Below are 70,987 nucleotides of genomic sequence, written 5' to 3'. Positions count from 1 at the left end.
GGGAGGCCCTGGCTCCTGCTCTATCTACCTGTGTGTCTTGGATTCCAAATATCTGCTATAGAAATTCCAAATATCACTCAATCTCAGAACCTCCATGTCTCCATGTCTGAGTCTTAAAAACTGGGTTAAAGACACCTTCCTTGCTATAAGAATTGAGGAAAAAATGACTGTAGATTTGTAAAGAGTAGGGTTTTCATGGAAATCGTTACTTTGCAGGGGCATTTCTGCAACATGCCAGCCTCACAATACACACTAACAGAAGTTTCTACATTATCCTCAGAGGTTACCCCAGGACATTTTGCATCACTGAGCACTGTGAGAAATTTTCTCACCCTGTGTTTTATTCAGTGATGTTGAGAACTGAGTTTTTGTGTCTCCCCCAAATTCCTATGTTTAAGCCCTAAAGCCCTAGCCTGCAGTGGTGCTTGTATTTGGAGGAGACGTGGGGAGGTAATTAGGGTGAGACGAGGTCTGAGTGCAGGCCCTCACAATGGGATTAGAGCTTTTATAAAAAGAGATACCACACCTTTCTCTCTCCACCACGTGAGGATCCAGTGAGAAAGTGGCTGTCTGCAAGCCAGCAAGAGAGCCCTCATCAAACCCAACCGTGCTGGAACCTGGTCTCACACTCCCACCTTCCAGAACTATGAGAAAATAAATTTCTGTCACCCAGTTTGTGGGATTTTGTTATGGCAGCCTGAGAAGAATAATCTGAGTAAAAACCTATTTGTTATTCTTACTGATTAAGAATTCATTGACTTTCTTATAACGTTCAAATGCGATGAAAAACATTAAGAAAAAAATAATTCTCTTTAAAGAATATCTAGGAGAGAAAAACAAAGCAGTTATTTTATATTTTATAGCTGAGCTGTCTAATATGGTAGCCAACTACCACATGTGGCTACTGAGCACTTGAAATGTGGCCAGTCCTAATCGAGATGTGCTGCACATGCAAATTACACAATGGGTTCCAGACTTACAACAAAAACATAATATAAAACTCATAATTTTTATATTGATTACATGTTAAAATACTGATGTTTTGGATCCATTAAGTTAAATAGCACATACGATTGAACTTAATGTTATCTGGTTTTCTCTTTTTCAATGTGGCTATGAGAAAATACATGACACATTTGGCTCATATTTGTGGCTTGCCTTCTATTTCTATTGGACAGCACTGGTCTAGAGTCTGAAGCAGTAGACAAAGCATGGGCTTTTGAGTCAAGAAGCTCTGCATTCCCATCCAAACTCTGTCATGACCAGCTTTGTCAACACGGGCAAATGACTTCACCTCTGTGACCCTCAGCTTTCCTGTAAATGAAATGGGGAAAAGAACGTATTTCACAGTGTCACAATGAAGACTACCAGTGGTGGTGGAATCAAGTATGTAGAAAGCCTCGCAGGAGTTTGCTACCTAGTAAAAACTCAATAAATGTTTGTTTCCAATCCCCTAGTTAGTAGGAAGAGAAAACCATGCTGTCAATGCTCTCCTAATCAGCACCAGCTGCAAGGCTAGTGGCTTTGTAAAGATGGAGCTCTGAGCAGCACAGACAGTGAGAAGAAGTCAAGGAACACCGAGAAAGTTGTCAATATTATTCTGTGAAAAGTTTGCTTTTGGGGGAACATCTTTTCAATGTACCTGCTTGTATTTCTTTAAGGCTTCCTCTGCAATATGGTTTATGTCCTTAATCAGTAGGGAATTGTGATGGGTCAATAATGATGCAATGCTGTGTGTTTTGTAAACAAGTCCCAGCTGCACAGAGCTTATTCCACTCCCATCCTTCCCATCGCTCACATATACCTTGGAAGCTCCTCGTGGATCTTCACACCTCCCAGTTCACAAGCATCATTATGCCTGGCAACAACCCCAGGAACTGCATGTGATGTCATGATCACAGAGATTTGTTGGAGTTGATTGGTCTATTCAGTGCCAGTCTTCTAAGTAAAATTGGGATAAAATACAATCGGAAGAAGTTGAATATGAAGAGAAGACTAGTGTCTTGACTTAGTAGCCCAGATATTCATATTAAAGACCTGGGAGTAGTCACTGAGTGCAAACTGGGTCTGAGAGCATGGTGGGCTGTGGCTGTCCACACCGCTCAAGGCTAGAGCGTGATGGAGGCACAGGGTATCCACAGCATGGGTACCAGTAGCTCCCATGGGGTGCTGGGGATTGGACTGAAGACTCGTGTAGTTTTCCACCCACATTCTATAGGGGAAAGGGACTCATCCTAGGAAGAGTGAGCAGGTAGGATCCAGGTCACATGGAAACAAGTGAAGGAAGAGAAGTGTTTAATCTGGAAAGAAGACAGACAGTTGGGACATCTAAACATTGCACTCATTGCATGCAAAGAAAGTTCTCACCTCACTCCTTTGGGTGGAAGAATGGACAGTGGGTGGGCTCTCTGGGAGACAGATAGGTTGTTCCCATAAGAAAGAGGATAATTATTTACCTAGGTCATTCTTTATTCCTAAAAAGATTCAAAGTAAGTGAAAAGAACAAAGTGATCCACAAATGCAACAGATTGTTTTGCTAGGCTGTGATCTGTGACTCTAGTAGTGGCCAAGTAGTTGTCACCTGTGCTCCAGCACGGAAGTCTTTGTTGAGGGTGGACCTCCAAACCTGGGCATGGAAGTGCAGCCACAATTCTTGTATGACAACACTGGGACCTTCCCATGAAGCTTAGCTACACAGGCAAGTCTGTGAGGTTGCAAAGTTGGTTTGGAACTTTCCTTTCTCCTGAAAAATGTGTCCACCTCTAGTAAAGTTCACTTTCCAGCCCTTGACTAAACCCTGGTGACCACAGGCTCCTGGCCTCACCATCAGGCATGCGGACTCCTAGACCAGCCCTCTCTCCAGTGCTCACATACAAAGGAAAATTAAAGCCAACAGCAGAATATGCAGCAACTAAAGTGGAGGGATGAAGCAGGAGGCAGGTTGGAAGAAGAGTCTGATGCCCCCAGGGGGCTCCCAGTCTGGGGAGCAGGCATCCTTCCCAAAGCAGCTTGTGCCTATCCCTGGCAGAGATGCTGTTGCTTTTGCCAGCTCTGCCTAAGCCCTGGACTAAGTAATCCCCCCAGGATAGGGTCTGTTTGGGCAGGGCAGGAGGTGTTTTTAGTGTTGTTCAGTTGCAGTTGCCTTTGGGGAATGGGAAAAAGTGAGTCAGACACCATCCTTTGAATCTGGGAGCCCCTGCTGAACTTTGAAGAGACAAACTTTGAAGAGACAGGAAGGAACCCTCATTAGTCACTGTTTCTGTGGGGCCACACTGGGGAACAAAGGCTGCTCACGTGTGTTGGCGTGACAGGCTTTCCATGGGCCGTGACCAGCATGCTCAGGGGCAACAGCTTCCAGTGGAATTGTTTAAGCCTAAGGAAGCACCCCCAGCCCAGAATGCTCTTCAAGGCCCTTGCAGACCACTGCTGCCCATAGCCCTCACTGAGAGAGGAGCACAGAGGGGAAGTGGAGAGGGGAGGAGGAGGCTAGTAATAGAGCTCATAGTCAAATTCAGACCAATCTGCTGGTCTTGGACAAGGAGTTTCGTGAGCAGAGAACTCATGCTGCTCTTCCTGGGCACATGGAAATTGGAATCCTAAGGTTGGCCTCTCCCTTAGGAAACCAAAAACTTAAACGTGTACGTACTCCACTCTGAGAATGACCCTAAAGAATTGATCCTGGGTTTTCAAAAAATACAGGAAAATGACGACTTCAGTATTATTCATAACAGCCAAAGCTTACAATAGACTAGTTAACCAAAAATAGAGGACTGGCCAATTAACCTACTGCATGTCCTCAGCCACAATCTGTAGGAAAAATGTGTAAGCACATGGGAATATGTTTATGCATCCAGTAAAAAATATAAAATCAATATATGAAAGAGTACAATTCCATTCACAATAACAAAGACATGAAATCAACCTAAATGCTCATCAACAGTGGACTAAATAAAGAAAATGTGGTACACGTGCACCATAAAATACTATGCAGCCATAAAAAAAGCACAAGATCATATCCTTTACAGCAACATGGATGCAGCTGGAGGCCATTATCCTAAGTGAATTAACACAGGAACAGAAAACAAAATACCACACGTTCTCACTTATAAATAGAAGCTAAACATTGAGTACATGTGGACACAAAGTTGGAAACAACAGACACGGAGGCCTACTTGAGGGTGGAGGTTGGGAGAGGGGTGAGGGTCAAAAAACTACTTACCAGGTACTATGCTCACTAGCTGGGTAATGAAATTATTTGTACAGCAACCCCCAGCAACATGTAATTTACCCACGTAACAAACCTGCACATGTACCCCCTCAACCTAAAATAAAAGTTGAAAAAGAGAAAAGAGTGTGTAATTGTATAGTCACAGCTATGTAAAAGGACAAAAACATCCACAGGAAAAGTCAAGAATGGAACAGCATCAAAATGGGAGTTAACTTTGTGTGATGGAAAAGAGAATTATATTTTCTTTTCTATTTGGCATTTCCCAAACTGTCACCGATGAATGGATGTGTTTGATCATTACTTTTTTGCTTTACAAAATAACTTCGGGCGGAAACCAAGTCAACAGCCCTTCCATGAGTCTGTATGTGGCTCATGGGAGGTCACAGAAGAAGCCTCTCCCTGCAAAGGCTCACATGTTGATGGGACTCAATGGAATTTAAAGACTTATAATCCACAGAAAGTTGCCTGGGGGTGGAGGTGCTGGCTCCACAATGCAGCTGTTGGTCAGAGCTTCATCTTGCCCTGCCCATAGGAGTCCTCACAAAGCCCCAGAGAAATCTGGCCATTCTCCAGGGGACAGAGCATCCTCCATGATGTTGCATAGGAGGCGATGTCTATCCTTGGGGTGTCCCATGACAAAGCTCATGGATTGAGGACCCAGAGAGTTGACTGTGTGTTCTCAGCCCCAGGTGGTCAGCATTGAAGGAGCATCACTGACCAGAAGAGGAGGCAGATGGTCACCCGGTCAGGTGTCAGGTCTCCTTGTGTCCTCTCCCTCTCACCTCCATCTCTTCTCTCATTGACCGTCACAAGATAAATGATTTTCTCACTCTTCCCAAGAGTCCAGCCCCATGACAGAGAAACACAATTGCCACATGTGTCCCATTTTCTGATCACAGAGACACTGGCAATCCTGTGTCAGGATGATGAGATGATTTGCACCTGGCAGGACTTGGCACACATCTCATCTCTGTGTTTCTCCATCACCACTACTATTTTTCTGCTATTCCCACCAAAGGAGAATGTTTTTGACCATGGGTATGCTTCCAGACCCCACCGACTTGTGCCAAAACAGTGTCATGGTCCCAGAAAGAATGTCTGTCTCTTAAGGGATTAAAAGCCATCAGCAAAGTAATTAGCTGCAGAATCTTCCACTGGGCCAACCTGAAGACAGATATATGAGCTCAGTGTTCCAAACACATCTGAAGACTTGGAAAGCATACCAGAGATCACAGGAGCTGTGCACATGAGGAGTGTGCTTGCTGTTTATTTGCCCTTCTTACAGATGAGAAAACTAAGCTCAGAGAGGGAGGAAGTGGCTGGCCCAAATTCCTGGCAGAACCAGGACAATATCTAAGATGCATCATACCATTGGAACACATGTGACATAAAGCTCACGTCTCACATTCATGCAGCTAAGCAGAAAAATGACCCAGGGAACATGCATATTTGGAACCTCATGTATCACTTCTTCTGGATGGCAAGGTCTTTCTGGAATCTCTTGACTCTCAAGATTTCAAGGAACTCCTGTTCTCTACCTGAAAGCTCTGTTATCAGTTGCCACCCAGTGGGCAACCCACCCACCCCCACACCATGATACATGAAGGAAAGGGCTCCTTGCTCCCTCTCTCCCGCCCCCATGGTGCTCAGACCTATGGGCTCCTGCTTGTGCATGGAAAAAAGCCCAGCTTTGCCGGAAATCTCTTGATGGCCCCCAGCGTTCAGATAGTAGGTCTGAAATGTGCTTCCACCCCTGAGCAACAGGACAGAGCAGTGGGAGAGACTTTGCTTAGGAAAAATTCTCACTGGACTCTCCCTACTTCAGACACTCACTTGGATCCTATTGCCATAATTGCCACGTATAAGAAATCTCTCCATGATAGTGTTGAGACTGCCAGTTTGTGCATTTCCTTAGGGAAAGAAAAATAGTATAGAGTGAACACCTACTATATGCCTTGTGGAACTGGGTAGAAGCAGTATGAACACCTCCATTTTACTACCGAGGAAACTGAGGCTCACAAAGGGTGAGCGACTTGCTCAAACTCACCTAGGAAGTATGCAGTGGAGCCGGGATCCAAGCTAGGTGTGTTTGCCTTCTCATCTTGTCCTGTCTCCTCCACACCTGGCTGTGGTCCTGAGTTCATTTCACCATAGTGCCATTAACCCCCACATTAAGGAGAAGAAAATGGAGGCCCAGCAAGATAGCATGGTGTCGTCTTCAAGCAAATATAGCACATAAAAGTGGCATTGTGTCCACTTATTCCTCAAAATTCCAGTAAAATGGCTAAATGGAATTAAAATCCATAAATCTATAAAGGAGAAAAGAAAAAGAGAGATGGCAGTGGATAAGAGGTATCAAAATTTGGAGAAGTTAGAAAGGCGAAAGCTAAGCCTACAGCAAGGAAGACAGTAAGAAGCCTGTGATCTGGCTCAGTAACACCTTGTACTCCAGTAACACCTCTGGAATTGGAGGTTCCAGGAACGATAAAGGTGGGAATGAGATGTGGAGCTAAAAAGAGAGGTTTTGTGGAACTCTGAACAAGAAAGAATGCATTCTCCCATCCTCTCCATACCCAGCAGAGCCAGGCGAGTTTCTTCCCAGAGCCCTCAGAACACTCACAGTATCCATCCCTGGGAACCTGGAGAGAAGATGCTCTGGATTCAGGAATGTGAGTAACTGCTAAGGACTTGTGTAAGTGCCTTACTCCAAAAGGGATGAAGCGAACTTCCAGATGAGCCTTCACATCCTCCGCCCTTTCCCTCCTCCACTCCCTCAAGCCTGGCAACTACATTGCCCCTCCCCTGAGAGGAGATAGAAGCTCCAGAACTGTCCAGGAGAAAATGAACTGACATTTGGGGTCCCTCAATGGATGACCAGGTCCCTCATAATCACACTACTGGGAAGGCTCTCAGTAAACCAGCCCCAGCCCTCACTCACACACATGCCTGGGACTCAAAGTGTCCAATCAGCTTTTTGTGCCTTGGTCTGAATTTTAGTTTTATATTTTATTTTGTTTGAATTTCAAACAGACAGGTTTGAATTCATTAAACTTCTCAGCTCAGCACACACTCTTACCATTGGCCCATGCAAGGTTCTCTATTGTTTTAGTCTGTTTCCCCTTTATCCTCAAGCCACAATACTGTCTCCCCATAAGCAGTCATTATGATGTACTTAATACAATTTCTTAAAATATATATTGTTGTATTGTACATGTGTGAATTTCTAATTTACATATATGGTATTGAGATATTTCATTCTGTTTCTTACCTTCTTCGCTCAATGCTAAGTGCACTCTTTGTGGTGTATGGTTCTATGGACTTTGACAAAGGCATAGAGTCAAGTGTTTACGACTGAGTAGCATGCAGAACGTTCCATCCCCCTAAACACTCTCTGTTGAGGCCCTCTTGTGGTCAAACCTTCTTCCCTCCCCCAGCTCCTGGCAACTATTGATGTTTCCCATTCTATAATTTTGCTTTTTTTAGAATGTCACATCGGCGGCATCTTTTGGGTCTAACTTCTTTTACTTAGATACATGTATTTGAAACGTATCCTTATTGTTATTAAGTAAGTAGTTTATTCCTTTCTATTTCTGAGTTTTATTCCACCGTATGGCTGTACCACAGTTCGTTGATCCATTTACCTGTTAAAGGGTATCTTCATTATTCCCAGCTTTTGTTCATTATAAGTAACACCATGACAAGCAATTGCAAGTTTTTGTGTGGAAGGAAGTTTTCAGTTCACTTGAGTAAATACCTAGGTATGGGAATGCTGTGTCATCAGGCAAGTGGAGTTTTATAAGAAACACCAAAGTGTTTTCCAAAGTGTTTATACTGTCTTGCATTCCTATCAATTACTAATGAGAATTCCTATTGCTCCACATCTTAACCAACATGTGATATTGTCAGTAATTTTTTTTCGATTTTAGACATTCTGATAGAGGAAGAGTGCTGTCTCATTGTGATTTTAATTTGCATTTCCTTAATGACTAATTCTGTTGAGCATTTTATCATATGCTATTGGCCATCTCTGTAACTTCATCGGTAAATCATCTGATCAGATCTTTTGCTAGTTTTTAATTGGGTTGATTTTTTTTTATTGTTGACTTTTAAGAGTTTTTAATATTTTCTCAACACAAATTATGAGATACTCAATTGACAAATATTTTCTCCCAATCTCTTATTTTCTATCTCCTATTTTTCTTCTAGAAGTTTTTTTCTAGAAAGTTTATATTTTTGGTTTTACCTGTAAGTCAATGATGCCTTTTAAGTTTATTTTTGTTATATACATGATGAGAATGAGGTGTGGATCAAAGATTTGTTGTGCATATGGATGTACAATTGCTCCATCATCCTTTGCTCAAAATACTATCATTTCTTCACTGAATTGTCTTAGTACCATTTTCAAAATCAGTTGGCTATGTATATGTGAGTCCATTTCTGGGCTCTTTACTTTGTTCCATAGTCTATTTGTCTATCTTGACACAAATACTGCATTGTTTTGATTACTGCAGTTCTGTAAGTTTTGAAATTGGTAAATGTTAGTTTTCCAAACTTGTTCTTTTTCGGGGTTTTGGTTATTCCAGGTCCTTTCGATTTCCATATGAATTTCAGAATTGTTTATCAGTCTTACAAAAAATCCTTTTAGATTTTTATTAGCATAGCATTGGATCTGTAAATCAATTTGAGGAAAATTAACATCTTAATATGAAGTTTTCTGATCTGTGAATACAGTGTTCCTCACCATTTGTTTAGATCTTTAATTTCTCTCAACAATGACCTAGAATCGTCAGTATCCTAGTCTTTCTTTATCAGGTGTGTCCCTAGATGTTTCACATTTTTTGATCCTATTATAAATGGGGCTGTTTTCCAATTTTAATTTCTGATTTTTTGATTTGGTAGACATACAATTTTTTATGTTAAGCTTGTTTTGCACAACTTTGTTACACTCGTATGTCAGTTCTAAGGATTTTAAATTTATTTTTAGTTGACAAATATTATATATATTTATGATGTGCAACATGTTGCTTTGAAATATGTATACATTGTGGAATGGCTAAGTGAGCTAATTAACATACGCCTTATTTCACATACTTATCTTTTTGTGATGAGACACTTAAAATCTACTCTGTGCAATTTTCAAGATTTTCAAAATTTTCAAAATTTACTGTGTGCAAATTTCATTGATTATGTACTATTAACTATAATCATCATGTTGTACAGTAAGATCTCTTGATCTTATTCCTCCTATCTAACCCTACTAGCTTTTTAATAGATGCTCTTCTTTTTCAAAGTGTGCTAGTTATTCATACACTTTAATTCTTCCATATAATTTTATAGCCATTTTGTTAAGTTCACTTAAAAAAACCTTGCAGAATTTTAATTGGAGTTGCATTGGATTCATAGATTAAATTTGAGAGAACTAAAATGAATACAATGTTAATTCTTTCCATATATGAATCAGTTCTTATCTTAGACATTTTAATGAGGCATTCATGTTGTCACCAAGAAGGCTGTGATGGTTAACTTGATATGTTAACTTGATTTGGCTAAGGGGTGTCCAGACAGCTGGTAAAGTATCATTGCTGAGTGTTTCTGTGAGGGTAATTCCAGAAAAGATCCACATTTGAATGGAGGAACTGAGTAAAGCAGATGGCCCTTCCCAGTGTGGGTGGGCATCATCCAATCCCTCAAGGTCCTGATTAGAATAAACAGGCAGAGGAAGGGAGAGCCATTCTCTCTGTTTGAGTTGGTACATCCATATTCTCCTGCCTTCAGACTTTGGTGGTCCTGGTTCTCGGCTTTTGGGCTCAATCTGGGACTTAGATCAACAGCACCCTGAACCTCAAGCCTGATTTACGCCAGTGTCTTTCCTGGGTCTCTAGCTTGCAGATGGCAGATCATGGGACTTTTTGGCCTCTATAAATGTGTGAGCCAATTCTCATAATAAATCTATTCTGTTATGTATATCTATATATAGCCTATTGGTTCAGTTCCTCTGGAGAACCCTGACTAATACAAAAGAATTTCTATTATTTGTTAGCATAATTCCTGGGTCCTTCACTGTGAATGACATCTGATCTTCTACTATTTTTCTAGTTAGATATCATTTCTATAAGCTTTCTGGCTTTTGGGAAATGTATCTAGCCACATTACTGAACTTTCTTGTGACTTCTCATAGATTTTGTCTTGTTTGTTTTGTTTCATTCTTGGGTTCCTAGTGACTGTCTCTTCAATGTGAATGAATGGCAAAGGATCCTTGGGCATTTGAGGAAAGTCTGCAGCATGACAGACAGATGCCAAATAAAACAGAGGTGATGGAGGAGGCAACAGAAGCAAAAGAAGACCTCCAATAGGCTTGCATTAAGATTCTCGGAGAGGCCAGAGAAAAAAATTGCATAAAAGAAGAACAAGAAGGTATAAGAATTAAACTGGCAATAAAAAAGAATTATTAGAAATAAAAATATATAATAACTAAAATATTTTAAACAACAAAGACATTTGGAGATAAAAGTTTTAAAAATTTGCCAGAAACTAGAACTGCAACAAAAAAAGATTGGCATTTTTTCGTATATTTGCTGACCACATGTATGTCTTCTTTTGAGAAGTGTCTGTTCATATCCTTTGCCCATTTTTAAACGAGATTCTTTGTTTTTTGCTTATTGAATTGTTGAAGTTCCTTATAGATTCTGGATATTTGACCTTTGTTGGATGTGTTGTTTGTGAGTATTTTCTCCCCTTCTATAGGTTGTCTGCTTACTCTGTTGATAGTTTATTTTTCTGTGCAGAAGCTGTTTAATTTAATTAGGTCCCACTTGTTAATTTTTGTTTTTGTTGCAATTTCTATTTTTTCCTTTTTCTTTTCTTTTTTCTTTTTTTTTTTGATGGAATTTCGCTCTTGTCACCTAGGCTGGAGTGCAGTGGTACCATCTCAGCTCATTGCAACCTCTACCTCCTGGGTTCAAGTGATTCTTCTGCTTCAGCCTCCCAAGTTGCTGGGATTACAGCACCTGCCATCATGCCTGGCTAATTTTTTGTATTTTTAGTAGAGATAGGGTTTTGCCATGTTGGACTGGCTGGTCTCTAACTCCTGACCTCAGGTCATCCACCTGCCTCGGCCTCCCAAAGTGCTAGGATTACAGAAGTGAGCCACTGTGCCAGGCCTTTTTGCAATTTCTTCTGGAGACTTAGTAATAAATTATTTGCCAAGGGCAGTATCGAGAATGGTATTTCCTAGATTTTCTTCTAAGATTCTTATAGTATGGGATCTTACATTTACATCTTTAACCCATTTTGAGCTAATTTTTGTATACAGTGAAAGGCAGGGGTTCAGTTTTATTCTTCTGCATGTGACATAGGGAGTCCTTTCCCCATTGCTTGTTATTATAGACTTTGTCGAAAATCAGATGGTTGTAGGTGTGTAGCTTTATTTCTCGGCTCTCTATTCTATTCCATTGGTTTTTGTGTCTGCTTTTGTAGTAATGCCATGCTGTTTTGGTTACTATAGCCTTGTGATATAGTTTGAAGTTGGATAGTTTGATGCTTCTGGCTTTGTTCTTTTTGCTTAGGATTGCTTTGGCTATTTGGGCCCTTTTTTGGTTCCGTATGAATTTTATAATAGTTTTTTTCTAATTATTTGAAGCAACATTGGTACTTTGATAGGAATAACAATGAATCTGTAGATTGGCTTCAGGCAGTATAGCCATTTTAACAATATTGATTCTTCTGATCCATGAGCATGGGATATTTTTCCATTTGTTTGTATCATCTATGATTTCTTCCAGCTGTGTTTTGTAGTTCGCCTTATAGAGATCTTTCACCTCCTTGGTTAAATGTATTCCTAGGGGGTGTGTGTGTGTGTGTGTGTGTATTGTAAATAGGATTGCTTTCTTCATTTGGCTCTCAACTTGAACATTATTGGTGTACAGAAATACTACTGATGTTTGCACATTGATTTTGATTCCTGAGACTTTACTGAAGTGGTTTATTAGACTAGGAGCCTTATGGCAGAGTCGTTAGAGTTTTCTAGGTCTAGAATCACATCATCAGCAAAGAGAGATAATTTGATGTCTTATTTTCCTATTTGAATACCTTCTATTTCTTTCTCTTCCCTGATTGTTCTGGCTAGGACTCCCATTACTATGGTAAATAGGAGAGGTGAGAATGAGCATCCTTGTATTGTTCTAGTTTTTAAGTGCAAGGCTTCCAGCTTTTGCCCATTCAGTGTGATGTTGGCTGTGGGTTTGTCATAGGCAGCTCTTAATGTTTTGAGAAATAAAAACCACAATAAAATACCATCTCACCACAGTCAGAATGGCTATTACTAAAAAGTCAATAAATAACAGATGTTGGATAGGTTGTAGAGAAAGGGAATGCTTATACACTGTGGGTGGGGATTCAAATTAGTTCAGCTACTATGGAAATTAGTTTGGAGATTTTTCAAAGTACTTAAAACAGAACGACCATTTGACCCAGTAATCACATTACCAGGTGCATATCAAAAGGAAAATAAATTGTTCTACCAAAAAGCATATGCACTTGTATATTCATCACAGCACTATTTACAATAGCAAAGACATGGAATCAATCTATACACTGTGGAATACTATGCAACCATTAAAAATAATTTCCTCTGCAGCAACATGGATGCAGCTGGTGGTCAATATCTTAAGCAAGTTAACACAGAAACAGGAAAGCAAGCACCATACGTTCTCATTTATAAATGGGAGATAAACATTGAGTACACATGGACAAAAAGATTAGAACAATAGCCTCTGGGAACTACAAGAAGTGGAAGGGTAAAAGTGGAGGTAGGGTGGGAAAACTACCTATCAGGTATGACTGTCACTACCTTGATAATGGGATCATTCATACCCCAAACCTCAGCAACACACAATTTACCCATGTAACAAACCTTCATATGTACCCCCTGGATGTAAAATAAATGTTGAACAAATAAATAAATATTTAAAGAGAGAGAGAGATTAGAAACAGGCGAAGTAATTAGAAAATTTCTTAGATTGGAAGGACATGTGTTTCTACACAGAAAGAGTCTACACAGTGTCCAGCACAATGTATAGCAGAAACACCCATGAAGGTGCATCAGCATGAAGATTGAGAATACAGGGAATCAAAAGAAGATCCTAAAACTTCCAGAGGGAAAAACTGGAGAAGAAAGGTTACACAGAAAGAAATAGAAATAAAGGACATTGAACTTCTCAGTAGGCATTCTGGAAGCTAGGCTAGTTCCAGAGTGTAACAGTGATCCATGCCTTGAGGGAAAAGCCCAAGAAGAAATGTATCAAACTCGGATGTTAAGGACGGTCAGAGAGGAGACAAGATTCCCAAAGCATAGCTAGGCGGGACAGCAACGGATGGAGTCCAGGCCTGCCTAAACATTGCTAAGATGGAAATTACCTTTTGCAGGGGAAGATTTGACTTGGGAGAATGGCACTGGATAAGATAAATGTGGACAATGGATGCACCCCAGAAGACTGGAACTTACTAAACTCCACATCTTTATTTAAGTGGGATTTCCCAGGACAAAAGTCTACAGAAAGATACTAGGAAAGGAAAAACAACAACAAAAGAATAGGAAAGAAGTTTTGCCGAACAGACACAATAAACAACATTTACTTTCTTTCCTTCAGCTATCACCGGATCTCTGCTTTAGATTTTGACAACAGTAACCTCAATGTGGCTTTCACTAAATACAAAAAGCTGAAAACATTGCTTTGCCTGCATTAACTGCCCTAATAGCTGAGGATTTGCCTCTGTTTTCTAAATTCAATGGGTCCCAGAATGGTGCTATAATTAGAAGTTCAGAGTTTGGTAGACCCTTGGGATTAGGTTGTACCGTTCCCTTCTGACTCACTTTAGAGTCTTCCATGGGGAGAAGCTAAATTGCTCACCAGGGATGCCAGGTACATGAATAAAGGGGAGTTGATCCTGGGGAGCAGTGGCCTCATGGCAGCAGCTGGACAGTCCTCTGGCTGCTGACTCCTCCTTCAGGACAGACTTGCCTCAGTTGACCACAGGCTAAACCAAGAGGAGTTCAGAGATGAAATGAACAACCCAGAGCTCTCATCCTTGCAAATGCATTGGAAAGAGCAGCTATAGCCTCGTGTCTCCTCAGTCTCCCCAGGGCGCAGGAGGGCTTCCTGACTGGTGATTCTGGGATGGGCACTGAGGACAGCAACAAGCCTCTTCTCTCTGGATGAGCTTGCCCTTGTGCCTTGTCACCTCCTCCTGCCCCACTGCCCTTCATGTGAGCAATCAGGACACAGGACCCTCATGGACAGCGGTGGTAAGTCCCCAAGCCTCAGCAGCTTCACTGTCATTGCAGGCTCACTATGTAATCTTCCTCAAATGGGAGATTAGGGATCCAGTAGCTCCCACTTTGTTCTTCTGCCATCTTAGAGGGCTCAGAAGGTGGGAAATGTGGAGGACCTCACACCCTACACACTGCCTTGGACAGGAAGTAATAACTGACTTCTGCTCATATTTTCATTGGCAAGAGCTAGCCACACGGCCTCCACCAATTGCAAGGAAGGCTGGGAAATACAGAAGAAGGGTACAGACACTTGGCAGGAGAGCGTCAGCCATCCCTACCACCCTCTGACTGCACAAGACAAGCTCCACTGTCCTTGCCTTGGGTTCTCCAGCTTTCCATGGCTTCCACCCAGAGCCCTATGACCTACCTGGGCCCCACCCGGATGCCCCTCCCGCATCTACTCCTCCTCTCTGAGCCCTCCTCATTAGTTGCCCATATCCATCCTTCTCTGAAGCCCCAAGATCCTGCTATAGGTCAGGTCCCTGACACTTCCTGCCTGGGACACTATGACAGCCTCCTTCCTCAACCCCTGCCTCGGCTCCTCGCTTCCCTGGTTCCCCTGCCTGAGTCCCCACTGAGTTCTCTCTAAACATAAGCCTGACTGTGTTCCTCTCAGACTTTTAACTCTTGTGACTCTCAACAACCCAAGGCTACAAGGTTGAGTCCAAACTCCACAGAGTCTTCTCAAGCCCCACTCCTGCCTCTTCGGCATCCCTCTCATGACAGTCCAGGAGTTATCCCTACAGAGCTTCCAGCAATTCCCAACACATTTATGCATTTCCTAATTCCAGGACTTGGAATCCTCTTCCCTGCTGCCTGCCTGGTGAACATCCTCTGCTTGCAGGAAGCAGGACTATCTCTCCCTCTGTGAGGGTGCCCATCATGAAGCTGACCACAGAATTCATCATCCAGATCAGGGCACTTCTGAGAATGACAGAGGTCACTAGGTGTGAGTGGGGATGGTCCCAAGCAAACCCTGTCCGTGAGCACCCAGGCAGAGCTGATCTCTCTAGGCTGTGTGCAGCCGACTATGTCCCCACCTCCCCTAATGATTACCTGGCTCACACGACTGTGAGCCCTGCAAGTGCTGCAGTGCCAATTAAAGAGAAATGCAGACTCCTCACCAAAGACAAGAGGACCCAGGCCTGGCCCTGCCACCTCCTGCGTCTCCCTGGCTCTGGTCTGCAGCCTGCACCATGAACATCCCAAACTCACTGCTAAGTGGTCCCCTCGCCTGCCCTTTGATGGTTGGCAACTAAGCTTCATCGGGTCTCTGCAGGCCTTTCCTCCCCAGGTGAACCCAACCACCTGCCACTGTCACATCCTCCCAGCTGGCCCTGCCTCCTGTCTTTCCTGGAGCCACCCTGCCAGAAACCATCTTGTGACTGACTACATTGTCTACTTAGGGTTTATTGTCATCTTGCCCACTGGAATACAAACTGCACAGAGAGAGGGGTAGGGGGGTGGCTGGTCCTGCAGCTTGTCCTCTGAGTTTCCAGGATCTGGAGCTGGCCCTGGCAGAGTTGGAGGAGCACTCCCAGAACTCCCCCAAGCTGGGAGGCCTCCCTGCCCCACTTCCTCCACCTCTTGGGCCTGGCTCAGCCCTGCCCTTTCATGAACAAATGGAAATGAATACCTCAGGAGGGGCAAGGCTTAGCCAGAATGACCTGGACCCCTGTTCTGTGACTGGGCCTCGGAGCACGGTCCCCAGGGTGACCCCGCCAGTCTCTGCTCTCAGGCAGGCCCGGCCAGGAACACAGACGCCACAGCCACATGCACGCCTTGTCAGACGCAGATCCTCCCGGCTGCACCATAAAACCCTAACTAGGCACATAAAAGCTGCCTGCCAGCCTGCCAGGTGCCTCTGTAGGCTCCAGAGAGGCGCTGACGGGCCCCCAAGGTGGCGAGGGTCCAGGAAACAATGGCACCACAGCTGCACAGGGACCCGGACACCTGGCTCCTGGACATAAGAGGTGTCTCAGCGAGGCTGTGGGTGGTCCACTTAAAAAACACCAGCCAGCTGCCCCGTCACTCTGAGGGGTAGGAGACCTAGCATTATGGAGGGTGGTTTAAAGAATGATGTTTAAACCTCAAGATGCACTGTCAAGGCACATGTTACACAGGCACTATGCTTGTGGAGTCAAAGGTCATTCAAGGTCATGCAGCCACAGCCGGCTTCTCCTCCACCCCTTGCTGTCTGGTCAGGACAGCCACTCTCCCTGTCTGCTGCCTTCCATAGACCTCCTCCAGGTCTGGAGAGAACCTCCTTCAGGTCTGTCTGAAGCCAGGTACCACCCCCGTGAGAACAAAGGGCTGTCACCTCCTGAATCCAGCTCCAGCTAGGGTTGCAGCTTGAGGAGGCGGATGATGACCGGACTCCAAGCTTTGTCTCATGCACCACCTTGTTCAGTGCCCAGCCTCAGCAAGGACCGAGCCCTATGCCTCTGCCCATGACAGTCCCTGGGCCTCTGAGCTGCCTGCAAGGCCACTCTGCTCCAGCAGCTAGCAGACGCCGCTGCCTCCTCCTCTCCAGGGTCCTGACGCCGTCGTCCTGCTGTCTGTGATTGTCTGAATGCCTCCAAAGTCCAGGGGTATCCTGACCTCCCACTTTAGCCAGACACTTGCAGTTCCTGGGAAACTCATGGCTGCTCCCCTCTCTGCCTGCATTTCTTTGAGCCCTGCCTGCAAAGCCTGTCCTTCTTTGCCTGTGCTGCTTCCTTCCCAGCTCAGTCACCACCTCCAGGAAGCCTTTTGGGCCTCTCCACTCAGGCCCCGTTAGGGTCCCCCAGTGAGAGCCCTGCCATTGCTGCCACCTCCCACCCGCCCCTCTGTCCTCACCTTGTGCCCTGACCTTACTCTCAGTCCCCAGAAGCTGCCACCCCCTGACCAGCTTTGGACACCCCTGCTCTTAGTTTCTGCAAACCCAGAACTACCTGCCCCAGTGCTCAGCTCATGGAAGTTCCTCAGGAAGCATCTCCACATGGATGTTGAAGAGAAAAAAAAAATCTCCAAGTCCCACAGGGTGCAGTGGGAGTCCAAAATCGGGACTCCAAAAGGCCTGTGAGCCTGGCTTGGGGAGGCAGGGCTAGCGTCTCCCTAGTTGCACCCAAGGGGCATTCCAGCACCTGCTCCAGCCTTCTGTCATCAGCAGGTGACACAAAGCTCATCCTTCCCGCCAGACATAACCTGACAGAGTGGTTACTCAAGATGGGGGAATAGCCTTGCTGCTCAGCAGGTCTTATGGAGTCCTGGGGTTAGGCCAGGGTTCTGGGGTGCAGAGATGACAGCAGAGCCACCTGGGGGGAGGCCTCCTCTGCCACACCATGTAGGGGTCACCCGCCCACCCATTCCGTGGAGCCCCACAGCATCTCACACTTCCTAACACCCCAAACAGAAGCCCTTCCAGCCATCAGAAAGAATGCATAGAAGCTGACGGGTTCAGAGAAGGAGCATGGCTGAGGAGCCCAGGTTATTCTTAATTATTTTCATGCCCCAGGTGAGTCATAAGCCAGCCATTCAAGCCCATGTGCCTCACAGGGTGGGCCAAAAGAAATCCCACCCAAACCAAATAGTTAGCTGTAACAACATACAATAATAACAACTAAATGCAATAACTTAAGCTATACAGGAAGAAACTATAACTGAATATTTAACCTAGGGAGAGAGATGTCACAAGGCTTAGAAATATCAATGACATGAAGAAGAATTATACTTGCCTTTATAAAAGTGTAAAACTTGATACATAAAAAATAAGCTTAGTAATATCACTATTTTGGGGATAGCAGTTTTAAATATGTACAAAAGCTCTGCAAATATTTGTACTCTTTGAGCAAATAATTTCACTTCTGCAAATCTGTTCTTTGGTACTATTTAGCAAATTATTTGCAAAAGCCAAAATAATTATAAATATGAAAAAAGGTATTTAGGCACAAAGATGTTCTTTTTGATATTGTTTATAATATGAGAAAACTGGAATAAACAGCAAGGGAAGATTGATTAACTGAACCATGGCAAAGCTAACGAATGAAATACACAGTCAATTGGCTGAACGTAGTGGCTCATACTTGCAGTCCCAGCACTTTAGGAGGCTGAGACTGGCAGATCACTTGAGGCTAGGAGTTCAAGTCCAGGTTGGTCAACATGGTGAAACCCTGTCTCTACTAAAACTACAAAACAAAACCAAAAAAAGTTAACCAGGCGTGGTGGTGCACACCTCTGTATTCCCAACAAATTGGGAGGCTGAAGCATGAGCATTGCTTGAACCCAGAAGGTGGAGATTTGCAGTGAACTAAGATTGTGCCACTGCACTCCAGCCTGGGCAACAGAGTGAGACTGTGTCTCAAAAAAAAAAAAAAAAAAAAAAGAAAAAGAAAAAAGAAAGAAAGAAATATACAGTCAGTTAAAATATGTTTTAATATAGATTTAGAGGGTACAAATCCAGTTTTCTTACATGGATAAATTACATAGTCTGGGCTTTTACTATAACCATCACCCAAATAGTATATACTATACCCTTTATGTAATCTCTCACCCCTCCCACCTTCCCACCCTTCCAAGTCTCTAATGCCTATTATTCCACACTCTGTGGTGTATGTTTTTGAAAGTTTATTTGTGATATTAAACAAATGCTTATGTTCTAACACTTAGTGACAAAAAGAAAATCCACATCTATTGATTGCAGACAGATCAACTGTATGAAAAATAAGACATTCACAGAGAAAGGATGGAAGAGACTTAAACCACCTGGTAATGGTAAGTCTGGGTGGTACAAAAATAGAGAATTCTTTCTATCGCTGCTTTGGAGATGTTCCATGTATTGTCCAATGAGTTGTATGCACATTTATAATAAGAAAGCATCTATTCAGCCCCCTGCGAGTTGGTATTTTTGCCTGACAGCTCTGATGTGGGGGTGCAGGTGCTAATATAGCATCATGGGTGAGGCTTTCTTGGGGTCCCTGGTCACAGAGGGCACCCCTGAAAGTGGGGACAGACACCAAAAGCTGTACTGTGTACCAAAATGGGCAGAAGGAAACAGCAAGCCCCGCAGAGGAATGCATATTGAGAAGCACTCTGTCTGATGAGTTTTACCTAAAGTAGAAATATGTAATAAACACTAGAGTGCTAGACTGGGTAACAACAAATGCTCACAAGGAGGAAAATCAGGGGAAATCTAATAGAATTCCAACTGCTTCATTTAGGGCTGAAATCATCTCATGCAATACGTTCATTTGGTTAATTTGAACCTGAAGCAAGGACATCACTGGGCAAAGTGGCACTAGAAGAATCCATCCCAAGTCTAGTTGGCTTTGGAGGACATTGGCTTTAACTGTCAGGCTGGCCCTGACAGCAGGAACAGTGCAGAGGCTCAGGAGCTCCCGTTCCGTGGAGCCAGCGGCAGCTGCAGCGTGACATGGGCACTGTGGACACAGGAGGAGAGGAGGTCTCCCCGACAAGTCCTTCCCAGGAAGCAGAAGACCCTGGTGGCAGCCCCTCACTACCTCCCTCCTGGGAATCTCCCCAGCCCATCTTCCAAGCCCCTCTCGATGCAGCCCCCTCCCGGCTGACTGCCCTCCCAATGGCCCCCATGTCCATAGAAGGTGCCGACCTAACCATCTAGTTTCCTTTGCAGTCTATTTCACCCTGTGCTCACCATGTCCAGCCCACCATGCAGTTTACTCCTCCCTGAAAACAGCTAAATGTCAGAGAAGGGCATCAATGCATATTATCATGAACAGAGGGAGTCCCAGGAGGCAGCACCTGGCATCGGAGGAGGATGGAGGGGTGTGGACAGAGCTTGGCCAGGCAGGGGGTCATCGTATGCATGTGTATGGGGCTCAGTCGGCACAGCAGGATGTGGAAGGGAGCAGAGGGGTGGCTGGGGGCTGGCGATCCGACAACCCTGAGTGAGCAGCAGCATGAGCTTGGAGGAGTCAGGAGCCAGGTTTCGTGGGCAGCAGGGCACTGCCACAACTCCCCGCCCCGCCACCAGAGGACCTGGCTTCTCCTAGGATGGCCTGAGAGGGAAGGAACCAAGGCTGAGGCCGGCACACACAGGTGGAGGCCAGAGTGTGGATTGATCTCTGGGTTCTTCACCCAGCAGGCCGAGGAGCTGTTCACACGATGGCCTTGGATCGTCTCCACGCTGGAAATGGAGGTGTAGGAGGACATTGTCCCTGTGCAGGCCACGGTGGGACAGGAAGAAACCAGCAATGCCAGCCCCGGTGGCACTTACTGTAGCTTTCCTCGGCCCAGGACTGAGGGTTTCCTGAAATGCAGGATGTTCAGTGCTAAAACCAGGAGGATTCAGGGTAGATGAAGATGATCACCCTAGCCCGGCGATGAGCTGAGAGCTGCATGTGCTTTCCACAAACCTTTTGCTCTTCACAGCACCCCGAGGAACGTTCATCATTATCTGCATTTTTCAGCAGAGGAGCCTGCCAAAGCCTTGTACCGGTAGCAAGAAGCTGGCCCCAGAGAGGCTGACCCCAGAGGTGAGCCGGGCACAGCAGCCCTAGCAGCCAGGAAGGAGGCAGTGCTGAGGCAATGTGCAGGAGCCCCAGGGTCTCCAAGGTGCGAGGGGCTCAGCCACCAGCCTGAATCCACAGCTCTGCTTGCTGGGTCCACCTGCACGGGGCGGGTTAGGTCCACGGGAGGGGATCAGGGCTCTACCCACAGAGGTAGAGGCACACAGATCACAGCATTGCTTTAGCTGTGATGGTATCCAGCTGGATGTAAGCCCGCCAATGCCTCCCAGAGTCTGACCTACTGGAGATAGGAGGTGGCGCATGGAGAAGGGCCATGGCGACAGGGGAAATGTTAGCAAGAAACCGAGAAGGTCCCGGGAGGCCAATATCGTGAGTCCTCTGGACTGAAGAACACCGGTTGGGAGACACTCTGTAGCCTGGAGCACATTCACAACGGTGGGAAGGAGTCAGGAAACACACTGAACTTCTGTGTAAAGAATAAATGATGGGACAGACTAGTGAAAACAATCTACCTGTTAAAAAATCATGCCACCATAATAAGTAAGTCTGGTTTCATAAAAGCTGGGCTCTGCTCAAGGGATATAGAATGTACTGGACATTCATCATTTTGCATGTCCCAAACAGCTCACCCTTCATCAAATAGCAAATCCCTCCACCACCAAGAGCCACATACCTCCTTCCACAATTGATCCACACTTGGGCACCTGCCTCATGCCAGGCCAATCAGTCCACCTCTGGCATCCCCAACCTGGGCTGTCAGGGAGTCATGCCTTTCCTCCTTGGTCATAAACCATGGCAGAAAGGGCTCAGAGATGCTGGACTCATGACCTCCTTACATTCACCCTCTCCACTAATCTGTCATAGGAGAGAATGATGCTGATACCTGAGACCAGAAGAAAATGTTTATGGCAGTAGTTGGCAAACTACAGCCCACAGGCCAAATCCAGGCCACCATCATTTTTTTATTTTTATTTTTTATTTTTACTTTTATTTTTGAGACAGAGCCTCGGGCTGTTGCCAAGGCTGGAGTGCAGTGGCGCTATCTTGGCTCAGTGCAACCTCCTCCTCCCGGGTTCAAGCAACTCTCTGCCCCAGCCTCCCGAGTAGCTGGGATTACAGGCACCTGCCACCATGCCCGGCTAATTTTTTGTGGTTTTGGTAAAGATGGGGTTTCACCATCTTGGCCAGGCAGGTCTTGAACTCTTGACCTTGTGATCCACCCACCTTGGCCTCCCAAAGTGCTGGGATTACAGGCCTGAGCCACCACACCTGGCCCATCATTTTTGTATATAAAGTTTTATTGGCACACAGCCATGCCCATGCATTGACATACTGTATATAGTTGCATTCACAGGCACAGTTAAAACCATATGGCCCACAAAGTCTGTAATATTGACTGCCCGGCCCTGAGAGCAAACATTTGCTGCCTGTGGGTCCACATGGCAGTCGGAATGTTGATAGGGCTACCTTACACATCACTCTCACTTTACAGTAGCCAAGCAGTAATTACGTCGTCAATTAACACCAAAGCTGTTTTCATTCTGAAGAGGGAGAGAGGGGAGAAGAAAAGAAGGGAGGGAGAGAGGGAAGAGGAGGAAGGGAGGGAAGAAGAAGGAGGAGGAGGGAGGGAGCAAGGAGGAGGAGGGAAGGGGGCAGGGAGCAAGAAAGGAGGAGGGAAGGGGCAGGAGGGAGGAAGGAAGAGGAGAGAAGGGGACAGGAGGAAGGAAGGGAAGGGAGGGAAGGGGAGGGAGGGCAGGGAGGGAGGCTGACAATGTGGAAGTCCCTACTTTGAGTTTTCCAGAAGGCTAGCTCACCCCTTCCTCTAGGCAGTTTCGTTATCTCAGCCAATTAATCCTTCATTCTCAGTTGTTCCGGTTCAGCTTTGGCTTCTATCGTCAATGATGTCTGAGTAAATCATGGAGGAGTAGCAAATCCTGCTAGAATCATAGGAAACTGACAATTGTTCAGAGCTGGGCATTTCCCGCTGTGAACTTTTCCACCCTCCTGCCTCATGATTGGTGCTCAGAAGGGAGGCCAGAGGAAAGAAGGGGGTGGAGGGGCTTCACGCCATCGAGGGCATCAGCCCCCTGTGTCATGGTTCCCTTCCTCCCCTCCCATGGTCCTGCAGCAAATTCCCTAACTCCCCAGGCACCTTCCATGGGAGAGACTCTCATCAGCCACTGTCCCCCCATGAGCCTGAGGCAGAGGACAGCCACCTGCAGGACAGCTTTACAAAGGGCTGCCTGGAGCAAGTCCCATTCCAAGGGGGAAGGAAAGGGCTGTGGAGGCAGTGGGGGATTCTGAGAGGGCTCCTGGGGGAGACAAACTTGACCCTGGGACTTGCAGGTGGAGAAGATTCAACGGTAGGTCTGGGGGATGACATGTCAGGCTGAGAGAATGGCTGAGGAGGCCTGTGTTTGGGAGGAAGGAGTATGTGGGCAGGAAATGAGAAGACATGCAGGTGCCTAGAAGACAGGTGTGGAGAGGGATAGGGACCATGTGTGGGCATCTGACACAAGCGTCATGCCACGGAAAGGAGACAGGTGGGGTCCCACAAGCAGGAATGTGGCAGGGGCACCTCTGTCATGAGGAAGATTGCCCTGTGGTCTTGAGGAAGGAGCCTGAAGAAGTGGGTCTGGCATAGGGACCAGCAGCAAGAGAGCATCAAGACCTGGATAAGAAAGTGTGCATGTGCAGAGCAGGCAGAGAGGAGTCCAGGAGACGAGCTTCACAGGACCGGCAGCTGGCTGGGGATGAGGGGAAAAGAGGGAGGAGCCAGCCATGAACCTTCAGCTCCACAGCACCATCACAATATGGGAGCAGGCACAGAAGGAGCAGCAGAAGATCCCTGGAAGCAAACTTGGTATCCCAGAGCCACTGGGGAATGCCAGCCTGAGGTCTGGGTGGAGATGCCGGATTGGGAAGTGAATGGAGACGTTCTGAAAGAAAAGGCACAGAATAAACAGAGAATCCTGAGTTCAGAACTTAGCAAGAAATGGAGCTGTCAGCCCAAGAGACCAGAACTGAACCATGTCCATAGCCTCGAGGGCTTTTAAGCAGGTGCAAGATGAGGGAGATTTCAGCCTGCACCTTGACTACAGCCTTGAGGAAGACCCTGAGCTCAATCACAGCTGAACCGCTAACCTACAGAAGCTGTGAGATAGAACTCGTGTGTTGTTTTGAGCCATAATAAGTTAGCGGATAATTTGTAACTAAAACATATTCCCTCTTCTCTCATCTTCATCTCTTCTCCTCCTCTTCCTTCTCCTTTTTTTCTCTTCCTCCTCCTCTTCCGCCTTTTCTTTCCCCTCCCTCCTCCTCCTCCTTCTCTTCTTCCTGCTCCTCTGCCTCCTCCTCCTCTCCTCTGCTGCCTCAGTTCCCTTCAGTTAGAGACAGGTGTCTCTGTATTACAGGGACCTTGGCAGCACCAGCCAGGTCTGGCCACCTGACATTACTCCACCTCAGCAAACTGAAGAGCAGGGCTCTCACCACCAAGTCTGCTTAGGAGAATCCTATAGAACAATGATAAACCCAACTTAGGATTTATCCTGGGATTCACTGTGGCTGGGGGAAGGTGTTAGGACCGGCAAGGTCATAAACCAACCCCCTGGCATGGCAGTTAGGCAACCTCTCAGACAGGCAGCTCCAACGAGCCTCATGTGCGGTTTGGGGAAAGTCTTCTTCCACAGAAAGGAGAGAGCTGTTTCAAAAAGAAAGAAGGCAGGAAGCCATGCAGGCAGACAAAACAGCGAGTGAGGGGTGGAGTGGCAAGGTGGAGGGTGGGGTAGGGGAGACTGGGGCGAGGGGCCAGGCCATCAGTGTGCCCAAGGCAGAACTCCAGGGTGAAGGGCTGCCCGGGGCAGAGGGGTGAGCCGCTGTGTCCCAGAGACAGAGGGTAGGTGAGAAGAGGAAGGGTACATTCCACCTGCTGCTCAGACCCCATGGGGAGGCGGCAGTGTGGGGAGATCCATTGACAGCTGAAGTCACCAAAGAAAAAGGAGATTGCCTTCCAGGTCACGGAGTGGGCACTGCGCTGGCCAGCACCGAAAGCATGGTTGAGGAGGCCAGGCTCAGAGGGGTTCCCAGACATGCTCCACCTTAAGTGACCCTGAGCAGTGCCTGGCCTGTTCGTTGTCTGCACCATGTGAGGTAAGGGGCAATTCAATGGCAGCAGCAGCTGCCAACCCTTCCCTGCACTGGCAGCCTCATCTCCCCAGGTGGAAAGTGCCCGTGAATCTCAGGAGCCGGTGGGCGGGATGCCCTGCAGGCTTGCACACTCGCTCGGCCAATGTCTGCCAGGCTGCCGTGCCAGTTTCCTAACACTGCATAACACACGTCCACAAGTTTAGCAGCTTAAAACAGCACACTTGTGTTATCTCACAACTTCCATGGACCCGGAGTCTGGGCACAGCTTGGCTGGGGCCTCCAGTCAGGTTCCCACATGGCTGCCATCCAGGTGTTCTCCAGGCTGCAGACCTTTCCAGAGCCCAAGTCCTCCCTCTCCCAAGCCCCTAGCAGCTATAGTACAAGGGCCCCGCTTTCCTGTGGGCTGTCATCAGCGACGGCTCCAGCTCCTAGAGACCCATGACAGGACCCTTTCTCAGGACACGGCCAGCATGGGAGCCCTCTCTTCATAAAGGGCCTAGGCCTCCATTCAAGGGCTGTCACCGGATTAAGGCAGTCCCACCCAGGATAATCTTCCTTTTCATTCCATCAGAATCAGCTGGTTTGGGGCCTTAAATTACATACATACAAAATCTCATCACCTCTGCCATATAACACAAGCGAATCCCAGGAGTGACATGCGTCATATTCAAAGGCCCCACCCCAACTCAGGATGGAATTGCCATGGGCAAATGCACCAGGGGCAGAATTCTGGGGGCCACTTTAAAATCCTGCCCTGTGTCTCGGCCCACATGGGGTCCTGAGCAACAACAGGGAGTAAGAAAGATTCAGCGCTCGAGACCCTTGCTGGCCTGATGCAGATGAGACGTGGAGAAAGATTATTCCACACAGTGGGACATATCTTACGAGAAGACACGACTATCTCTGAAACGCAGGGGCCAGTGCCTTGGCAAAGAATGGAGTCTTGGGGCTGGTTTTTGCAGGGCGCTTATTCACCTGACTCAGAGGGGCTCCCAGGCAGGAGAAATTGCTGGTGTAGACATTGCCCAGGTCGCCATCCTTCAGTGAACCACCTTCACCGTGCCTGCCATCGCTATCATTTACTTAGCTGTTTTTTTAAAAACCCACTCACTCTGTTTTACTTAAATTTATTTTAAACAGAATCTTTAAATCTCAAGTATAAATGGAAAACCAGCATTCCTTGTTATAAATAGAAGTTAACCATAAAAATAAATAAAAGAAGCATGGGCTCATGAATTTCTTATGAACCTGCCAGCTGCTCTTCCTGTGAACAAGGGGAATCAGGAAGTGTGAGAGAGATGTTAGAGAAATACCAGAAGAAGAATGGTATTTTTCAGAAAGGTGGAAAGGGAATGAGGAAGTAAGCAGTTGTCATGTTGAGACACACGGCCACTCTAGGTGCCCGAGTCCTGCCATCTCATGTGCGGCGCCCCGGAACCAGACTCGGGGTAGAAAAATGAACGTGGTGGGTTGATGAGGGCAGAACCTGGGAACATCGCCACCAAGAAGGGGTGAGAGAGGCTGCTGGACAGAGGGGGAAGTTGACTAGGATGCAACTACAATGGGGGCTGTGGCTGTTCCCACAGGCAGCTCTGGGGCTGGGATGGCCCCTCAGTGTTGTCCCAAATTGAGACTAGGGAGCCCAGGCTTTTGTACTGCCATGTGGTCCCAGCTGGGAGATGCAGCTGCCCCGGGGAAAAGCAGGCATGGCCGCGGGCAGGGCAGCTCCTTTAAGCTGCAGAGGACAATTCCTGGGGAGGGTTTCAGCCAGGAGCCATCAGCAGGCACCACCCCTGAAAGCTGGGAAATGGGGGCCTCAACCTTGAAGGGCAGAGCTGGGCAGCTCCATAACATCCTCTACAGGCGTCCCTCTCCACAGCTGCATCCATTTGTTTTGTAGAGTCCCGTTCTACCTGGGAACAGCTCCCCCAGGACGCTGCCTTGTCTCTTTTTTCCCGGGAATACTTACAAGAGGAAGAAGTGAAAGGGGTGATCACAGTGCCTGTGCTGCAGCTGGGCTCAGGACCACGGGTACTCACCACCTCCCTCCTCTGCCACCCATTCTAGGTTCTCCAGGTTCTCCTCCACCTTGGCTAGTGCCTCTGCTGCTCTAGGGGCTCACATGGTGGGTGGCGCCGACTCTCCCCCCAGAGAGTTGTCATGCCCTTCTCAAGCTGTGGCTCCTGGCCTTGTCCATTTGTCATCATAATTGGGCAGGGAGGTACCAGGAAATGATCCAGTAGATCACCTGGATGCTAAACACATCCTCTCTGCCCCAGTGTGTGACAGCACAGGTTTGATGACCTGTGCAGGATGGAGACTCCCCTACTCCCCACCAGTCTCTAGACATAGGAGCTGGGAGGCTTGACAGCACTTGTCACTGAACATGAAAAGGGAATTTGCCATGTCCCCTGGAGGAAGCATTCCTCCTCCGGGCACCAGGACCTTTACACCCCCTACGCTGAGCACTCAGGGAGCACAGAGTCCCCGGGTGGGCCGCTAAGTGTTACGATGAGCAATGCCACTCCTGTTTCTGTGCCTTGGTTCCTGGACCCATGATTTCTACTGACTGAGACACGGCAACACACATTGGCCGTTGGTCTGGGGTAAGTATTGTGTTGTGGAGGATGGCCTCCCACCCTCTCAGAGCATCCTCTCCAGATGGTGCTTCAGCTGCACTTTCCAATGCTCTATCACGGGGATGTGCCAGAACTGGTGAATCCCATCGGCCTGTGTTCACTGTGGTGCCTCCTTTGCTGCGAGGTGAGTCCCTTGGTCCCATGCTCTGTCACACAGGATCCTGAAGGAGGATATCAAATGCTTTCTGAGTTTTGTGATGCTGACTGAGGCTCTGACGGCAATGTCCATTTGATCCCTCATGACAGAAGTGGTATAGTTAACATGGCCCTAGGACAAGAAATACACATACTAGTAAATGTGTACTGGGACCTGCCCCATGGGGATGAAAACCGCTTCTGTGTTCTTGAATGGGATGAAGAATACATTCACCAGGTCAGAGGTGACATACCAGATTCCTGAAGCCATGTCAATCTGCTCTAGCCAAGATCCCACATCTGGCACAGATGCTGTGGTAAGGGCTATTCACACATCGCTTGGTGAATTTGCAGTCATCACTGTCGTTCTCTAGCATACGTGTGGTTTCCTGTAGGGGCCAGACTGGTGAATTAAATGAGGAGAGTGTGTAACCATAACAGCTGCATCCTTTAGGTTTTTAAGGATGGCACTAATCACTACCATTTCCCTTGGGACATGACACTGATTTTGATTTATTAATCTGGCCAGGACAGGGATGAGGGAATGGTTTCAGACACTTCTCCTTGGACTCCTCTACTATGGTAACTCTTACCCCACAAGTTTCAACGTGCCTTCCCCACTCTTCTAACTCTTGCCCTGTAAGCCAAGGAACCCATGTAAAGTTCTGCCAGCTACCAAGGATGTTTGTTGCAATTCTGTATTTGAGGAGTAGGGAAACCGCTGTGGATGAGTCCACAAGCCCAGTGAGCTGGGCTGAACCAGGATTCATTGAACATCTGGTTTCCACAAAATCCACTCTAGCAGGGGAGTGATAATGAGGCCTTGGGTCCTTGGTATCAATGTCAACCTGGACCATGTGTCCATTTATTCTTGACGTGTCTGGATGTTTCCCTTCCCTCAGGTTCAGTGGTTGCCTGAGTAAATGGTGATAGGTCCCTTTGGAGAAGGATAGGAGATCACCACCATCTATCCTTGCTGTGGTGTTTGCAGGCGACTTCCTCCTGAGGTCCCAGCCTCTCCCTCACTCAAAGTGTTCAGGTATAGAAACTGACTCAAGCCCATCAAGGGATTGTGACTGTTTTTGGAGTGGCTGCCCTCGGCCTCATTTATCCATCCTTGATTTGTCTCAGTTTGTACAAATTGAATGGTGCTCTTGCGGGCTGCCCATCAATATGACTCCCAGCGACTGCAGGTTTGATTAAGCATCTTCATAGCTCCCCAGCAGTTGGGAACCCTGGCTGAAATTGACCGCACCTCTCATTTTGATAAGTGCATCTACTTTGATTTGGACAGCAAAGTACTCCATTATTTTGGGATCCTTTCATCCTCATTTCTGCTAGGGAGCCCAGATCAGTAACAATACCCTCTACCCTCAGGCCCAGCCTACAGATAGAAGCCATCCCTGAGCTTTGCATGTTGCTGTTGCCCCTTTCACCATTGGATTTCTTATCACTTTGGTAAATGGAGAGTCCTCTGAGTCCTTCCATGGAACTTATAGGCTGGTGGCTTTCCAGCCTGTGTACCATTTCTAATCCAGCATGTCTTCTCTCTGAGCCTTCAGTCCATTCTTCTATCACTTACCACAGCTATTTCAGCATTGACATGTCACTTAGGGCACGCCATTGCTTTTTCCAAGTGTCCAAGGGCCAACCCATAAACATATCAGCCCCATACCCTAGGGCCCTTGCCACGGTGGAAAACCGGTATCATGGAATCGTGCTCCTGGATTGACGAACTCTCCCTTATTCACTTCCATATCCATTCCCCCTTGATTCAGCACCCTTGGGGCCCATCCCAATCATACTCCCTCAGGTCCTGCTTATACCCGGTGACTCCGCAGGCCCCGTGTGTCCAGAGTTGGTTCCGCCCATGGGTTCCCGGTCTCGCTGACTTCAAGAATGAAGTTACTGACCTTCGCAGTGAGTGTTACAGCTCTTAAAGATGGGAGGAACCCAGAGAGTGAGCAGTGGCAAGGTTTATTGTGAAGAGCAAAAGGACAAAGCTTCCACAGCATGGAAGAGAACCCGAGTGCCACTGCTGGCTGGGGTGGCCAACTTTTATTCCCTAATTGGTCCCCTACCATGTTCCATTTCTGACCTATCAGAATGCCCTTTTTTAATCCTCCCTGTGATTGGCTACTCTTAGGATCCTCCTGATTGGTGTGTTTTACAGAGCGCTAATTAGCGTTTTACAGTGCACTGATTGGTGCATTTTGCAGAGCGCTGATTGGTGCATTTTACGGAGCACTGATTGGTGCATTTTACAAACCTCTTGTAAGACAGGAAAGTTCCTGATGGGTGCGTTTTACAATCCTTTGGTAAGACAGGAAAGTTTCCCAAGTGCCCCCTTGACCCAGGAAATCCAGCTGGCCTCACCTCTCACCAGGACTTCCCTGGCTGAGCGAGGTGGTGACATAAGCCCAGGTTTCATCTGGAGGTGGTGACATAAGCCCAGGTTTCATCTGGCAGCCAGGGGACAGGTAAGGGTAGATTATGAGAGGAGTGCATGCTACATCTTTATCATGTTCAAGCAAAGTGGGCACTCCCCAGGCCCAGAGTGTTCAAGGAAGTATAGGGTTTTAAGACTCTTGAGTACATCCACCAAGATGCCCCCTCTCCAAGTCTCAGGGCCCGACCCCTGACTTTAGCATAACAGAAGTGCTGAGGTTAAGAAGGGCCTGAATTTGGCATAACAGAAGTGTTGGGGTTAAGAATCAAACCATTCCTGGAGCTCTGCTATCTTCATATGTAAGTCCTGAGCCCGGTCCTCAGCAGGACTGCCTGTAAGAATTGAGGGTTTCTTTATATGGTGCCACAATCCTCCAGTTCTCACTCTGCCTTAAATTAGTGTTTCATTGCTCTCAACCTTTTATTGTCTATCTCCAATGCATCCATGGCACTTGACAATCCCACTGTCTTCAGAATTATTCCTTCCCCTGAACCTCTCTAACCCCTAAGAAAGTGACCCCTCCAGCTCACCACCACAGCATCAGGCTATGGGTACTCCGGTTACAGCAGCCACAGAGCCCTCGTTGCCACTAAATGTCAGATGATGAGGGCCTCAGATACCACCTTACAGTCCACTTCCTTAGATCACTCTTGGCATGAACTATCTCAGGTTGGGTAACTCAGGGTAGGGACTCTGAGATAGAAATTTGAGTGCAGAAGTGTATGGGAGAGTGCTAGGGGGACCACACCAATAAGGGAGTGGAGGGACCAGGATAACCAGAGGGAGAAGCTAAATGACACAGTGGTATAGACAGCCTTGGAGCCAGGTGGCCCTACGGTGCTTTCCAGGCCCCTGCACCTAGTCACTGGGTTTGGCTGTCCCTGAAGTGTGAGATAACTTGAGTGAGGCTGCTCCTGTCGACCTTCCTGAGGAAGGGCTCCACTGTGAGCCCTCAGCAGACAGAAGTCTTGGCAGCTGAGGCCACGAATGCCTGGGTGCTGGCGACAGGGGAATTAGCTACAGCCACCTTAAAGCCATGGGGAGGGGCCTGGGATGAGAACTCAAGGAATGAAGCTGCTGTAAATTCTGGGACAGGAGAGGACGCATAGGAACAGAGGCTGGGGAAAGACTCCACCAGGACAGAGAGGCCAGATGGTAAGGGCTTAAATGCCGGGACAAGGACAGAAGGCTTTATCCATCCCGTGAAGGACAGTAGTCAAAGGTTTTGAGCAAGATTATTTGGGAGTGATAAGGAGACTGTGAAGCTACAAAGGGGCCCTAATTTTCAAAGTATCCCCTTGGCTGCCTCTCCCATAGACTCCTCTTAACTGGCTGGCTCGCTCTCTCTCTCTCTCTCTCTCTCACACACACACACACACACACATACCACTGCCCTCCTCCCCCAAATCGGTTCCCTTCAAATTGTCACTCCCCACAGTGCTGCATTCATGCGTCAGTTCTAAATAGCCCCACTGTTCAGCTTTAACGAGAAGTAATACCAATTCCCATGTTTGCTCAGAGAGCACCATATTTCATCAAACCAGAGCCCATGCCGGCTCAGATTACTGACCGAGACAATGTTCTGTAATCCTAGTTTATTCACATGTCACGGGTATTTTAGCAAAACAGAAATGAATGGCCCCCACCACCCTAGGAAGTAACGGGAGAGTTGGGTCCCCGCCCAGGGGAAGTCATGCTTTCTCTTGCCACGGTTCTCAGAGGAGCTGACTTTGATTCTCTGAGCTTTTCCCAACTTTAAGAAAGAGAATATGGGCTGAGGAGGAGTCACAAAATGGGTAGTTATTTCCCTATAAAATGTTAACTCCACGGATGGATTTTGCCAGAGCAAAAATAAAATCTGTCATTGATTATAAAGTCCTTTGTGCTTGTTATTTCACAGATTTATTACGCTCTGGCCCGGCGGCCTGGGGAGGCCCTGGGGTTCCTGTCTCTAGCGCCCCACAGCTCATACCCCAACGGGAACAGGGACTCACTTGCATTTCTTTTGTCCTTAAGAGCCAGGAGCTTTGAAAATCTAGATGAAGAGCTGTGAATCATCCTCCCAATCTTTGGACAAGAATCCGTAGACACAGACAATAACAGCATAACAGTTCCTTAGTAGAGGTCTATGACTTCCTCATCAAGGAAACATTCCCTTTCCTTTTTTTTTTTTTCTTTTCTTTTTTTTTAGTTGTTGGCACTGTGCACTAAGAAACGAATTTCCTCTGCAGAGTAAATTCTCTGCAGAGAACAGCCAGGCTTGAACCTCTCACCAAATCTGCCAGTCTGGGTCCACTTTAAATGTGCTACAACTTCTTTCAAACACACAGCAAATGAAAAGAACGATCCCAATGATCAATGCAATTTAGTTAGTATCATCTCACTTTAAAATCTAGCCAAGAATCCTCATACTAGCCTGCTCTTGTCCCCATCTTAGAGTCGAAAAAACTGACGTCCAGAGAAGGCAAATAACTTGCTTAACATCACACACCTAAGTAGCAGCGAAAACAGGGACGTGAATCTAGTCCCAATTGACCCCACAGGGTCATGGGAACCCCCTCACTTCCAAGAACGTGTTAACATGGGGCCACAGAACCAGAAGGAGAGTACAGGAGCTGCAGCAGAGCCTGGAGGCCAGACTTCTCACTTAAAGAAGAGGCTCCCAGGATTCCAGAGAGGCAATGGGGCTGCCCCAGGGTTACAGAGCTAGTTAGAATCACACACTAGCTCTGCTACAAATTAACTGGACAATATCATTAAACAATCACTTGGGAACATTTATTTGGGGACAGATTCTTGATGAAACCAAACAAGCTTGCTTTTCAAAACTACCCAGGGTTTGTTTTACTTCCTTACTTGGGTGCAGAGCTTCATAACTACGGAGTCTCTTCACTCCTTGCTCACGACTTTCTGAGCTGAAGAAAACCCTGCTATCCCAGAGTGCACAGCAAGGAGACCTAGAGAACTAAGGGCCCCCTCTTATCTGTCTGGAGAGAACACTGTTCACTCCAATCAGCAAGTTCAAGACTTCAGCAACCCTGGTAATTGCAGTGTACGGAACTCCCAGAACCACGATAATTTTGCAGGAAGCTGTCAGAAATCACAGATCTGAGGACTTGTCTCCACAATCTGCCATCTCAACTCTTATTTTGAGCTGTGGCCTGAGCTATTAAAAACAAAACATTCTCGTGGGCAAGCTCCACAATTAGCCTCATTTCCACACTAGAAAAACTGTTCTGCATGAGCTGAAATTGCACAGAGATTGTTTCTTGTCACAGTGATGCTGTTTCAAGGGCCGTGCTGAGAGCCAGCGAGGATGTGACCCAGTGGTAATCTGAATTGCTTCACCAAACACATTTTTATCCCATCATCTCGGCTACATGAAAGGGGGCCACAGTGCTCGTGTTCAAGACTTTACAGTCCCGCTGTTCAGCAATAAAATGAGGCAAGAAATATTAGCCGTCCCTGGCTGATGCCTTAATTCTTTCCCAACAATGTCAGAGAATCTGTACCCTACAGGTTTTAGTGCTGGCTAAAGCCTGACCCTCAGGCTGGCTTGAATGGAGCGGGAATGAGTTAAGGAGAGCCAGAAGGCTTTAATGGACACGGATTCCGAATAGCCCAGCTTGTGCGGGCCTCCTGCGGACTCACCCTCCTTTTCACAGGCCTCGATTGTGTATGGCCCCAGCAGAGACAAAACTACCCATGAGGAGAGGTTACCCCCAGCCGGTGCAGGTCAGAGGCATTCTGGGGGGGAAGGGGAGAGGGGGACAGAGGGGAAGTGAGGGGCACATGGAGAAGGAGGGAAGTAGGGGTGGGAGTGGGGGAAGGGACTACTGAAAGATGGTCTGATCATTTATAAGGAGAGATTCACTGAGTCCCAGGCTGAGACCCGATCATCTCACCTCCAGGCAAACCATTTTTGAAAACTGGTTCAGAACAAATGGGAGCTATCCTAATGGGAAGGTGAACACACTGTGATGTAGTTTTCAAAATAAATAAAATGCTTTTCTCTGGTTTTTTAAAAGCTACAAGTCTGAGGTTCAGAAGCTCTTAATAGGATGGCCTCTCATTTGACACTGCAAGATTTTAAAAAATTACAAATGGGTCGTGTTTTACACACCAACAGCAGCTTTTTCCAGCAATTTTTCAATTATTGCATTGTGAGCCCTCCAAGAAAAGTAACTATTTTGGCTCACAGAGCCCAAAGTTACCAAGTAGAGGGAACAGCCTGTTCACAAGTTTGCAAATAGTCCTTTGAAATGTAGCATAGACTGTATCTGGGAGCTTTCTGGAAGAACATGGGCTTGACATGGTCCTTTCCTTCCCTCTCAAGGGTCCTTAAACTTTTTAGGTGGGTCTTGGGCCCCTTTCTAAGTCTAGGGAAGCCAGTGAACCCCTTCTTAAAAGAATATTTTTAAATACATAAAATATGCAGAGTTACAAAGGAAGAAATTACATTAGAATATAGTTATCAAAAATATTTAAAAACAATTTTGCAACATAGTAACTATATTCCTTTTTGTTGACTAACTAGCAGTAGGCCTAACTGAAATCATAATGAGCAAACATGATACTTTGATAAATCTGCAACCACTTTCAAGTGATATGAAAATATCTGTGGATGGTGCCTATTGGTAAAAAAGTCACTAATACCGCTGTGGTTGGTTGCTTGCATTTATAACATTAGTTAATGCTAAGTTTCAGTTAGAGTTAATGAAAATAAACATGTATTTTTTTTCACCATCAAGTTCATAGGAGCCCTTGAATTCTATCAATGGAGAAGAAATCCTGCTAGAGGCAAGACAAAGATCAGGACCTTCTGCCCCAGGGTTAAGCTGAGGGGCAGTGGGCCAGGGACTCACTACACCCTCACTTCACTGGGAACCCTTCTTAAGAAAGCCACTGCTTCCTCTCCTCCTGCTCTGATGCTTTGGAAAAGATTTTAAAGGCAAATTGAAAGCACGTCTTACCCCTGCAATCCCGAAGGCTACATGTCCAAAGATTAATAAAGACCTTTGATGTGTTTCTTCAACAACTGGATTACTGTTGCCAAATAAAGGGCTGGTTAATCAGCTAATTCTGAATTTTAATCAGGATCTTGTTCCATTTCCCTTGGGTGGCATGAGCTTTGGGGTGAGGGCTTTTCTTTACGGAGTCAGTCCAGAGAGGATATCTGTTCCTTACACTCTCACATTTTGGACATATGCTGACTCCGAGGCAACTGGGCGCACATGTATCCCCTCTCTGGTCCTCACAGGGGAGCTGTCATCTTGCAATCACATAGCCATCGCATGCCATTGCAGGGGCAACCCAGCAGGCAGGCCCCCCTCCAACTGCCGCCCAGCCCCCCTCGCAGCCAGGCCAGGCTGCGGCGCCGACACACAGGAGCCGGCTGCGGGGCTGGGTCTCGGGCTCTCGGCAGGGGAGCGGGGAGCGCGCTCGCCCACGCCCACGCCCCCCACACTCGCGGGCGCACACCCCGGCGCGCGCACGCTGCCACACACGGGCGCACGCACACCGCAGCCGGGCAGGGGACGGCAGTGTCTGCGGCAGCCCCAGAGGTCCGGGGCGCGCAGCCGGGTCCCCTCGAGGGCGCCGCCGGCCGCCCCGCCCCGTCCCGCCCCTCGAACCCGCCGGGCCGGGTGCGCAGTGGGCTGCAAACTTTCGCGGCGCGAGTCCGCCGAGGCAGCGCGCCGACTCGGGCTCGGTTTGGCTCTGCGCTGCTCCGGACGGCCGTGACCGCTGTCCGGGGCTCGGGCCGCCGGTACCCACGGACCACGCGCCCGGCTGCCTGCTCCGCTAAGCCCCTCGCCCCGCGCGGAACCCGGTATCCAGCGCCCTGCTGCCAGGGCTCTCCCCGCGCGCCCTACTGCCGCGAGGTCAGTCCGCAACCTCCGGTGCGCCCGCGCTCGCCTTCCTCCTCCTGGACTTTGGCCCTTTGGTGCCCTCACCACGCCATGGCTCGTGTCCCCACTCGGACCAGCCAGGGCCCCGGACCCCAACTGCTGCCGCTGCTGCCGCTGTTTCTGCTGCTGCTCCGGGACGCAGCCGGCAGCCACAGGGCTCCCGCCTGGTCCGCATTGCCCGCGGCCACCGACGGCCTGCAGGGGGACAGGGATCCCCAGCGGGCCCCTGGGGACGCGGCCACCACGCTGGGCCCCGGCGCCCAGGACATGGTCGCTGTCCACATGCACAGGCTCTATGAGAAGTACAGCCGGCGGGGCGCGCGGCCGGGAGGGGGCAACACGGTCCGCAGCTTCAGGGCCAGGTTGGGTAAGTACAGGGTGCCCCAGGACCCCTTCTCCTAATTCTCCACCTTCCTCACTTTTCTGTCTCCTCGCCCGTGCACCTCTACTTTTCCTCTTCTAGCCAACGGGTGGGTGGTTCATTCATTCTTTCACTAATAAGTCACTGATCTCTCCATGCCAGGCCCTGAACCTCCAGTGGGGCACCAAGAGTGGCACAGGGTGGCACAGAGGTCCTGCCCCTGGGGTGCTCCCACATTGCTGGACACCGACTACCCCATATACAAGGCTCTAAGCACAGAGTGGAAGAGGAGACATGGGCCAGGGGAGTATCCCTATGATAGGGTCAATTATGTGGGCACTTTACAAATGAGGAGGGCACAGCCGGTGAACATAGGCAGCCCTGACAGAAGTTCCAGGCACTGGGCCCTGTTAGGAAGCAGGAGCCACTAGCTGGTAGCGGCCATGGTTCCTGTGTCCAGGGAAGCAGAGTGGACTGAGAAGGGCCTTGGCTGCCGGGGATTGAGGACTCCCACGCACTGGCATGAAGCGTTCAGACCACAGGGGTTTAAGGAAGAGCCCAGGGACTTAGGTAGTGGGAACACTCTGCCTGTCTCCGGCCTTTGTCCCACCTTTCCACTTCCTCAGCCCCTTGGCTGGAGCTGGGCAGAGGGCACTTGCAGAGGCCCATGCTGCCCTGCTCTGAGAGCGCTTCCAGGCTCCTGCCTCAGCAACCTGCCAACCTTTGCAGGCCCTGGGTAGAGAGGGGCCGCAGAGGTGGTGAGAAGACCCTGGTTGTCATGGTGATTACTCCTGGTTGCAGAATAATGTTCCAGAAAATGTGGATGGGGGTCTCCTGCAGCTCTGTAGAGGATGAGGCCATTCAACAGGAGAAAAATCTGCAGTCTACAGGCTCCCCTCCTGAGAGAGAGGGAAACAAGCCCAGCTGTGGGGCTAGACAACCTGAGGTCAGATCTGTCACTGGCTGTGTGACTCAAGGTAACATCCATGATCTCTCATAACCATGGACTGGGGAGCACCTGCCACAAAGAGGCCCCATGCCCTCCTCCTCTACTTAGCCGACTCACCAGGTCAGTGGCCCTGGGCTTCGGGCCAATTGGATCTAACTCCATCCTCACTCATAACTTTCTTGCACTATGTGGGGTCCATTTCTGGAGGAACATTATTAAATTTAGCCACTTAAGAATCATCTGGCATGAATATGACCTTGGGTAAATCACTAAAGCTATATGGACTGGAGTGTATTCATCGATAAAACGGACAAGGCTTGCCAGTATCTCTCCTGTGGGGTTGAAGGAAAGATGAAATGAGGTCATATGTATAAGCTCAGAGCCCAGCACAGGTCAGATTAACTGTTGATGTATGGGATTCCCCTGGGAGCACAAAGAATCGTGCTAAGTATTATGTGTATTCCTGTGGGTTTAAACTTGACCTTGCTTCTCTATTAACTCAATCCTTGAAGCCTTGTAGTTGAGGAAGCAAGGCCAGCAGGGTCACTGCTGCAACACGAGTGAACCTGCCCACTCAACCCACCCACTTGCTGCAGCCAGGCATGGAGATGCCCGCTGTGTCATTCTGTTTTCACAGAAAGGGGGTAGTACAAGTAGCAGTGGAGTTCAGGATATTAATCTCAAAAAGGACCTGAAGACAGTGTCTCAAATCCAGCATTCCCACGTTACAGATAAGGAAACTGAGACTCAGGGGTTGTTCACAGTGGCAGAGGTTGGCACGTCCCATCTGCCAAGCCATTGCTATTCTCACCATCACTCCCCACACCCTGTCATCTCCATCAGAGCTATGACCAGGGTCTGGGAGGGGTAGGGTGAAGCAGACAAGCCTGGGAAATCAGGATTCTGGTAGTCTGGAGTGTCTGACAAATCCCTCTTCTTTGGAAGCCTGAGGCACATTTGGGTGTGAATCCCAGCTGTACCAGCTACCAGCTGTGTGCTGTGGCACAGGTTAGTTTACCTCTCTGAGCATCAGTTTCCTGTAAAGTGAAGTGAAGAAGTGAGGATTAAATGGGTTAAGTAGGTTTTATGCCTTGCATACAGTGGGGGCCCAGGCAGGTTGCTTGATCCTCCCCTCCCTTGATTCATCTAAGTGTTTCATGCCGAGCCCCTTGCCTGCCCTCAGATGCACCTGCTTCCTGATCCAGTGACCTGTCTGAGGAGGTATGAGTTTGGGCAGGGACCCTTCTCTCATGGATGATGCCACCCATGTGGGAGGCTTCAGCTCTGGTCTGAGAACATGCCAGTCTCAGCCTGCTCCCCACTGGTGGGTCTCTGCTGCCTCAGTGGGGCAGCACCTCTTCCTGAACAACAAATGCCTCCATCCCCACAGCCTGTGGTACGTAACTATACCTCCCCTGGCACCGGACAGCGTAGCTCAGCTGCCAAATGCTGGCTGTGAGCTGGCCTGCTGGGGTCCAAATCCCAATTCTGCGATGTGGGCAAGGGACTGAACTTGTCCATGACTCAGTTTTTTCACTTCTAAAATGGAGCTAATAATGCTCCCCTCCTTATATATATATTTTTTAATGGAAACTGAGATATGTCAAGCGCTTACACCATTCCTGACACATGTAAGTGTCAATGGTGTATTAACTCTTGCTGTTATTACACCAGCCACCCCTTCATTCCCCCCCTCATTGCTCCCTGAAGTGCATTTTGTTCCTCATTAAATCTGCATCGGTGGAGAAAGCCTATGAGCCTGACCCTAAGGGTTAAGGTTAGACCACCCCTAATTCCCACTGAATGCCCTGTGTTTAAATGTAAGCTTTGTCACCTAACAATGTGATACTGAGTTGGTTTTCTTCAACTCTAAAATGAGAATAATACTACATACTCACCTGTCAAAAATGCCAAAATTCAAGTTTATTTCAGTTACCTAAGTATTTCCTAAACACTTGGTTTGGTGGCAGATGCTATAAGCTCAGGGAACACCAAAGATGCCCAGAAAAGCTCGTAAACTAGCAGGGCACATCAAAGTAAGCAGCAGAATAGGGCAGCGGGTCTGGGGAGTGCCATATAGGAAGGAGGGCAGGGGTGCTGCAGGAGCCCAAGGGCGCACTGACCTGGCAGGGACAGGGCCTCTGGGTGGGGCCAGGAAAGCCTTCCCAGAGCAAGCCAGGCCCCAGCCACTTTGAAGGGCAGGTGGGGCTTAGCCAGGTACAGAAGTGAAGCTGTCCACTGCGTTCAGAGACTGCCAGGAGTTTGGTTTTAATGATAACGCAAGGAGAGAAAGGCAGGAGATGGAGGCAGACAAATAGGTTGCAAGCAGGCTGTGGAGAGCCATGAGTATTATGAATTTGTTCCTCCATAGGCAATGGGGCAATATACAATGTGCATGCATGAGGGAGAGAAGGAAGGAGCCAGGGAGAGAGAGAAGAAGAGAGGGGAGAGAGAAAGGAGAGAGGGAGAGAGAGGGAGGAAGAAAAGGGACTGCAGGGGAAAAGAGAGATAAAAGAGAAAAAGTGAGAGATTATAAATAAATGCATGCTTATTGGGGAAAACCTGGAAATTATAGAAGATCACAGTAAAGAACATAAGTCATCCCTAATCACAGCCAGATATAACCAGAATTGTTAGTATGATATTTTGGTAGAATCATTCCAGCCATGTCTGTCTATCTATCTATCTCTCCACTATCTATCTATATCTCCATTGTTTTGCCCTTGTATGTAAGATATATATGGATATATGAATATATTTGAGATATATATGTGAGATATATATATGTGAGATATATGTGGATGTATCTTTTATGGATTATATTGTCAGCATGCAGGTAAAACTTGCAGGTATTTCCATTTGAAATTACTTTTTTTCATTACTGGTCATCTTGAGCTTTTCCCCATGCCTGCTGGCCATTTGCAATTTTTCCTGTGGAAACTGCCTCCTTGTATGGGAGTCCTTCCTTTCTCCTACTGATATGCAAAGGTTCTTTACATAGTAAGGATCTTAACCTTTCACCTTTAATAGACAATTTGCTTTTGAGGCATGAGTGTGATGCAACAGGCAACAAAGTTCTGGGACCACTGTTGTGGTTGAGCTGGAGCCCTGAACGCAGGGTGGAAAGATGCTGTGTTCAGGATGGTTGTGTAGAAACAGGAAGCAGAGCAAACAGGGCCTGGAGATTGGTTAAAAGCAGGAGGGGGAGAGGCGAAAGAGTTCTCAGGTTCCTGCTGGAGGGGCTGGAAGGGAAGTGAGGCCTCCCACTGGGCAGGAGGTCAGGGAGCAAGGATGTGGTGCCCTGAGGGTGGCAGTAGCTCCTGAGGCCACAACTGTTCTGAGCCCCTGCTGGGTGCCAGGCACAGTGCTGTTAGTGCGCTCTGCAGAGATGATCTCACAATAACTTTTGGAGGTGCAAATACTCTCTCCAGAGAGAGGTGCAAATACTCTCTCCTCAACCCTATAGCCTGCATGGAAACGGGCACTAAATACTAAATCCGTGTTAGTTCCCTGCTCTTCTCTGCAGCACCGTCTGGCCCACCGCCCCTTCCTCCAGCTTCTGTTGGTGCGGGCATCGAAGCCCAGCGTTCTCACTGATTGCCCTGGTGGCTGTTTGAGGGGCAATGGGTGAAGGGACAGATGTCCAAAGTGTCTTGGAATCATTTTATATAGGGCAGAGCATCTGAGGGGCTGCTCTTGGCCTGAGAGTTGACCAGCAGTGGGGCTGGACAGACCTTTGGGTGAGAAGGTCCCTTCCCCCAGTACCATCCCCACTGCCCTCAGGAAGGAGGCTGAGTGCCCAGCAAAGTGGACCTGATCACACTTCTGAGAATTCCCAAGAGCCACTGAGAGATCAGCTTGTCTAAATAAAGTCGGTCTTTCCCTTCTTAGGGAGCCAGAACTCAAAACTACCAAAATAATGACCTCTGTTTGCAAAACATGCTGCAGTTCACAGCACATGATCTTTGTCCATTAGCGCTTAGGCAGATCATGAACATATCCAGAACACATGGAGGAGCAAAAGGCATGAGCTTGGGGTCACACAGAGCTGGGCACAAGCCCTGACTCCACCCCTGGCCAGCTGTGTGACTGTAGGCAAATTACATACCCTCTCTGAAGCTTCAGCTCTTTGTCCACAGAATCAATGACCCCTCCCTACTCTCCTCATGGTAAAAATGATGAATCAAGCATGCAGAACACTCCACATAGGGCCAAGCACATACACTTGGAGCTCAGAATGTCATAATTAATAAACAATTTTGTTCCAATTTAAAGATGAGAACAATGAGGCTCAAGGGGAAGTCTGGCTAAAGACCTGGCTACCCGCTGTCTCCATTTGGATTTGCATCATCAGCTGCATCTTTGTAAAGAATGAGGATTTCTTGATTTCTTAAGACTGTGGTTACTGCACTGTAGGGCAGCATGCCAGGAACCCCCAGTGTTAACTGAAGTTAACACACTTTTCTCTTGTCCCCACTTGGGCAGGATTTGCACAGACAATCTCATTCAACATGCATCTCTGAGCTCCAACTGTCACCTAAGCCTTATGCTGAGGTCTAGTGGTGCAGTAGTGAATAAAACTGGCAGTGTCCCTGTCCTGTTAGAGTTTATGTTTTAGGAAGATAAGAGCAATAAATCAGTATACAGCAGAATGCCAGGAAGTGCTCTGAAGGCCAGTGAAGCAGGGGCAGACAGAGTGATGGGGCTGTTGTCCAGCCACGGGAGCCCAGGGGACCCATTGCGGGAGGTTCCATTTAAGCAGATACCTGAAGAGGTTGAGTGGTACTGGTGGATGGGGAACCATGAAGGTGGAAGGAAGCGTGAGGCACAGTCCTGAGACGAAAGCCACATGTTGGAAGGACAAGAAGGCCAGTGTGACAGGGGCAGAAGGGAGGGATTGGGCTGGGGATAGGAGATAAAGTTGCAGAGGTAGGCAGGCCAGATCAAGTAAGGCCTTGGTAAAGGGTTTTTATTTGGGGGCACTGGAGGGCTCCGAGCTTGGGGGTGACCTGTGATGCACCCAGCACACCAGGGGCCTTGATTGGACAGTGCTCTATAAAACTGTGACATGAGGAGACACTGAAGATGGGCGTCTTTGTCATTACCAGTCTGTCTCCCCTCTAGGCTGAATTCCTCATGCGCAACTTTGTTATGACCCTGGGCAGCCCAACTTAGCCCAGAGTAGGAGTTTTGCAAATGCTTATTAGGAAAACAAAGAGAAGAAGAGGAAGAAAGAAAGGAAAAGAGGGTGGATAGAAAAGGGGAAAGAGGGGAAGAAAACAGAGACGGGAAGAAGGCAGAGAAGAAAGAGAGAGAAAAGACATGAATCACAGGGCACCAGCACACATCAGAGGAAATAACGACTTTGTCTTCGGAGCTTCTTTGTTATGGCCTGGGCTCGGCTAAACTGAGAGATTTCAGGTTGAGGTCCCTTCTCTGAGCCACAGCCTGGAGCCCCCTGCACTGGGTAGCTGCAGGCACATCCAGAGAGAGGACCAGCCTGTGGCCCCTCATGCACTGGTGCTGGGGGTGACCTGTCTTGTCCCCAGCAGTCCCCAGCAGGGAGAGTCTTCACGGAGCAGGCTGCTCAGTGAGAGGTGAGCTCCCTGTGGCAGGAGGCATTCAAGTCACATGGAGGTAGGGCTTATACCCTTTTGCACAACCTTAAAGGTTCCTCCCCACTGTGAAGCTGCTAGCAGAGCAATGGAGGAGTTGAGACTTGAACTAGATCAAAGAAAAGCAAGGTGCTGTGTTGGCTGGGTTGCAGCTCGGATATTTGGATCAGTGAATGCAAGGTACCCCAGTTGATGGAGGGGAGCTTGCTCTGCCAGCCTTGGTCCTTCAGACTCAAGTGGCAGAAACCACATTTGGGGGCACCTCCTTTGTGCCTGGCACTTCACTAGGCTGTTTCTGTGATCTTCCAGACAATCCTCTATGTGAGATAGAGGCTGTTGTCCCTGTGCGTCAGATGGGGAAAGCAAGGTTCAGGGCGTGGCCCCACTGAGTCCTCGGAGCTTGGTTCCTAGGGCATTTTCTAGCTTGGGGGTGGGGTTGCAGCATTATTGGTGAACTTTCACCCCATCCATAGGTCAACCCCAGATGCTGCAGATACACAGCCACTAGCACCAGAGTGAGCTGTCAGCTGCCACTGACTTCCCAAACTTCCCTGATGGCCAGAGCCCCCTGGAGTGCTGATTAAAATGTGGAAGGCATTGTCATGCAGTCAAGGCTACATGCTTGGGGAAGCGAGGTTCAAATGTGCATATAAACCCTGGGCTGCTGCTTGTGTGTGGAGCATGTTGAGGGGCTGCGACACTGTCCTGGCAGGTTTATTGTGAGGATTAAATAAGGTAATGGCTTCAGTGTCACCTGAGCCTTTACTGGCATTTATTTATGAGGCCCTCCATAGATGTGCTTCTGTTTCTTCCCGCTCATAGTCCCTTAAGAGTATGTGAACAATCCCAGTTGAATTATGCCTTCTTCCCAACAGAAACAAAGAAGAGAAAGCGGAATATTTCTGCTAAAAAAAAAAAAAAAAAAAAAAAATCCCTGCAGATCCTGTAGGTACAGGGGTCAGAAAGGTGTGTCCCTGATCCATGCCCCTGGAGAGCCCAGTGTCCCACACACACAGTTCCCGGGCTTGGGAGCTCTGCTCCTCTCCAGATATTCCCCAGCAGAAGGACACTTGGTTGTCAGGAAATGAAGCAGCGGGAAGGAGAAAGCCGGCCGGACCTCTCTGGTGTCCTGTTAGTGTGCAGCATCCTAGGGAGGCACCAGGAAAGACTCGCCACTCTTCAGAAGCCTATATCCGACTTGGCCATTTGAGAACGCTCACTGGTATATAATAATGTTTAGACAATTCAAACCTGACACGATACTCATGCTGCTGCCAAGGTTGGGCAGCTTCCTGGGACTGCTGACGCGGCTATGCTGCTCTGGTGCCCTGGGGAACACCTGCTTCCGCTAGACAAATAGGAAGGAGTGGCCGGCAGCCCCAGGGAAGGCTGAGCTACAGCATTCTTGAACCGAGTTGCAAATGTAATGGTTGAGACCTCCCGGTCTTCACCTGGACCTTGGAGATTTAGTCAAGTTGCCTTGTGTAATCCTGATATTGCTCTTTTCTTTGTAAAACAATCTTAAAAGTCCTCAGGCAGAACAAAGAGCAGATGCCTCAATGGCTGTATTTTTGATCCCAGTTTCCCTTAGGAGGTGCTCAAAAAGCATGAGTGTTTATTTCATCTCTTTTGGAAGAATGTTTGGGTTTAATGTGATGTGTATTTAATGATTGCATTTAAAAACTGATTGCATAAATAGAGGGCTGTGCAAATACAGGAGGGGCTGCCTTGATGCAGGGCTTGGACCCAACCCAAGCCATCCTGAGCACTTAAGGAAGGTGTCAGTGACATTTGTTCATTTGTGCATGCAGAGACAGTAGAGGCCAAGGGGAGCGAACAGGAGCTTTGGAGTCCAGCAGGCCTGAGTGCCTCCCTGTCTGCTCCTGTTTCTTTGTTGTTCCTTCTTTTTGTTGTTGTTTGCTATGGGATATTGACAATCTCAACCTTAATTCCTCACCTGTGCACTGAGGATTGCAAAGGGCGCCCTCATCAGTTTAATGTGAGGATTACACGAAATGAGGGAGGCAAAGTGTGGGAGGAGGACGGTCCTGAAAGTGTGGATCTGTGGGCGTTGCTCCTCCAGCCCTGGGTGGGAGATCCTCAGGAGCACGAGTGAGAACTTCACAGCCTGTGGTCTCTCCTTCCCTCACAGAAGTGGTCGACCAGAAGGCCGTGTATTTCTTCAACCTGACTTCCATGCAGGACTCGGAAACGATCCTTATGGCCACTTTCCACTTCTACTCAGAGCCTCCTCGGTGGCCCCGAGCGCTCGAGGTGCTATGCAAGCCGCGGGCCAAGAACGCTTCAGGGCGCTCGCTGCCCCTGGGCCCGCCCGCACGCCAGCACCTGCTCTTCCGCAGCCTCTCGCAGAACACGGCCACACAGGGGCTACTCCGCGGGGCCATGGCCCTGTCGCCCCCGCCGCGCGGCCTGTGGCAGGCCAAGGACATCTCCCCCATCGTCAAGGCGGCCCGCCGGGATGGCGAGCTGCTCCTCTCCGCCCAGCTGGATTCTGAGGAGAGGGACCCGGGGGTGCCCCGGCCCAGCCCCTATGCGCCCTACATCCTAGTGTACGCCAACGACCTGGCCATCTCGGAGCCCAATAGCGTGGCGGTGACGCTGCAGAGATACGACCCCTTCCCTGCCGGAGACCCCGAGACCCACGCAGCCCCCAACAGCTCCGCGGACCCCCGCGTGCGCCGAGCCGCGCAGGCCACCGGGCCCCTCCAGGACAACGAGCTGCCAGGGCTGGATGAGAGGCCGCCGCGCGCCCACGCGCAGCACTTCCACAAGCACCAGCTGTGGCCCAGCCCCTTCCGGGCGCTGAAACCCCGGCCAGGGCGCAAAGACCGCAGGAAGAAGGGCCAGGAGGTGTTCATGGCCTCCTCGCAGGTGCTGGACTTCGACGAGAAGACGATGCAGAAGGCCCGGAGGAAGCAGTGGGACGAGCCGAGGGTGTGCTCCCGGAGGTACCTGAAGGTGGACTTCGCAGACATCGGCTGGAATGAGTGGATAATCTCACCGAAATCTTTCGATGCCTACTACTGCGCGGGAGCATGTGAGTTCCCCATGCCTAAGGTAGGGTTTTTTCCGCCTTTTGTCAGATTCTAAGGCTCAGCTCTGCCGCTACCGTCAAGCCCCTCAGCCTGCAGGACTTCTGTTTCCCCATCTGCGAAATGGGAATAACAGTACCTCCTGTCTATTCCAGGCAGGAAATAGGTAGACATACGTCACCAAATGGCAGCCCGTAGGGTAGTTGCCGCCCACATATGTGTGAGTTTGGCTGTGTTTTTTGAAGTATTGACTTGGTTGAGTTGGGACTTTAAAATCAGAACATTCTTTTGAAAAGCAGGAGAATCCATGTCTTTAGAAACGCATCTCCACATAGCAGCTATCTGCAGAGGTTGAGTAGATGCTGCTTCCTGTACACAGGGCAGGTCCCAGAAGCTCCATCCTCACCAAGGCTCTCATTTCTGTTCCCAGCCTGGACCCCAGGGTGTGGTGATCTGTGACCAGCACAGTGCAAGCCTCAGCGGCTCTCCCACTGTGGACTCCCTCCTCCTTGCAGCTCAGGGCAGGAATCCACAGGGAATAGGCCTTCACTATGCACAGGGTCTGCAGGACACACAGCACTGGGCTGTTCTGTCTGTTGCACCAACCTAAGGCTTTCCAATTCTCACCTTCGCTCCAGCCTGGGCTGTGACTGAGTCCATCCCTGTTCCTGCAGCCTGCCCTGCAGCAGCCTGGCTGTCTGTGATGTCAGCCCTGGGCACTCAGCACATAGTTTCTTCCTGATTAGTGACTCTGCCCAGGGCACGTCATGCCTTTCCCTCCAAGAAAAGAAAGTCAGTGCATAAATCCAATTTGAACTTAAATAAATCAGTCAGCTGGGGAAGTCCAGACCCAAATAAATCAGTCAGCTGGGGAAGTCCAGACCCAGACATGGGGCAGCAGTAATGTGTTTGGGAATTAAGTGGCTTCTCCTCAAAACCGTGCATGTGCAAGAGGGAGGGAGGTGCCTGACAGAGAGACAGAACCTGCTTAAAGGGTCTAGCAAAGGCCCAGGCAGATGCAAGCCTGGAACCCTGAAGGCTTGCAGCTGGTCAGCCATGTGCTTAGCTTATCACCTGGCTTGCTGCCTCCCCACCTTCCAGGACACCAGCCAGAACGTTGCAAATGCAGGTGTCCCTACCCTGCTCCCCTCCCACTACCCCGACACAGGAGGGCTTCCTCCTCAACTGCACTACATATAAAAATCTCTGTTTGGCTGGTGATGCACTGAAGTGGATGACCTGGTTGGTTCATCTTGTCAGAGGTGGGCACAGTTTTCCAAGCCAGCTCACTTTCTAACTGGGGGTCTTGATCAAGTTACTCAGTCATTTTAAGCCTCGGTGTCTTCCCAGTAAAGTCCAGGGAATACTCACCCCATAAAATTGCTAAGCTGACAAAAAAAGGGGTGATGCAGGGGAGAGCAGCCCCTAGGAAATGTGAGTGTCCAGCCTGTCACATTGCCACGCACATGCCAGGCTTTCCCTTCAGTGACAAGAGCACGACCTCATGGGAAGCACGCTTGCCCTCCTCAGACTGCAAGATCAGGGCCATGCTGGCATGTCGCTGTGTTTTCCCTCTAGGCAGCTTCTGCCTGCTTCCTGGTGCTCTGCGGGGATGTGTGACACTCAGGCGCCCCCATGTGGCCCTGCCGTGTTGGGGACACAGCATGCCTCAGGAAAGCCAGTGGGCAGGAAGGCCTGGGGCCTCTTGGAGACCTCAGCCTGGCACTCAGCATACATCTGATTTTAGAGGAATCGTGTACCCCGCCTTGGGATCTCATCCATTCCTCTAGGTGGATGCCTCTTCTGTGGCCTCAGCCGGGGAACAACAGCAGAGCAGTGTGGCCTGGGACTGTGAGGACAGCATGGGTGGGTGGATGGGTAAGGGCAGAGCTGAGGTAACCCTACTCCTTTCCTGCCTTGCAGATCGTTCGTCCATCCAACCATGCCACCATCCAGAGCATTGTCAGGGCTGTGGGCATAGTCCCTGGCATCCCAGAGCCCTGCTGTGTTCCCGATAAGATGAACTCCCTCGGGGTCCTCTTCCTGGATGAGAACCGGAATGTGGTTCTGAAGGTGTACCCAAACATGTCCGTGGACACCTGTGCCTGCCGGTGAGACTACTCCAGGGTGGAAAGAAGCCACGCCCAGCAGAGCCGCCTTCTCGGAGCCTTCTGCAGCCAGGACTTAACTTGTGGTGCAGCTGCAGGCACAGAGCAGAGCTCATGGGCAACATTACTGGGGCCCAGAGAGAGCTGTCCGCCAGTGCATCATTTGGGGGTCTTTCATTGCTAGTGACTAGCCCCTTAAATGCCAGTCTGAGTCCCTGAAGGAATCTGGGAATTAGCCCTGGCCTGAAAGTGGCCCATCATTCATACCCACTGTTCTGAAGGCTTGAAAAGAAAACGTGTCCACAACATTGGCTGATGTGATCATCATCTCATGACTGAGCAAGAAGACTATGCAAAGCTTAGAGCGCTCCCTCCCTGCCCACGGAAAGAACTCTGTTTAAATGCTCAGTTCAGAACACTTTGGGCCACATAGTCATTTTGGAAGACAGGATAATCGTGGTGTAAATGGGTGTTTCCTTTCAAATTTCACTGCAGAGCTTTTATTCATACGGTATGCACATGTAACCAATGTTGGTTTCTTTTTCTTAATATATATATTTTATTTTAAAACAACAAAAAAGGAGGGCGTTGACACCATTCCCCAGAGAGATAGTCACGCTGAGTGTGGGTTGTTTAAACATGCATATTGAAATAACACATATAGTAACGTGGGAATACTAAAAAATAACCAAGATTTTATATTTTTGTAAATTATACTTTCTATACTGTAGATTGTGTATGTTATGTGTTTTTATGGAAAGCTAATAAATTAAAGGTACAGTGGTATCTTGAAAAACTTAATGTCACCCATTTCAAAATCTCACTGACTCCCCATCTGTAAGTACACCGTCTGGTGGTTGCTGGGGACTCAGCCTCTTTTAGGGTCGCTGGAGTCCCCTAGGCCATCTGCATACTCTCTGGTGTCCGTCCAGGCTCCAGAAACCCAGACTTTCCCATGCCTTCCAGGGGCCTGTCCCACCACTGGTTCCTGCAAACCCAACCTAGGCTGATGTCGAGAATGGACATGGCCCCAGACAGAGACAGTGGCCTCTCGGGGTTTCCCCTCGTCCCCTAGTCTCAGGGACATTGATTGATTGGGAGGTACCTGGGATGTTTAAAGGAGCATCTATGGTTGCCTGGTCAGAGATCTTTTACTGCTGATAATTCATGGAGCAAGAGATTCAATATAAGTAGGGGTCTCTCCTGAGGTCCAAGGACTCATGAGGAAGTGGATGGGCCATGTGGTCTTCTGCACCTGCTTCTCCTTAGCTTGTGTGTAGAAGGGTCACCCAGCAGCCCTGTTCCCAAATAGCCACCCCGAATTGTTACCTTATGCCCTTCATTTATATTGCCTTACGATGGAGTGCCTGAAGCTGCTTGACCAGCATTTCTAAAAGAGAATCTGGGTCCAATTTTAGACAGGTGTATATATAGCAGTCCCATCAGTTGGGACCTACAGATGACACGGGTCCCAGTCTTAGAGGAGGCTGCAAAGCCACAGTGGTTTTCTAAGAGGGGATGTCCAAGGAAAGAAGCAGCCCTGGTGTCTGTCTTGGGCCTTAGGCTGGACTCTGGACACCAGGATTCCTGTGCGAGGGACGTATGGGGGAAGTGCTCCCAGGAGACGTGGGCAAGGGTGGGGTGAAGCAGAAAAGCAGGCTAGGAGCAATCCTGTGGGGAGCTTTGGAGCGAGCTTACTCCTCAGGGCAGTGTGGCCTCGAGCAAGGCAGCTGGGTGTTCAGGGCCTCTTGGCTTCCGGCCGCCCTGGGAAGGGAGATGTAAAGTTCCAGTTCCCTGGCCTTCTGCACAGGCAGCCACAGTGATTCCAGGAGCCTAGGTAGCATCCAAAGAGTGGCAACTCCTGGAGGCCAAGTCACTGAAACTGGAGAATGATTAGCCAGAACTGATAGGTGGGGGGATGTGAGGGTGCCAGAGTGGAGTCCTGCAGCTTCTGCTCAGCATCTCCTATGAGGTGCTTCAAGTGGCTCTGGGACACGTGCCTGAGCAGCTGCCGTGGGGGCCCCCGCCTGCTGGGCACATGGCCCTGACGGCTGACAGAGGTCAGGGGAGGGCTGGGATGGTCCTCCACACTCACCACCTTATTCTGTTACTCCCACAGGAATTGGACATGGGACCAAATTGTTCCCTTCAAGCTGCTGTAGGTTGCTGGGCTGGCGCAAACTGGCCTGCACTTAGTGCTTGGTTTGCAATGTCTAATTCTTTTTGGAACATGACAAGATATAAGTTAATAGCAAAATAAGTAAAATATTGGGGCTTGATAAAACTCCAAGTCCCTTCCTTCCAAATATTCCATCCCTCATTTTCTTCTCATTCAACTGCCCCCTTTCTATTTTTGCTAAACATGGGCTGTCCCATAGTAGTTTTATCTTACTCTTTCTAGCACTTGCAGTTTCTGGGAGACCTTCTGGATTCCCCCCAAATACCTGCAATGCCTCTGAGTCCTCATGTCTGGCTTGCTGGGGTTGGGGAGGGCAGGCTGGGACACTCCCCTGGGTCCAGCCGTAGGCATGGGCTCCAGGGCTGTGCCTGGATGGAAGGTGCTCAGTAGTTGCCATCTTTCCTAGGCATGCCCTGAAGACCTTGGAATGTGAAATAGGGCAGGTCCCAAGTGGAGACATGACATGTCCCAACTCTATGGTAGGAGAAACTGGTATCATTAGTGACCCCTCCCATGTATAGAAGAAGTTATAGGATCTTACTTAGCCTCACAATAACCTTGCAACTTACTGCCCAATTGGAGCTGCAGAAAAACAAGCTCAGAAAGTATAAGTAACATGTCTACTGATGTCTTGCCAAGACCACAGAGAACATTAAGTTTGATGCTCAAGGCGGCCTGATTCAAGGCCTACATGACTGGCACTGACCCTGAACTTCCTGGCCAGTGATCCCCAGTCTACTAGGGTTGTCCCAACAACACTGAGGTTGGGACACAGTAAAGTGAGGTTAAAAAGAAATGTGTTTATGAAATAACTTGTTTTTCCCTTAAAACAAAAAATGTCAACATTATGTTGTCATAAGAGCCCATCATACAGTCTAGACAAGGTTTGCTGATGTCACTCAACTGGGCCTGTTTCATTCTGGATGGAGCAGGGTGGTGGCCTGCAGCTGGGCCCCATCTCTGAACTTACACATCCTCTAGAAGGGCAGGGCCTCTGATAGATTAGTTCACGTGACAAACATAAACAGTACCAGTGACAGCTAGAAACTTGAGGGCTGGGAGAAAACTTCAGAAGGCTTCCGATACAACCTTTATACTTGAGAAATGGGGAGACTTGAGTCCTGGTACTACCAGGTGTTTGGCCTGGGGTGTCCCAATAGGTGCCTCTCTATGACTTCATAAAATGTCATCAGAGCAGAAGCTTATAACTCATGCTTTTTCTGTGGCCAGGATGGAGACAAAACTGTGCCTGAGGAACTTATGGATGTCTGAGGTGGGAAGGGGAGGGTGAGAGGAGGAAACTCTGCAAGAGGAGGAGGAATGGAGATGACTCCACAGAGAGGCTGACTTTGAGACCAAGCAGGACGAAAGAGCTGGGCTTGGCTGGTGGAATAAGAACATCACAAAGAGCGTCTGCAGCAGCACATGACAGGGAGGGCTGAAAGGTAGTTTCAGTGAGAAATCAGGAAGTCAGGCCAGCTGGCCAGCTCTGGCTATGACTTGTGCGCCAAAACACCGACATTAGAGTTCAAAACTATTTCCCTTTACCAAAACCTGGAAACATAAGATCCTTAACAGGCGCTTCTGGGATTTCCATTCCCCTTCTCTCTGCTCCCTGAGATAGTGATGTCCATGCATCCTCTATCTACCCTGCCTCCAGTCCGCCTCACTCACGCTCAGCCCAACCCCAAGCCCACTCATTCAGCATCTCCCAGGAGGCTTGTTTGTATGAATTGGGGATAGGTGGGTTGGATGTAGAAGATACATGTTTATCCAATTACGTAGCATTAACTATGTGCCAAATACCATGCTAGGCAATGTATTCATGTGTTTTTTCTTGGAAGGGTCTTATGAGTTCCCTCTTTTGTCAAAACCACTGTGCAAAATGCCTATCAGAGTTGCCTGGAGAACTTGATATAGTTGGGCCCACTAGCATTGTCTCTGATTCAGGTTGAGGCTTTATTTCCATCCAGTTCCCAGGCACTGCTACTGCTGGCTCCAGGGCCATGCTTTGCGAACAGGATTTTTAGTGATGTCTCCTGGGAGGGAAGGGGTCCCTGATGCTCTGGAGTCATGGTATAACAGAAACTCAGGTGAATCTTTTCTCCCTCCATGAAGGAACGCTGAAGTCAATGTCACCTTTTTGGAGGAATGGGCTGCAAGGATGCTTGAAATAAACGGATGAGTCAAATTTACTTCTCTTGTTCATTGAATTGTGCTTCCTCCATAGCAATTGCAGTGATGCCATGATTTCTGTAATCCAAAAGTCCTGAGATTTGTGACCCTATGGAGGTTTTGGTTAAAAATAACAACAGCACAGTCATGTGAAACTGTCTGGGTATTGAGAAGAGACAGGAGGACAGGGCCGAGGTGGTAGAACCGGCACCTGACCAGCACCCACCACAGAGCACGCCGAGGTGTTCAAAGACATATGCAGAGACAAGCATGGGAGGCCTGCCCCGGAGGAGCCTTGGCTGGCTGTGAAGGCCAGGCAGACTCGCTGGGCTGTCAAATTGCTGACCACAGAGGAGCAGCCCTGGGGCCCTTTAGTGGTTGTTAGATGAATCCAACTGTTTCTTGGAACACAGAGGTTGTGTGGTGTGGGATTTCTAGGCAGGTACTAAAGGGCAGTCAGAACTGACCCTGGTGGAGGACAGTGGGGAGGGACATGAAGTAGTCCTGGTGGAAGAGCACAGCTCACTCTACAGCTCCACAGAAAGGAAGGGCAGAGCTGTCCCAGGGGTGGAGGAGAGAGAAACAGTCACAGAAAGATCATATACTGACAGGAGCAATACTAATGACTAGTTATTACATGCTTACCCTGGGCCATATTCCTGTGGAACACCCAGGAATCTGTGGTGCCCTCTGGCCCTCTCCCTAGACTTACAGCACAGTAACAAATGTGATTCTTGAGTATGGCCCTGGACCAGCACCGGTGAGACCTGGCCACTGCTATAACTCCTTGGAGGCTGAAGCCCAGATCCTGTGGTTTGTCTCCTGAAAAAGTAGGGGAAAATATAGTCCAGCCTACGTAGCAATGCAAACTAGCATTTTTGTTGCTGCTGTTCATTAATTTGCCAAGGATTAGAAAGAAGTATTGGTAACAGTGTGGTAAGATGAGTTCTTAGGCTCAGCTGAGAGTGAATATTTAAAAAGCATTTCTGGAAAGCCGCTTAGCAATGCTTACCAAGAGCTTTGCAAATGTTACGTGTTCCTTGACCTAGATATTCCACTTCCAATGACCTGTCCTATAAAATAATACAAAATATACACTATAAAAATGTAAGATAATGTGTCTTGCAACATTATCTTAGTAGTCTTGATTGTCCTACCATCGGAAAATACTTGAATAAATTAAGATATGTCCATACAATTGGAAAATGTTTAGTCATTAAAAATGAAGTTCATGGGCTGGATGCACAGTGGCTCACGCCTGTAATCCCAGCACTTTGTGCAGTGGAGGCTGGCAGATCACTTGAGTTCAGGAGTTTGAGACCAAACTGAGCAACGTGACGGAACCCCGTCTCTACAAAAAATATAAAAATTAGGCTGGCGTGGTGGCTCATGCCTGTGGTCCCAGCTACTCAGGAGGCTGAGGTGGAAGGATCACCTGGGACTAGAGATATCGAGGCTACGGTAAGCCATGATCACGCCACTGCACTCCAGCCTGGGTGACAGAGTGAGATGTTATCTCAAAAACAAAAACAAAAAATGAAGTTCATGAAAAGTTTTTCATGACGTGGGAAGGTATTTATACAGTCCTTCCCCAGTACCTCCTCCTAGTGCCCGGATCTAGACCCTTCTGGGGTTCATGCCAACCTGACTCTCTCCTTGTGCTGTCTGCGCCACTTCCATCCCAGGGTCCTAAGCCAATCAGGACATTCAGGACATTGCGTTCCCCCAGCCACAGTGATTGGCTGGAGTGTTTGCAGATTATCCTATCAGGGTCAGAGACACACCATGAGACTCCCTAGGACTTCCCGGAAAAGAGGCTTTTGCTCCTCTTTGACCCCACCCAGCCCCCCATGTGAAAGGGTTACAGGCCGGCTGCAGTGACTGGCCACCTCGCCAAGACACAGAGAGATGGAGCATGAAGCCAACACAGTGGAAGGCAGGACTGAGAGAGGAGAAAGCATGGCTGGAACTTTGCCTGTCCTGTAGCTCAAGCCATGCTAAAGCCAAACCGTTGCCAACCCAGAAGTTTTCATTAGTCAGGTGCAATCCACTTTGCTTAGGCCTGTTTGGATTCTGCTTTTCTGCAGCCGGTGACAAAAGGAATCCAAATGACAACATTTAAAATTTTTTTAATTAAAAAAATTTTTTTCAAAGAGAAGCAAACCTATACATATCAAACCTTGTATACCTCAAGTGGCTTCGAAAGTAAACCTAAGGCAGAGATTGAAGACACTTTAGTGTACATTTTCTTAAATTTTATGCCAGCCTTTGCTTTATTTAGGTATAGACACATAAGACTACCATAATTCAGATCTTTAGTCTTTGAATAATCATGTGGATAGACCTCCCTGGGAAGTCAGTGAAGAATTAGAAAGTACACAATTTGAAGGAGGAGGGGGCAAACGAGAGATAAATAAGACCTTCTGTGGTTCAAGTGAGGCAGCTCCTTCCTGAGACCCCAACAATGCAAAGCTGGTGATAGCAGAGGGAGGGGTCCTTCTTCCGGAGGGAACACCCGGGGTCTGTTTCCTCCTGGGAAAATCAGAACAAGTTTGAGACTTGTTCCCTAAGACTCAGAGTTAGGGGGATTTTCTCAGATGGACCAAGGTCCGTTTGTATGAAAAGGTAACCAAGTCCCTGAAATCACCACCTGATGAAAGTGGGAGTCCCTCTGGTGACCTAGGCCACCCATAAGAGCCTAGAAATTTGAGAAAGGGCAGGTTAGAATTGGTGTGTGACCATAGCTGGCCTCTTCTCTCCACCCAGCCACTGGCCACAGAGGCATGCATGCCGGAGGTGGGTAAGCCCGGCATATGTCTAAGAACACTGTTACCTTGTTGCCTCATGGGGCGCACCCCACAGACCTGGGCTAGAGGACGTCCCAGCAGCTAATAACAAGCAGCCGTTTAGACATGTAGGACCAGTGCCCAACAGCAAAGCCAGTGTTGTTGAGAAGCAACAGCAGGTGGGACCCCTCTCTCCCTCCCGCTTCCCAGCGTGACTAACACCTTCCCACTCTATCTCCTTTGGACTTAATTGACACATGGGGCACTTGGACAATTCAGGAAAGGAGAAGACCAGACTTCCTGATGATATGGATCAGGAAACCTCAAGCAATCCATTTAAAACAATAAAAGAGATGTGAACATATTGATCTCTTGAGTTTGTGAGGCAAATCATTTCAGATATACACGAGCATGTTGCATTGCACAGCTCCAGGGAAAGCCATACATGTCAGAGTCTGTGTGACCAGCACCCACAGGCAGCTGTGATGACCCTGGATATAGTCAGGTCCGTAGTCCTTCATCTGAGACCCCCAAATAAAAAACCATCTAAGAACCTAAAGTTTCTTTTAATTCCTTTTCTGGGAAAACTTGACCTGAATGGACATTTGTGTCTTTATTTGTTTCACTGCAGAAATATTCATGTGTGTCATTATAAGGTGTCGTCTCTGACCCCTTTGGGAATGTTATTGCATATACACAATACAAAATCCCCCAAATCTGAAACTATCGAAGTCGCAACACACTCTTGGCCACAAGGGTTTCAGATATAGGATTGTGGAGCGGATGTGTCTCAAAATGCTAACCATGAGCATCACTGGATGATTAAACTGTAGGTTATTTATTTTCTCTTTAATAATGTTTTCCATTTCCCAAGTGTTCTGCACTATAGACTACTGTTATAACCGGGAAAAAATGTCACATTTGAAAAATAACATCAGGTAGCACCCCCTTGCTCCTACCAGAGCACATCCAGGCCCCTAGGCTATCCCTCTGCTCAGCCTCTCATGTGTGAAAAGCTCCTGGTCAGACCACGATGCAGGCGTCTGCCCTGTCCTCACTCCTCGCGGACCACACCCCACTCTGCATTTGCAGCTCCATTTCTTGGGCATGGCACCCATTTATTCATCTTTTCTCTGCCCCATGGAATTCTTGCGCTGAGCTGGATCAAAGCCCAGCGCACTTCCAGTCCTCTTCCCAAGCAGCATTTCTGCAGCAGCACGCTTCCCGTCTTCCCCTGGCCCATGTCATCAAAGGACAGAGATAGCAAGTTCTGTCCAGGCCCAGCCATTCAGGGGCTCCTGATTTCACCCATCCTCCTCTGCAATCTGACGACAGCATGCTGTGGCCCCTCCTGCACCCCACTAAACCTGCTCAGCTCTCTGCAACCTCTCCCCGACAGCCTCACCAGCATGGAGCATCTTCCCCAGAGTAAACCACCAGGCACAGCATACCCTGGAGTATTTCTAACCATGCTCCTTCTTTGCTGTACTCAAAGTCACACATGATGGAAATGGACAGAGTCTAAGTGTGGACACACTGCTCTTAACACAGTCCCTAGGGCCCTTTCCTGGGCCACAGCTTGTCAGCCTCCAAAGGCCAGGGGATCATCTTCTTGGCATGTACCAGTCTCAGAACAACTCACCTACTCCCCTGTCTACCAGATTGCGTGGTTCTCCCTGCTGATGAGTGTGGGCCAGGTGGCTGCCAAGTCAATGTGAGCTAAGACCACCCCACAACAGGCCAGTGACAGAGCTGGTATGCAGGGATGTGGGGAGCTCCCTGCAGGCTGCAGTGTGTTGTGGAGCTCTGACAGAGCAGGCTGGAGGAACCCGGGGCTCCAGCTCAATCAGGTGTGGGCTGGAGAAGGGGCATCCAGAATGCTGCCACCAAGCCAGCCTGGGGCACAGCATCCTCTTAACCCCTACAACTATCTTCTGAATGGGAGGCTCCAAGAGCGCGGTGACTTGTTCCAGGTGACGTTTGCAGGGAATCGGTGAGGGAGCTGACATCCCAGCCTCTGTCTAGTCTGACTTATCACCACACTAAATTGCACAAGAGCCATATTCACTCGTGATCTCTAATGCTCAGCAATGCATCCCACCAACAGAGCAGGGAGCCTTGCTCGCAGGTTCTGACTCTGCAAGGAGCAGGCCTCTTCTGAGCCTTGATGTGGTCCCCACACTCTCCCCATCTCCCCAGCCCCCACAGTTCACTGTGCTCTTGCGCTGTCCTTTCTATATTTGGAGGACTTCTTGGTCTTGTTTCCTGGATTCTTCACTACTGTGGCCCAGGAGATGGAGCATATGTCACCCTGCCTGGAGATTCTTCTGAAGAGCCCTGGCAAGGAAATGAGAAAGGATCCTAATTAGGGGGCAATAACCCCCTGGAGAAGCACAGATTCCTTACAGTAGGCCGTGTCCTTCCCACATGCCCTGTGTGTTTGTCAGATGTTTATAGAGCCTTCATTAACGGAAGGCTCCCTCAGATAAGACGTCGGAGCGCGGCATCGAGGACCAGATAAGCACAAGTGGAGGACAATCCAGCCCGGCAGCGGGCGAAAGTGGGCGCTGGCCAGGACGGTTCCTTCAGAGCAAACAGCAGGGAGATGCCGGCCCGCTCCTTCCCGGCTCCTCCCCGTGCCCGCTAACACAGTACAGCCGCCTGCAGTCTCCTCTCTGGGTGATTGCGTGGGCCCAAGATGTGTCCTGGGGCACTATGGGTGGCCCTGCCCCTGCTGTCCCTGCTGGCCGGCTCCCTGCAGGGGAAGCCACTGCAGAGCTGGGGGCGAGGGTCTGCTGGGGGAAACGCCCACAACCCACTGGGGGTGCCTGGAGGTGAGCTGCCAGAGCACACTTTCAACCTGAAGATGTTTCTGGAGAACATGAAGGTGGATTTCTTGCGCAGCCTTAACCTGAGCGGGGTCCCTTCGCAGGACAAAACCAGGGTGGAGCCACCGCAGTACATGATCGATCTGTACAACAGGTACACGTCTGATAAGTCGACTACGCCAGCGTCCAACATCGTGCGGAGCTTCAGCATGGAAGGTAGGGTCTCCGCTTGCACCAGACGCGCTGGGATAGGACTCACAGGTCCACAGCTGCTTTCACCAGGGTGGAGGCCGCTGGTCATAGGAGGCTCTTCAAGCTTCCATTTAAATTAGTTACAATGAAATAAAATTAAAACTTAGTTCTTTAGCCTCACCAGCTTCCTTTCAAATGTGTGGCTAATGGCTTCCCTATCAGGCAGTGCAGACTGCAGAACATTTCCATGGTCACTGAGAGTTCTACTCGGCGCTTCTGCTCTGAAGGATTCACCTTCCCCAGGCTGTGTACCACATTTCACACAGCAGGTGCACAGGGATGCCAGCTCCCTTTTTTCCACCCCTTCTGTTTACTCTCCTCTTCTTTCCGTCTCTCCCCTCGGATTCACTTCTCTTCCTTTTCCCCTTCCCTTCCTGTCCCCTTCCTACTTCAAAACAGAACAGACAACCTATTTCACCTCCAACTAACTGGTATATTTTTAAACTTTGAAAGCACAGTTATTCCTTTCTTGTGAAAGGGTTTTAAAAATCAGATGAAATTCTTTGACAGAGAAGTGTTGAAAGAGAACCTAATTGTTTTTAAATAGAAATGTATCTGATTTAGAAGGACTAGAAGATAACAAACACGGACCTAGGACCTATGTCCTAACTCAGTCAAGCTCACATGATGCAGGGGGAAATAAGTTTCTGAACAGTGAAACTGTTCAGTCAAAACTTGCAGCCACCAAGGGTTCCCACCCATGTCACCTAGGAAGTGTTAAGCCGCTGGATTCTGACCCAGGCCTGTCCGTCTGCACAGCCGGCTTTTCCTGCTGCTGCCGTCTCCCTCTGAATGTCCAGGAGCACAGAGCCTCTCCCCTCCTGGGTCTGAGACTTGCAAATGGCTTAGGGGCCTGGCTCCATACCACATCCAGGCCAGAGCTAACCAGTCTGCAGAGGCAGGACTGGCACTTCAAAACCTGCCAGCTAGGTTTCCCTATAGCACCAGGTCTCCACACATGTGGGCGCATAGCAAGTGCCCAGAAAATGCAACCTCTTTTCCCTGTCTGTGAACCAGCCGTGGTATAGCAGGAGTGTGCTAATGACAAAGTGTCAGCCCAGGATAAATGGGATATTGAGTTAACTATGTGGTACAAGGCAAGCCCCATTTTTGCTTGACATGACAAAGCAATTGAAGCTAATAGATTTTTTTCCTGAAACACTAAAACCAATTAATCACTTACGCTTTGTTCAGAAATTACAATTTCAAATGATGCATACACTGTTTAGAGGCTGAGATTTTTGATATTGTCTTAATATTGGGATTTCACTGTCCCCACCCAGGATCTTGCCTTTAAATTCATGTACTCAGGATCTTCACTCAGGATCTGACAGTGAGTTTTGCTGTTTTCTTTATGTACTCACTAGCTGTGTGCTAGTAAGTCCCAGGATACTTAACTAGCTGCGTGCATTTTGGCAATTAACTGCCTTGAATCCCAGTCTCCACATCTGCAAATGTGGAATAATAATTAGATCCTCCTAGGGTGAGTGCGAGGATTAAGGTGAAATTTACACTGCAAAGCTCCCAGTGTAATGCCTGGCACACAGTAGATGCTCAATAAACAGTAGGAACTGTCAATCCCAATTAGAGGCATCTCCTGCCTTTGCTTTTCTTTGGAAGATCTTAAGTGTACCTTTGAAAATACTCTTATACCTTAAGGGCTTGGGTGAAACCAAATAGAGATAATACAGACCAAAACTGTTATCCCAGATGCTCTTCTGTCTAAACGCTGAGACTCAGCTTCAGTGTCATGGAAACAGACCCTTCGGCAGATGCCCACCAGGTGTGTTTGCATTTCAGATGCCATCTCCATAACTGCCAGGGAGGACTTCCCCTTCCAGAAGCACATCTTGCTCTTCAACATCTCCATTCCCAGGCACGAGCAGATCACCAGAGCTGAGCTCCGACTCTATGTCTCCTGTCAAAATCACATGGACCATTCTCACGACCTGAAAGGAAGCATGGTCATTTACGACGTTCTGGATGGAACAGATGCCTGGGATAGTGCTGCGGAGACCAAGACCTTCCTGGTGTCCCAGGACATTCGGGATGAGGGCTGGGAGACCTTGGAAGTGTCCAGCGCTGTGAAGCGCTGGGTCCGGTCCGACTCCACCAAGAGCAAAAATAAGCTGGAAGTGACTGTGCAGAGCCACAGGAAGGGCTGTGACAAGCTGGACATCGGTGTCCCCCCAGGTTCCAGAAACCTGCCCTTCTTTGTCGTCTTCTCCAATGACCACAGCAGTGGGACCAAGGAGACCAGGCTGGAGCTGAGGGAGATGATCAGCCATGAGCAAGAGAGCGTGCTCAAGAAGCTGTCCAAGGAGGGCTCCACAGAGGCAGGTGAGAGCAGCCACGAGGAGGACGCAGATGGCCACGTGGCTGTGGGGTCGACTTTAGCCAGGCGGAAAAGGAGCACCGGGGCTGGCAGCCACTGTCAGAAGACCTCCCTGAGGGTAAACTTCGAGGACATCGGCTGGAACAGCTGGATCATTGCGCCCAAGGAGTACGAAGCCTACGAGTGTAAGGGTGGCTGCTTCTTCCCCTTGGCTGACGATGTGACGCCGACGAAACACGCTATCGTGCAGACCCTGGTGCATCTCAAGTTCCCCACAAAGGTGGGCAAAGCCTGCTGTGTGCCCACCAAACTGAGCCCCATCTCCATCCTCTACAAGGATGACATGGGAGTGCCCACCCTCAAGTACCACTACGAGGGCATGAGCGTGGCAGAGTGTGGGTGCAGGTAGTACCTGCCTGCGGGGCTGGGGAGGCAGGCCAAAGGGGCTCCACATGAGAGGTCCTGCATCCCCCTGGGCACAACAAGGACTGATTCTATCTGCATGCCAGCCTGGAGGAGGAAAGGGAGCCTGCTCTCCCTCCCCACCCCCCAACCAAAGCATACACCACTGAGCTCAACTGCCAGGGAAGGCTAAGGAAATGGGGATTTGAGCACAACGGGAAAGCCTGGGAGGGTTGTTGGGGTGCGAGAAGGTGATGAAAAGGAGACAAGGGGAAAAGTAATCCAGAGTCAACAGAAAACAACAGCAGTGAGCCAGAGGAGCACAGGCGGGCAGGTGACTGCAGAGATTGATGGAGATTAGAAAGGTGGAGGAGGCTGGCTTATTCCAAAACCCTTGGGGAGTAGAGGGAAGGAGCAGGCTGCGCGCCACACCCATCACTGCATGTCATTTCCTACAATCCAGTTAGAGGGGCATGGCTTCCAATTTAGAGACAGAGAGACAGAAACACAGGCAGATCAAGTAGCATTGGTCAATGGCATGATTCCAACCCAGAGTTGTGGGACACCAAAGCCCAGGATCTTTCCAAGTGCCCCGCTGCAGTTAAGCAGGTCCTCTCCAGCTAAAGAGCAGTGAGACATTGGGAGCCCAGGAGTGTTGAGGCCGGGCCCGGCTGAGGCCCATCAGTCACAAGTGTGACTGGGCTACTTGTCACATACAGGGCGTGGTCTGGCCACTGTTGCCAGTGCTCACTCAGCGGCCAAATGCTTTTTAATATCACCCCTGAGGCACTGAAAAACTAACCCCAGGCCAACTGCAGGACAGAGAGAGAGGTCAGGACAGCAGCCCTGTGGGCTGCATGATACACTGTGGCCAGAGCTATTGTGACCCCCTGGTGCAGTGCTCCCACGGTCAATGGTGCACACAGGGCCACTCACTGTCCATGGACTGATACCATGTGACCGTTTGAGAGGGCTGGGCACACTTTCTCCTGAGGGAGGGGGTAGCCTGTGACCAGCACTTCTGCAGTTACTCAGCATAGCCAGACCACCAGGATGCGGTGCCCAGGGTGCCCCCCAGCGACAACCCAGGGCAGACGGGCCTGGATTTGAATTTGTTGGAATTAAATGTGCTCTTGCTTTGGTCTTTGAAACATACCTATTTTTAATCCTTGGTGACATGTCATCAAGTGACAAGACTCCAGCCTTCCTGGGTGAGGCCTCCCCAGCCTCGGAAGAGCTGCAGTCCTTATCGGCGATCACTGGCTCTGCCTGCATTTGCTGGCTCTCTTGAGTCACGTGCATCCCAGCGCCCCGCCTGGGCTCGGATTGTGGGACCAGATTCAGCCTCCCCGAACCCAAGGGATGATAAGGCTTCCATTTGCTCTGTGTTTCATCCTCTCCTCTGACTCTCCTGGCCACACATGGAACGGGGCAGTGTGAGGAAGAGTCTGAAAGTGATGAAGAGTGCACCTATGGCCCTCTGACCTCCAGCCAGAGCAGGGCCTAGGGGAGGCTTAGAGAAGCCAGTGCCTCTCCCCATGGTTGAAGCTCCCGTTTATTTAAAAAAAAAAAAAAGTGGGGGGTGGGGAAAGCGTTATGTTAAATGTTTACATGGAACCAATGAACAACTTTAACACAAATATACAACACAACATTCTTGTTTAATTACTGGTGTTAGAGAAAATATGAATTCCTGCTACATGCCAGGCAGTGTGGTGTTACAATGCTATTCCATGTTGGGTGTTGAGCATCTTCTTTCAGTCCTGGTGCTGTGCTTCTGTGCCTGCTTGAAAGTTTCACTTGGAAATAAAGTCAAATGTCTAATTTGCAGCCCCTCCTAATGTGAGACCCGATCTTGAGGACCCTGTAGACTCACACCCTGCCTACCCCACCCTCCGACCCCACTGGGATGGGCCTCCTTTTCCTAAGGAGGCAGAGGGGAGGGGACAGGCAGCCGCCTCAGGGCTGGGTGGATGCAGGTGGGTTGTGTCTGCAAACTGGGTGAGTGATGTGGTGCGTGCACACTAGGGTGAGCGATGCAGTGTGTGCACACTGGGGTGAGTGATGTGGTGCGTGCACACTGGGGAGAGTGATGTGTGTGCACACTGGGGTGAGCGATGCAGTGTGTGCACACTGGGGTGAGTGATGTGGTGCGTGCACACTGGGGTGAGTGATGTGTGTGCACACTGGGGTGAGTGATGTGTGTACACACTGGGGTGAGGGATGTGTGTGCACAATGGGGTGAGTGATGTGGTGAGTGCATACTGGGGTGAGCGATGAGGTGCGTGCACACTGGGATGAACGATGCAGTGTGTGCACACTGGAGTGAGTCATGTGGTGCATGCACACTGGGGTGAGTGATGTGTGTGCACTCTTGGGTGAGTGATGTGTGTGCACACTGGGGTGAATGATGTGTGTGCACTCTGGGGTGAGTGATGTGGTGTGTGCACACTAGGGTAAGTGATGTGTGTGCACACTGGGGTGAGTGATATGTGTGCACACTGGGGTGAGTGATGTGCACACTGGGGTGAGTGACGTGTGTGCACTCTTGGGTGAGTGATGTGTGTGCACCCTGGGGTGAGTGATGTGTGTGCACACTGTGGTGAGTGATGTGTGTGCACACACTGGGGTGAGTGATGTGTGTGCACTCTTGGGTGAGTGATGTGTGTGCACACTGGGGTGAGTGATGTGTGTGCACTCTGGAGTGAGTGATGTGGTGTGTGCACTCTGGCGTGAGTGATGTGTGTGCACTCTGGGGTGAGTGTTGTGTGTGCACACTGGAGTGAGTGATGTGGTGTGTGCACACTGGGGTGAGTGTTGTGTGTGCACTCTGGGATGAGTGATTCGTGTACACACTGGGGTGAGTGATATGTGTGCACACTGGGGTGAGTGATGTGTGTGCACGCTAGGGTGAGTGATGTGTGTGCACTCTGGGGTGAGTGATGTGTGTACATACTGGGGTGAGTGATGTGTGTGCCCTCTGGGTTGAGTGATGTGTGTGCACACTGGGGTGAGTGATGTGATGTGTGCACTGTTGGATGAGTGATGTGTGTGCACTCTGGGATGAGTGATGTGTGTGCACTCTTGGGTGAGTGATGTGTGTGCACACTGGGGTCAGTGATGAGTGTGCACACTGGGGTGAGTCATGTGGTGTGTGCACACTGGGGTGAGTGATGTGTGTGCACACTGGGGTGAGTGATGTGGTGTGTGCACACTGGGGTGAGTGATGTGTGTGCACTCTTGGGTGAGTGATGTGTGTGCACACTGGGGTGAGTGATGTGTGTGCACTCTGGGGTGAGTGATGTGTTGTGTGCACACTGGGGTGAGTGATGTGTGTGCACTCTGAGGTGAGTGATGTGTGTGCACACTAGGGTGAGTGATGTGGTGTGTGCACACTGGGGTGAGTGATGTGCATGCACTCTGGGGTGAGTGATGCGTGTGCACTCTGGGGTGAGTGATATGTGTGCACTCTGGGATGAGTGATGTGTGTGCACTCTTGGGTGAGTGATGTGGTGTGTGCACACTGGGGTGAGTGATGTGCGTGCACACTGGGGTGAGTGATGCGTGTGCACTCTGGGGTGAGTGATACGTGTGCACTCTGGGATGAGTGATGTGTGTGCACTCTGGGGTGAGTGATGTGATATGTGCACACTGGGGTGAGTGATGTGTGTGCACACTGGGGTGAGTGACGTGGTGTGTACACAGTGGGGTGAGTGATGTGTGTGCACTCTTGGGTGAGTGATGTGTATGCACACTGGGGTGAATGATGTGTGTGCACTCTGGGGTGAGTGATGTAGTGTGCACTCTGGGGTGAGTGATGTAGTGTGTGCACACTGGGGTAAGTGATGTGTGTGCACACTGGGGTGAGTGATGTGCACACTGGGGTGAGTGACGTGTGTGCACTGTTGGATGAGTGATGTGTGTGCACCCTGGGGTGAGTGATGTGTGTGCACTCTGGGATGAGTGATGTGTGTGCACTCTTGGGTGAGTGATGTGTGTGCACACTGGGGTCAGTGATGTGTGCACTCTGGGGTGAGTGATGTGTGTACATACTGGGGTGAGTGATGTGTGTGCCCTCTGGCGTGAGTGATGTGTGTGCACACTGGGGTGAGTGATGTGCGTGCACAATAGGGTGAGTGATGAGTGTGCACTCTGGGATGAGTGATGTGTGTACACACTGGGGTCAGTGATATGTGTGCACTCTTGGGTGAGTGATGTGTGTGCACACCGGGATGAGTGATGTGTGTGCACTCTGGGGTGAGTAATGTGGTATATGCACAATGGGGTGAGTGGAGTGCTCATGTATGGGCTTCTGTGTGTAGCGGGGTTCGGGACGTCTGTGTGTAGCGGTTTGCAAGTCAAAGATGCCACTTACTTCCCTGCCTTCCTCTACCTCCCCACATGTCAGGAAAAAGGGGCCCTGAATTGCCCTGAAAAACAATCCTTAAGTCCTCCCCTCCTCTCCAGCCTAACACCACCTTCTTGTTCTCTCCATGCCAACGGGGCTGCCCTGCTGGCCCCACTCCCAGCCCCATAGCTCCAGGCAATCTTCTGGGTGGCCCATCTCTAGTGCCACCACCCCAACCCCCTCCTAATGCTCCTGATAGACCACTCTGGCTTTGAGGAGGGCCACAATGTTCCTCCTACAAGGTCATCATTAGCTTGGCTCTGAGAGCTGCTGACATCTTGTCTTGAGTCCCCTGGGGAAAAGGCCTGTGTGCTTCTCACCTTGGTCACTCCTGGAGGGCCAACATGATTGGAACAGATGTGCAGTGACAGGATGTGCAAGGAAACACCCGAAGCATGTTCCCTGGCCTCCGTGTCACTGGGTGATTCTTTTGATCACATTTCCTCTGCCTGATGACTGCCATGTTCCAGGCTGCATTTATAATGTTTCCTGAAGTATTTCCCTTGCATTCCATCAGGATGGTGATCTTATCAATGTCACATGGATGAAGAAGTGGAAGTCCAGCAAATCCAGGGGCCTGTCCCCAGCCATACACTGAGTTGGCAGGATGGCCAGGCTGTCCTCTGCCCCTTATTGTGACCTGACCTCTGTACCACAGCAAGTGGAGAGAGGCTGGGGAATGCCATGTAGAAAGCAACAGCGAGACACATGGAGAGACAGAGGCAGTGAGACAATGGGGATGCAGAGAGGCTGCCAGGAGCACCTCTGAGCACCAGCCATGGCCCAGCACTGCCTCCAGTGCCTCTAAATAACCAGCAGATGAGCAGGAGTCTTTATCCTACCTTTTGCAAACACATAGGAAACAGAAGCACTTGGAGCCCTCACACTTTGCTAGAGCCATAAGCCAGCAACTGCTGGAGCCAGAATTTGAGCTCCAGTTTGTGACACCAAGCCCAGATTCTCTCTACTGTATGGACTACTGTCCTGGTGCTTTCCTCAGTGTCAAGGTTAAAGTCACACTCCAAGGAAAAATCAAAACGAGGGCATAAAAAAGATAAAACAAACACAATCTATGCTCTCCCGGGCAAATGCTGCCCTACCAGGGTGCTGCCCTGTCTTGGGCTCTGCCCACCCTGGGCTCTGCCCTCTCTGGGATCATTCCTCCCTGGGCATTGCTGTCCCTGGGCACTACCCTTCCTGAGTTCTCTCTGCCCTTGATTCTTCCCTCCCTGGACTCTCCCCTCCCTGGGCTCTTCCCTACCTGGGGACCACGCTCCCTAGGCATTGCCTTTCTTTCCCCGCCAGTGTGAGAATCTCTGGTCAGCCTGGCACCTGTAGGGCACTACTCACTTAAGAAGGAGAAGTGCTGTTAGCAGGGTCACTAAACACTAGGGCTGTCCCGCTTTCAGAATTCTACCAGAATTGGAAGAGAAGAATCCCTGGTCAGTACTTTTGGGAGCGTGCAGCCTTCTGTTTTTCAAGCCTGGCTTAACTCCACAGCGCAGGTGGAAGTGGGAGGCCCCGCCCAACTGAACTCAGAAGCTCTTTTTCCGTGTGGAGCACCAAGGCTTTTGTTCCATATTTGGTTCTTCTGATCTGCTCTCTCTGCCCTGGACATCAGCTCCTCCTCAGAATCTTCCTTAGATTGCTGCCATGCCTACCCCTGGGGCCTCTTATTCTGGGCCCCTAAGATAGGCCCACTTGGACCTGGAAGGCTCCACACCATCATCTCCGGTGGTCCTCACAGCAGCCCTCAGAGAGGTGGGTTTGCTCCTCTGCAGATGAGGAAGGGAGGTGGAGGAGGCAGTGCTGGGCACACAGCAGCAGAGCCCGGACCGCTGTCACCTCTGGAGGTGCACTCCCTTCCCTGACAGCCCTGCAGCAGGCCTGGCCTCCAGCTGTGATGGTGCAGAGATGGAGGAGAGGCCAGTAGGACCATGCTGGCCTTTCACCCACAAGGAGCCTGGCTCCGAGAACACTACAGTGCTCGCAGGCTCGGGTGTGTGGCCCACTAGGCGCCCAGGCTCTGTGCTTGGTTTCATGGTCTGCTGTTGCTATCTTGAAATGTGTAATTAGTTTAGAAGAAGGGGCCCACGTTTTCATTCTGCACTCAGCTCCACCAACGATACAGCCGATTCTAAATGCATGTAGGGGGTGGCATCTTGGTTTCTCAAGTCCCAGACATACTTGGGAGATGTTTCAGGCCTCAGGAGTGACTTGGTCCTGGGAAGACAGGAGTCTGAATGTTGCTGCTAAGAGTTTGCCCAGGAGTCCAACAGCCCTGCCTGCCTCCTCAGGAGGAGGGTGAGGAAGCCCTGAGGCTTCTCCATTGTGTCAGCCAAGGTCAGAGAAACTGCTCATCTCTCAAAGGCCAGCCTGTGACATCCGTGCAGCAGCGCCTTGGGGGAGGGGTCGGAACTGCTGCCACTTCTTCCCTGGCCTTCTCCCGAAGCACCAAGGAAACCATGCCCAAGGCAGGCCACATCTCAAGCCAGCGGGGAACACAGGTGGTTTATGCAGGGTCATACTGAACAAATCTTTAGAACATTTTTCTTTTCCTTTACAAATCATAGAATCTGAGCCTTGGAAAAAAGCACCTACTCCAGGCAGAAACCTGCACAGCAGGGGCCTCAGCTTGCCTGGAACACTTCTGGCTCAGCCGCTCACCGCTCTCCCAGAAAGCCCGGTTCATGTGAACACGCCCATTTATCTGGAGATGTTCTCGAGCTTGAGCCAAAGCCTGTCTCTCCACAGCACCCTCCCATGAGCTTCCGCTCTGACTCCACAGTCCCCTTGGTCCTAGAGAGCCGTGACATATGAGCCATCTCCCTGGAGGGTAGAGGGGGTTAGGCTTGCGCAGAAACGGACAGGGTTCTAGCCAACCAGGGACCCGGGGCTGGGTCACTTTCTGGATCAAAGTGAGAAAAATGAAGACGATGAAATATTGTTTGTAAAAGCCAAATACAGTTTTGGGAGTGTTCAAATATCTTCCTACATTTTATGAAATAATTGAGACAGTAGGTAATAGGTTCTTGGGGTTTGTTTTAATAATGTTCAGACTTGGCAAAATAAAATTGTGACAACTTTGCATTGATTTTCAAAATGATTATTTGAGACATTATTTCAAAATGATTATCTGTTGCCCAGGCTGGAGTGCAGTGATCTTAGCTCACTATAACCTCTAATTCCTGGGCTCAAGCAATCCTCCCTCCTCAGCCTCCCAAGCAGCTGGGACTAGTACTACTACACAAGTTCTGACCGAATCCCAGAGGTGGGAAGACGAGGTGAACACAGATGCTAGTCGCACGCACGCGTCGGCACTGGCATGCTCTGAGCCCTTAGTGAAAGGCAGCTGCTCTACTAGCCAAAGGAATGAAGATCAGATCAACAAGAAGTTTCTATTAAAGAGACCCCAATACTCACACTCGCTGAAAGAGAACTCTTGACTCCAAGTATGTATCTTCAAAATCAATATTTAATATGGAAAGATTCAGTATATTAATTTTAATTAAATTAATTTAAAAAATAAGTTTAGCTTTAATTCAGTATAATTTGATGTTAATTGAGCATTGCTTTTCGTAGTGAAAAACAGGAAACTATCTAAAATGACCCACAATAGGAGAATAATTTAATGAACTGTGGTTAGTTCCCTTCCTCTTTCTTCCTGGACCTGATTTGGGGTGAGGTTAGAGAGCATCCAGTTTTTCTCCAGAAGTCACTGGGGCACACGGCTGAGGGGCAGCAGGAGATAGAAAGATAACAAGACTGTGTGTGTCTTCAGTTTCCCCAGAGACCAGCCTCTTTTTAAGCCTCAAACAACACAGGTTTGAACTGAAGCAGAGCCTGACCAGGAATGACAGCTCCCTCACCCACACCCGCCCTAGACACATAACTGGGTACACATGTCCACATGGACACACCACACACCACATGTGGACATGTCCACACATGGACACACCATATATGATTTAATATATTACATTATAACTTAACATATTCAATCTTTCCATATTTCATATACTTTTTAAGATAGAGGCTCTGAATCAAGATTCCTGTTTCAAAGAGTATGAGCATTGCAAGACTCTTTAACGGAAACTTCTCATTGATTACATACACATCACCTGTGTGCACACATGGACACATCACACATTAACACATGCCTGTATGCACGTGTGTGCATGTATACACATGTGCACCACACATGTGCACACCCGCACAGGCTCACACATACAAGCAACAGGAATTTCTGATGCATTAGGGCAACTTCTGAAAGTACTAAAAGGCTCAGAGGAAACACCCTCTTCTTGGGCGAGCTGAGGCAGAAAGAAAGGAAGAGAAGAAAGGGTGTCTGAGGATGCTGTGGTTTACAATCAGGACCAAAGTCAGACGTAGAAGAGAGAATGTGTATCAAAGTGTTGTCTGTGTGTGTGCTTAGCCTTATTTATAATTATGGAAAAGCAAATGGAAATGATAGCAAGATTCCGTTCTATATTCATTAGATTTGCAAAAATGAAAGCATGTAACAATACAGCATATTGGCACCGGTAAGGGGAGGAATGAGCACTATCATCAGTGGCTGGTGGGACTGTCATGGCTTCAGTCATCCTGGAGAACAATTCGGCAGCATCAAATAGAGATGAAACACCTAGAAACTCCATTTACTTATGCCCATTCTAGAGACACGCTTGCACATGAGCAAACAGGCACTGCGGAGAGAAGACTGGAGCATTACTTGTAATCACGAAAGGCTGGCCATGGCCTCATAGTGGGTGCCGAGCACCTGCCCAGATCAGGACCCCTTCCCTTGGAATTGCCCTCAATAGCCTAGAGGGAGCAATTTGCCCAGGTCCCATTCTGTCCCTGTGGACAACCTCCATCCGAGAATGGCATGACAGGCGTGAAGGCTTGGCTCTGGCTTCAATTTGGGGTGACTTTGAAGAGACAACCCCATTCCCCTTGGAACTGGCTGAGGTCTGTGGCAGCTGCATCACTCTCAAACTTTCCTTCTCTCTGTGCAGTCCAAGGCCCTCCCCTCCTGACAAGTGCAGCTCCCTGGGGTGCCACCTTCATGCTTCCTTCCTGCAACCAGTCCCATCTCAGTCTGTTTCACTGGAAACCAGAACTGTGACAGACCAAATATCCATCAGTCACTGAAGAGCTGACTAAAGAGTGATATATGGCTATATCATAACATACAGCCATTAAAAATCATCCT

The 70,987-nt window shown here is 49.0% G+C and overlaps 2 protein-coding genes and 1 long non-coding RNA gene across 3 annotated transcripts; all 3 read left to right on the top strand.

The window, feature by feature from the left end:
- Window positions 1-35,919: 35,919 nt before the first annotated feature.
- GDF10 (growth differentiation factor 10) lies at window positions 35,920-49,203 on the top strand. The gene is made up of 3 exons (XM_003903643.5): window positions 35,920-36,688; window positions 45,399-46,324; window positions 48,223-49,203. The coding sequence occupies exons 1-3, from the start codon at window positions 36,373-36,375 to the stop codon at window positions 48,412-48,414; spliced, it is 1,434 nt and encodes a 477-aa protein (XP_003903692.1). The 5' UTR covers window positions 35,920-36,372; the 3' UTR covers window positions 48,415-49,203.
- Window positions 49,204-50,041: 838 nt separating this feature from the next.
- LOC116269465 lies at window positions 50,042-52,777 on the top strand. Its single transcript, XR_004176995.1, has 2 exons — window positions 50,042-52,031; window positions 52,705-52,777. It is a non-coding gene; the product is annotated as an uncharacterized LOC116269465 (long non-coding RNA).
- A 5,253-nt stretch (window positions 52,778-58,030) lies between these two features.
- On the top strand, window positions 58,031-63,194 carry GDF2 (growth differentiation factor 2). The gene is made up of 2 exons (XM_003903644.5): window positions 58,031-58,591; window positions 60,428-63,194. The coding sequence occupies exons 1-2, from the start codon at window positions 58,246-58,248 to the stop codon at window positions 61,369-61,371; spliced, it is 1,290 nt and encodes a 429-aa protein (XP_003903693.1). The 5' UTR covers window positions 58,031-58,245; the 3' UTR covers window positions 61,372-63,194.
- The last annotated feature ends 7,793 nt before the right edge of the window (window positions 63,195-70,987 follow it).

The sequence above is a fragment of the Papio anubis genome, chromosome 11 (assembly GCF_008728515.1).
Source record: "Papio anubis isolate 15944 chromosome 11, Panubis1.0, whole genome shotgun sequence".
Classification (NCBI taxonomy): domain Eukaryota; kingdom Metazoa; phylum Chordata; class Mammalia; order Primates; family Cercopithecidae; genus Papio; species Papio anubis.
This window is presented reverse-complemented; position numbering and strand designations above follow the sequence as displayed.

What these genes read in the sequence shown, in the direction of transcription:
- GDF2 (XM_003903644.5), top strand. Translation starts at nt 58,246, where the DNA reads ATGTGTCCTGGGGCACTATGGGTGGCCCTGCCCCTGCTGTCCCTGCTG. An exon ending in GCGGAGCTTCAGCATGGAAG is followed by an intron (nt 58,592 to 60,427) that starts GTAGGGTCTCCG and finishes TTTGCATTTCAG; the next exon opens with ATGCCATCTCCATAACTGCC.
- GDF10 (XM_003903643.5), top strand. Translation starts at nt 36,373, where the DNA reads ATGGCTCGTGTCCCCACTCGGACCAGCCAGGGCCCCGGACCCCAACTG. An exon ending in CAGCTTCAGGGCCAGGTTGG is followed by an intron (nt 36,689 to 45,398) that starts GTAAGTACAGGG and finishes CTTCCCTCACAG; the next exon opens with AAGTGGTCGACCAGAAGGCC. An exon ending in GTGAGTTCCCCATGCCTAAG is followed by an intron (nt 46,325 to 48,222) that starts GTAGGGTTTTTT and finishes CCTGCCTTGCAG; the next exon opens with ATCGTTCGTCCATCCAACCA.